This window comes from Mya arenaria, chromosome 6 (genome assembly GCF_026914265.1).
Source record: "Mya arenaria isolate MELC-2E11 chromosome 6, ASM2691426v1".
Classification (NCBI taxonomy): domain Eukaryota; kingdom Metazoa; phylum Mollusca; class Bivalvia; order Myida; family Myidae; genus Mya; species Mya arenaria.
In genome coordinates this window covers 74518383-74590471 of record NC_069127.1, presented here as the reverse complement: position 1 = coordinate 74590471, position 72089 = coordinate 74518383, and the positions used below count along the sequence as shown (strand labels likewise).

General features: G+C 36.9%; 3 protein-coding genes across 3 annotated transcripts; all 3 read right to left on the bottom strand.

Annotated features, from left to right (window-relative positions):
* Window positions 1-4458: 4458 nt before the first annotated feature.
* Window positions 4459-7766, bottom strand: LOC128238679 (baculoviral IAP repeat-containing protein 7-A-like). The gene is made up of 4 exons (XM_052954818.1): window positions 7616-7766; window positions 7298-7416; window positions 6344-6395; window positions 4459-4965 (listed from the first exon to the last, which is right to left on the bottom strand). The coding sequence occupies exons 1-4, from the start codon at window positions 7707-7709 to the stop codon at window positions 4754-4756; spliced, it is 477 nt and encodes a 158-aa protein (XP_052810778.1). The 5' UTR covers window positions 7710-7766; the 3' UTR covers window positions 4459-4753.
* Window positions 7767-31799: 24033 nt separating this feature from the next.
* On the bottom strand, window positions 31800-35427 carry LOC128238678 (baculoviral IAP repeat-containing protein 7-A-like). Its single transcript, XM_052954817.1, has 4 exons — window positions 35271-35427; window positions 34953-35071; window positions 34005-34056; window positions 31800-32160 (listed from the first exon to the last, which is right to left on the bottom strand). The coding sequence occupies exons 1-4, from the start codon at window positions 35362-35364 to the stop codon at window positions 31949-31951; spliced, it is 477 nt and encodes a 158-aa protein (XP_052810777.1). The 5' UTR covers window positions 35365-35427; the 3' UTR covers window positions 31800-31948.
* A 6361-nt stretch (window positions 35428-41788) lies between these two features.
* LOC128238676 (baculoviral IAP repeat-containing protein 7-like) lies at window positions 41789-63400 on the bottom strand. The gene is made up of 8 exons (XM_052954814.1): window positions 59795-63400; window positions 53879-54094; window positions 53466-53656; window positions 49916-50132; window positions 49538-49710; window positions 47166-47283; window positions 46662-46790; window positions 41789-42296 (listed from the first exon to the last, which is right to left on the bottom strand). Exons 2-8 carry the CDS (start codon window positions 54009-54011, stop codon window positions 42100-42102), a joined length of 1158 nt encoding a protein of 385 aa, XP_052810774.1. The 5' UTR covers window positions 54012-54094; window positions 59795-63400; the 3' UTR covers window positions 41789-42099.
* Window positions 63401-72089: the final 8689 nt, after the last annotated feature.

The window sequence follows — 72089 nt, the reverse complement described above, 5'->3', positions numbered from 1 at the left end:
CACAATGGTAGACAGTATATATAATGCATTATAGTGGATCTTCCTTTTCTAAGGCCCAATTGAGCATCTGAAACAACATTGTTATTTTCACAAAACTTTGTAATTCTATTGTTTAATATAGTTGTATACCTCTTTAGTTATTAACGTTATTTGTGTCTCCTTTTTTGTAAGGGTGCAATTACTTGGCACATTTTCACCCCGCAACTTGGCACATTTTCACTCTGCCACTTGGCACGTTTTCGACCCGTCACTTTGCGCATTTTCACCCCGTCACTAGGAGCATCCCGTCACTCGGCTCATTTTCACCCCGCCACGTGCCGCATTCTTACCCCGTCACTTGGCGCTTTTTCAACTGCCATTCGGTGCATTTTCACCCCGTCACTTGGCGCATTTTCACCCCGCCACTAGGCACATTTTTACCTGTCATATGGCGCATTTTTATTCCGTCACTCGGCGCATTTTCACCCCGTCACTTGGCACATTTTCACCCCGCCACTTGGCACATTTTCACCCCGCCACTTGGGACATTTTCACCCAACCACTTGGCACATTTTCACCCCGTCACTAGGAGCATCCTGTCACTCGGCGCATTTTCACCCAGCCACGTGCCGCATTTTTACCCCGTCACTTGGCGCTTTTTCAACTGCCATTCGGCGCATTTTCACCCCGTCACTTGGCGATTTTCACCCCGCCACTAGGCACATTTTTACCTGTCATATGGTGCATTTTCATCCCGTCACTCGGCGCATTTTCACCCCGCCACTTGGCACATTTTCACCCCGCCACTTGGCGCATTTACATCCCAATACTAAGCACATTTTTACTGCCATTCGGCACATTTTCAACCCACCACTTGGTGAATTTTCACCCTGCAACTTTGAGCATTTTCACCCCGCCACTTGGCCCATTTTCACCCCACCACTTGGCACATTTTCACCCCGCCACTTGGCAAATTTTTACCTGCCATACGGCGCATTTAAAATCCCTCACTCGGCGCATTTTCATCCCGCCACTTGACACATTTTCGTGTCGCCATTTGGCGCATCTACACCCCGCTATTTAGCACATTTTTAACTGCCATTCGGTGCATTTTCACCCCGTCACTTGGCGCATTTTCACCCTGCCATATGGCGCATTTTCACCCCGTCACTAAGCACATATTTACCTGCCATTCGGCGCATTTACAATTCCGTCACTTTGCGCATTTTCACCCTACCACATGGCGCATTTTCACCCAGCCACTAGGCACATTTTTACCTGCCATTCGGCGCATTTTCACCCTGCAACTTGGCATATTTTCATCCCGTCACTTGGAGCATCCCGTCACACGGCTCATTTTCACCCCGCCACGTGCCGCATTTTTACCCCGTCACTTGGCGCATTTTCAACTGCCATTCGGAGCATTTTCATACCGTCACTTGGCGCATTTTCACCCTGCAATAATCGACTGGAAATGGTCGAATATCCGACTGGCGAATATACTTATAAAATTGATTTAAAACAGCATTTGTCGCAAAGATACATATGTGTACATGCATAAACAAACATTTGGCGGTCGAATTTTCCATATGTGACCTTTAAAACCATATATATAGACATAATTTGAATCCCCAACTACTGACTGGGTAGTAGTTGAATATTCGCGAATAATCGACTGGAAATGGTCGAATATCTGACTGGCGAACATACGAATCAAAGTGATTTAAAACAGTGTTTGTCGCAAAGATACATATGTGTACATGCATAAACAAACATTTGGCTGTCGAATATTTTAAATATGTGACCTTCAAAGCCATATATAAACACATAATCTGAATCCCCAACTACTGACTGGTTAGTAGCTGAATATTCGCGAATAAACGACTTGAAATGGTCGAATATCCAACTGGCGAATATACGAATAAAAGTTATTTAAAGCAGCGTTTGTTACGAAGATACATATGTGTACATGGATACACAAACATGTGGCGTCTGATATTTCTATATGTGACCTTTAAAACCATACAAATAGACATAATCTCAATCCCCAACTACCAACTGGTTGGTAGTTGGATATTCGCAAATAACCGACTGGAAATAGTCGAGTAGCTTAATATCAACATCAAAAACTAACTCTGATTTTTCGAATTCCCAACTGGCAATAAGCAGGTAGTTGACTCTTCGAATCCCCAACTGGCAACTGGTAGGTAGTTGAATATTCGAATCCCAAACTACCAACTACCTTCTTACTTTACCGTCATAACTGCGAGTGGTTATTTCAGGACAAAATTCGAGTAGCAGTACGTGTTTATAGTACAATAACTATAGTATTAACTAAAATATATACTCTTTGAAAGATAATTTGAAGCGTTTTGTTCGATAAGGCATTATCACCTATACTTCACCTTTACCTCTTGTTTATTACTGTTATAAATTAAAAAAAAACAGAAAGTGTCTATAGCATTTGACATTAAGCACAAAGAGCTGTCACAGTAAGTGACGAATTCCGACGTAGAGCCAAATCAATTCAATAAGTTGTGCTACTACTAATATGTCTACACAGCGATGGGATGCAAGTCGAGGTAGGGCGGTAGGTCTCGCACACGACAGATGCAGGAAGAAACGGGCTGTTAGTCTCGCACACAACAAATGCAGGATGAGTTAGGGCCGTAAGTCTCGCACACGAAAGATACAAGAAGAGGTAGGGCCGTAAGTCTCGCACACGACAGATGCAGGAAAAGGTGGGATCGTAAGTCTCGCACAAGACAGATGCAGAAAGAGGTAGGGCCGTAAGTCTCGCACACGACAGATGCAGGAAAAGGTAGGGTCGTAAGTTTCGCACAAGACACATGCAGGAAGAGGTAGGGCCGTAAGTCTCGTACACGAAAGATGCAAGAAGGGGTAGGGTCGTAAGTCTCGCACACGACAGATGCAGGAAAAGGTGGGGTCGTAAGTTTCGCACAAGACAGATGCAGGAAGAGGTAGGGCCGTAATTCTCTTACCCGACAGATGCAGAAAGAGGTACTGACATTATTCTCGCACACGAAAGATGCAAGAAGAGGTAGGGGTGTAAGTGTCGCACACGACAGATGCAGGAAAAGTTGGGGTCGTAAGTCTCTTACACGGCAGATGCAGGAAGAGGTAGGGGTGATAGTCTCGCACACGACAGATGCAGGAAGAGGTAGGGGTGTAAGTGTCGCACACGACAGATGCAGGAAGAGGTAGGGCCGTAAGTCTCGCACACGACAGATGCAGGAAGAGGTAAGGGTGCTAGTCTCATACACGACAGATGCAGGAAGAGGAAGGGTCATAAGTCTCACACACGACAGATGCAGGAAGAGGTAGGGCCGTAAGTCTCGCACACGACAGATGCAGGAAGAGGTAGGGGTGCTCGCACACAACAGATGCAAGATTTGGTAGAATCGTTAGTCTCGCACACGACATATGCAGGAAGAGGTAGGGCCGGAAGTCCAATCATCAAAAAACAATCGCTTCCCACAGGCAACCAATCTCTACATACAGGACACCAAGCTCTACCTACAGGCAACCAATCCCTGAATACAGGCAACCAATCACTACCTACAGGCAACCAATCCCTTCTTACAGGCAACCAATCCCTTCTTCCAGGCAACCAATCTCTACCTAAAGCAAAAAAAATCTCAACCTACAGGCAAATAATCTCTACTTACTGGCAACCATTTTCTAGCTACAGGCAACCAATCTCTACCTAGAGGCAACCAATATCTACCTACAGGCATCCAATCTGTACTTACAGGAAACCAATCACAACCATACACTACCTACAGGCAACCAATTGCTACCTACAGGCAACCATTCTCTGCCTTCAGGCAACCAATCCATACCTACAGGCAACAAATCCCTACCTACAGGCAGCCAATCGCTACCTAAGGGCAACCAATCGCTACCTACAGGTAGCCAATCTTTACCTACAGGCAACCAATCTCTTCCTACAGAAAACCAACCCCTTCCTACAGGCAACCAATCTCTTCCTACAGGAAACCAACCCCTACCTTCAGGCAACCAATCGCTTCCTACAGGCAACAAATTCCTACCTACAGGCAACCAATCACTACCTACAGGAAACGAATCTCTAACTACAGGATACCAATCCGTACCTACAGGCAACCAATCTCTACCTACAAGCAACCAATCTCTACCTACAGGATACCAATCCGTACCTACAGGCAACCAATCGCTACCTACAGGCAGCCAATCTCTACTTTCAGGCAACCAATCCCTACCATCAGGCAACCAATCGCTACCTACGAGTAACCAAACGCTACCTACAGGTAGCCAATCTTTACCTACAGGCAACCAATCTCTTCCTACAGACAACCAATCCCTATCACAGGCAACCAATCCCCTACTACATGCATCCATTTTGATATAAAAATTGAAGATTAACATTTAATGACCAAATTATCAAATGAGGAACAAACAATAAGCATATCCCTTTTGTTGACATTTTCATAATGTATCATTAACACAGTAAACTTCTATTGAACCAAATCACTAACACATCATTATATCTTGTTGCCGACAGGTCGTCGACCGATTGAAAAGCAAAAGTGGCATACTTACTTATACGTTCTGCGCTTCGAAAAACGACATATATTTTTTATTTCTCTAAATGATATGAAAGGCACAGGGAAATACAAACACAACTGATCAACAAAATTCATAGTCATTCATTCAAGTCAAATCTGAAAAGAAAGTGCACTAGATATTTGTAAGACAGTCAGACAATGCATCTTCATGCAATGTAAGTCTTCACAGTCTTTGTGACATCTCTTTCACAGTCCGGGCACGTGTTTGTGTTCCGTGCACAATCCCCACAGGTCGCCCTATGGCCACAGGGTATCAGCAACATGCAGGCCGGCCTCTCTCTACAGACCCTGCACTCCAACATGGCCCGTCGTCGCCGGTTGTCATCTTCTAGTTCCGATATGGACATCTCTGAGGGTGCTGGTGTTCGATATGAAAATAATGTAATGTATGCAGTTTAAAAAGTTTAAGGAATCTTCATACCCACAAAACAGTTGGTATGACGGATAACAACATTGTTCTGGTTATACCTCTTTTCAAACCTTCCATACACGTTTAGGTTTATTAAACAGCGTAGAAAACTTTATTGTAATATTGTAATAGAAATACGTTAAAAATAATAAATGACCAGCATTAAAGTGTTGGCCAACATATCTAAACGAAAATGTTTTGTGACTTTGTTGTGATTGCCCTGTATATTGTTTTTTAAACAGTGAGAAAATCACATTTTAACCACATTTCTTTTTTTAAAATGACAGCTAGCATCAAGAAGCCGCAATGTTTTTTAGGTTGAACTGCCTGGGACGATTTGACCTAAATGTAATGTCGCAAGACGTTTTCCTTCTGAATGAAAATAAAATTTATATTAAAAGTGATGCATTATATTTTGGAGGAATTTGCTCAACAGTTCAACACTCAGAGATATCTAGCGATGAGTTTTTTGTAGTTGCAATGCCCTAACCCCGTCAAATTTTGTTCTGGTCCAGTTTAATTTTCATAGAAATTTGGAATAGCAAACGTATTAGCAATATATTTCCACATTGGCCCATATATATATGTAAATTTGAACGTGAATAAACATTCATGTCTTTGAGGAACGACTTTGCACTACTAATTTGTAGGTATCACACGTGGTATTAGGTGGTTGGTGTTGTCGTGTCAAATAACAAGTTAATTTATATTGCACAATGAATGCTATTGATGATAGGCTTAGGAAATACATCCATTTGGAGATGGTCAGGTTTCGGCGAATGTGGTTAATTATGATCATCACGTGATTCGCTATATAAATACTTTTTTTTCTGTTTTACATGAAAGCTATCAATTTGTCTTTGATTGACTTCATCCCGGTCAACAGTATGTACTATTTCTGGCTTTAGTGCTATGACGTTATTTTTAGACGGTATCTTATTCATGATTTTTAACACGTTGTTTAAATAAAAAAATGATCGGGAAATAATCAATGATATCCTATATAATTGTTTTAATCGTGGAAGTTTTGGTAACAGTCAAACATATTGACACTCGGTGCATATTGGCCTCGGACAACAGTTCATATGTCAACCCCTCCACCACGGGGCAACAGTTTTGACTGTAAACCGAATAACCTTGAAATAATTGTATAATATTGTATGGTTATATTCACCGTGCTAAAAGCTTAGTCAATTCAAATATAGAAAAATGCTCAAGCGAGAAATGGCGTGATCATTACTTTACATAACGTACGTACGTACGTCATTGACCAACTGTAAATGGTACCGCCAACATTAGTTCAGTAAAATATTATAATGGCACATACCTTTTTCAACATATCTTGGAGACGTCCTTGCCACTGATGACGAATCAGCTTTCTTAAAATAAAATGCATTATATAATACATACCAAAAAGTCTAAAACAGTTCCAGCACATTTTGGAACATGTTGAATACAAAATCATGCTGTTAATCTTAGTGGAATTTGTCAACAACGTATTAATTGTAAAATTATAGATATCGGCTATGGTTGCTTGAAAAGCAAAACAAATAATACAACCTTTACTGAAATTATATGTATTAAGGCGAATGTGTCAATCACACGTACCGGCCGTTTGCGTCTTGAGGGACGTTTTTAAATACTTTTTTCAGTAATCGAATGAACGTTCATATGCTCAGTGTTATACTATACCAAACCTAGCATTTCTAAGTGGGTATTAATAATAGTAAAAGGTCAAAGGTTATACACATTATTTAAACCGCCTGATACCGTCGCTGATAAAGAAGTTCTATCCCACAGACGAAAACAACTACAGAAAGGAAAGTTTATATTGTAAACATTCATACAAATTTAATTCAAATTTACAATGTATATACTTGTAATGCTTTGTGTCTGATTTTAAACTTGAAAAAAGTGTACAATCAGAATGCATATGCAAGCGAAACTTGGAGTTTGCAACTAGAACATGCTACTTTGTGAACACGTCGTACTCACGAAAGCAAGGCTGTTTGGACATTCGGTGCACTTATGGGGAGAAATTTTATTGTTACATAGCAACCACTGTGATATTTACCCTCAACGCTTCGTAGTAGTACAAACCAAATAGTACACAAAATCGTCATCACTATATACATTTGGACATTATATAAGCTCTAAACATAGTCTCCATTCAATGGAAAAAAATAATTCTGCCTCTTCAATCAGCATGACAAAGTACAATGTCATCTGGCCAACCGTCCCCTGCAGTACTTTGATTGTGTTGCTGTTCTTTCATACTCACACTTGTCAGGAAAGGACAGAGATTCGACACCTGTTCATGCACTGCCCATGGGTCATCATCCTCAGTCAGGTAACGAAGAGAGGTGCCGCATGAATAACACTTCACAATGTCGTGGTAACCTTAATTAACATAAACGTACTGCACGAATAGCATGTCTTGCATCAAATAATGTTTATCTCGAAAATAAATATTTCGCATACTTTTGCTTGATGTGACCCATTTAAAAGAACTCGGAATAGAAAAGAATAACATGTTTTGAAAAATCAATGTCGTCGTTTTAAGTATCGTTATACTTACGATTATAATATAGTGAGTTACCTATAGAAAAGAACCCCGCTTCTGCCAATTTAGATGGCGATGCTGTGTACTGCCAGTTGTCGAAGGTATTCATTCTGTCCGAGATATTATCCATTTTGAATCAAAACTGTCAATGTATTTATATGTACTACCTCATATCTTACGAGTGTGGTGAATCTATGTTTAGACGTAGGTAATCAAAATGGGATCCCTCGTGTTACTACTGTTCACGGCAAGTATAGCGAATCGGTAAAATGGTATCGACTTGAACAGTGAGCTTGCGATTCGTTGCCATAGTTTTTTAGTATTATGAATTTAGTTTCCGCCGTTGGTAAGTACATGCACTTGGGTGTTGTTTGTGATGAACATCTATCTGCCACAGAATCAATGCGCGAAGCGTGCATTAATCTAAGAGGGACTTACTTCAGCATTTGTAGTAGTGGCATGTATCCTGAAAAGATCAGTGCTATAACATTGAGGACAATATAACAGTGTCAAATCCTTCAAAAAGCGCTATATGGATGTGAAATGTGGAATCAGCACTCGGCAAATGACATGAGAAAGTTAGAAGTTGCCCATCGTCGTTGTATAAAGCACATGCAAGGCTTCCGCAAAAGTATGTCATCAAACTTTTCACTGTGTACATTGAATATGACAGATATTTAAACAATGATAGATTATTGGACTATTTGGCCAGTTATGTCGGCTCCCGTGCAAGATTTTAGCCAAGGAGTTATTTGTGAATAGGCTAGTGCGATTTCTGAAATTTGATAAACAGTTTGGATTTATACCTGACGTTTACAGACTATTAACAAAATAAAACCTGTTTTACTATTTAAATACATATATAAATGATGCAATATTTCCATCGAAGTTTGCATGGAAGAAGTGACTTGACACTAATGTAACTCGACCGGTAAAACATAAATTGTTTGTAGATAAAACGAGAGTAGGGGGTAACCTAGCAATGGAAAATGTTGTGCAAGAAAAAAAAATGCTCCCCACTTTGGAGAATCGCTAGAAACAGTCCAAAAGTTCGTCCACTATGTGTAAAAATCCTAAATGCTATCGGAAACGTTGTTTCACGTCCATATCCACAGCGATGTAACCTGTGCAGTTTATTGACTAAAAACATGACTGAATATGACTTTGTTTTTTTGTCATATGAGAGACAAATGGCAGACAGAAGCATGGAACTCTATCATTAGAGCGTATGGTATTCGCAAGTTTAGCTCATTTATGTCAATGCCCTATGCTGACTAGAGTCAGTATTTGTTTAAGATGCACTCTTACTCCCAAATAAGATTAAGCACACTTAATAATATTGTTTTAATAGTCCTTCAAGGATGAATAAATGTCGAAAACAATGGTTCTTATGAAGGATACCGAATTTAGTTTGAAAGAATATGCATAAAAATGGTATTTCTACCTTAGGAGACTATAGTAGATCACAGTAAATCTTTGAGCACCAATCATTTAATATTTTTGCGCTCTCTGCTGTTAAATAAACGGTTACGATCTTGTTTTGAGTAATTAATATTTTCCATAATTGCATTATTTAGTAATTAATTAAAGGTCTTTCATTTAAAATTTATGTTTGTTATACATGTGTATGTATTGATTTTGAATAAGAGTGTCACTTTAAGTGTTGCTTCGGCAAGTAGTTTCGATTGCTTAACTAATTATGATGTAATGGTTGCATGTGCTAGGTGTTATGCTTAAACTATAGGGCCTTAATTGAATGTACTTCTCGTATACATGTAAACTAGTATGCGATGTACCATATCAGATATTAATTATGCATTACTGTATTTTGTGTTATAAACTGTGATGAATTGCATGATTATCAACCACATTAAATTGCAACTATAGATATTGAACAGCTCAAACATGTACTATACACATATATTATGTAATATCATTGTATATGTTTATCCATTGTAAATACGTTTTGCTCTTCATAATTGGAGGAAGTAAATATATGTATACATTATCGCATCAAATGAGACAACTACAAAATACACAATGCATTCAGCTGAACAAACAATCACATCACTACTCTGCACAGCAGAATTTCCCATTGTACATTTCTAAGAAATATAATACAAAAATATGATATGTACACATTAAGAAGCACTCATTGATTTGAGAATCATAGGACTTAATTTATCAAGTCAAACATAAACAATTATGACACTGGAACTAATTTCATGAGCTTGCCCTTTTTTCAAAGATTAATCCTTTATATATAAAAAAAGATGTTTATAACCGATCATAGAAATCTCTAGTGTTTTTTTAACATTGTGGTGCCGAAATTTGACCTCATTTGCAATGTTAAAGCACATTTATTTTTCCATTTTTTTTTAAATTATCAAATTATGTTTTGAACATGGGGCCCTTAACTTGTTTTATGGAATAGTTTTTGCATTCTTAAACAACCACACTTAATTACATTTTTGTTTGCTTTTCTGTCTATTTTATAAAGCAAACTTGTTCATTTCAAGGTAAAATGGGACTATCCAATTTTAAAAAAATGACACATTTTCCCAATCTGAAAGACCCTGGCCCAATCCCCTAAAAACACTGCCCAAGAAGCACCATAAGCCTTGAATAGAGTTATACAATTCAATTCAGGAGGTATTTCATCAAATCAAAGTGTCATGACAAGGTGAAAACAAGTGAACAATTGTCCATTAAAATTTTATTACAGTAGCTTCAAAAATAAGAAAAAGGTCACAATCAATGTCATCCAAGCAAAGCATCGATATTTCATTTTAAAACTGTACACATGGTTTAAATTTCATTGCCATAGCTTCAAAAAAATCAAAGTAGGTCAAATATCACAGTCAAGGTCATCCAAGGATAACTTATTATGTTAATGACAAAAGGTACAACAACCTTTTATATCTTAGTGTCCATCGGAACTTTCTGGAATACGCCTTATGAACCTGTAAATTAAGTTGAAATATGTATCCAATACAACATCCTCAATTAATGTTGTATGATACATCAAAGGGGATAACAATGAGTTATAAATAGTGAAAAAAATACCTATAACAGTCTGTAAACAATTTTACACCTAGAATTGTGGGCCTGGATTAATATGTGGACTTTGTCTCCTGCAACTTGTGTGCCAAGTTTCATATACATGCTTAAGATTAAAGGTAATGGTTAACATTGAGGTTTTTGCTTAAAGCTGCACTCTCACAGATTTACCGTTTAATTGTCTTGGAAAGAGAAAATATTTGCGTAAATATCTGCAAACCAATGATATAAGAATGGTTGCAAAAGATCAGATTGAAGATATTCATATTTCTGTTCGAAAATTAATGTTTTATGGCTTAAATCATAATTAACGTTTTAAGAAAAATGCATTAAACATCATTTTTTCAACTTAAGTATAAAAATCTGCGATCTAAGTTTTGTCGGCAGTCTTATAAACCTGGTTTCTATGGATTTTCGGAAAAATTGGCTCGTTCCAAGACAAAAAATTAAAAAGTTGTCAATACGTTCAATCTGTGAGAGTGCACCTGGACAAAACTTATACTCAACTCTTCAATGACAAAATAGCCGGAAAAACGGAATGTTGTTTTGAGTGTGAACAACACATGGAAAGAAACGGAATGGATTGAATAATAGTTTTAATACATTAATTTAAAAATAACCCTACATAATACATGCATATCCACAAACAAACATACATGTAAAAAATGTAGTTTACTGAACACCACTCTGTCAGCAACATACATGGACACTCCTAAACTGCCCAATCTTAAACAGTTATCTAAATAAAATATATAACTAATATCTAACAATAATACCAACGTACATTGTAATATTGTAAATGATATTGTGTTGAACACAATAATTGAGACATTTGATGAAGCACTACTTTTTCAGAAAAAAAGATAACATTACAATCATTTCAATCAGGTATAAACTGTACTTATTAAACAAGTTTACAAGTCATAACCAACATTTATTCCTATATGCTCTTTAGCAAGTTCATGAACTCAACTTCGTTGTTCGAAAAAAAAATCACCATTAATGATAAAAAAAAGAATTACCGTAGATATTTTTTCAATTAAAATAACAATCTCTGTGCAATTAGTTTCCCAATTCATCAAAATCCTTAACAATAAAGCCGTGACTAATTGACTCTATGCTTACTTTTCAACTTTCCAAATGAAAGAAAAAAATTTATCAAAACCTTAAATGGGCACAAAGAACAATATTTTCCTGAGCCTTAATAATTTTGTAAGTCGTGAAATATATCATATACATAGGGAAAGCTAAATTTGAAGTTGTATAATCATGTTAAATTAATTGAAGTTTTCTTTTCGATTTTTATTTTAAAAATGTGCTAAAATTGGCAACTGTATATACCATTTTTTCCCATAATGGAATGTTTATATTGTAAACATTCAAACAAATTTAATTCAAATTAACAATTGATATACTTGTAATGCATTGATATTTATGCAAAAAGCTACAGAAACAGGCTCAGTAGCAAAAAGTTTAAACATAAACCCGGTTTAGTGGAACTGGGCAAACGCCAAAGACATAGAACACAAAATCACAAACAAGAAACATAGAACAGCACAAACCTCCACAAACAGCACAGTGCATACATAATATATATATATATATCAAAATAGGTATGTTTATCAAGAATTGTTAGCTACCGCCTTCAAACGGTCAGCAAAATGTAAATTTACTGGGGGTTTAAACCAGTTTATGTGCACAAACCTCACTCTTATCCCAACAATCCTTAATTAAGATAAAACGCAAAAGGTAAATCTTATCAAAGTAAGTATGAACTTGAGGAAACTTATCAATAAAACAAATAATAATAAACGTATAGGTAAACCCCAAGTACTTCTATGATTTGAGATCCCACCTCTATCTGCAGACGGAGGGAAACAATTCAGACACCTTATGCAAAAACGTTTCAAAGATACGATGTAGTCATTGAAAACATTATTAAAACTATAAGCGACTTGTATTTGCTAATCTTTCATTCCAAATGATTTAAAAATGTAAAATATTTGAAGAAAATGAAGTCGCATGCCAAAACACTCGGAGTCAGCCAAAAACATATTCGCCAAAAACGGTTTTAAATATGGCATGAATTAGCAAAATCTTGAGTTTGATTTAAGCTTGAAAAAATGTAGAACATGCTACTTTGTGAACACGTGGTACTCACGAAAGCAAGGCTGTTCGGACATTTGATATACTCATGGGGAGAAAGTTATTGTACTTACGTTACATAGCAACCACTGTGATATTAACCCTCAACGCTTCGTAGTAGTACAAAACAAATAGAACACAAATTATTCATCAGTATATGCATTTGGACTTTTTATAAGCTCTAAACATATTCTCCATTCAATGGAAAAAATAATTCTGCCTCTTCAATCAGCATGAAAAAGTACAATGCCATCCGGTTAACCGTCCACTGCAGTACTACTTTGATTGTTTTTCTGTCGTATTTCTTTCATACTCACACTTGTCAGGAAAGGACAGAGATTCGACAGCTGTTTCTGTACCGCCCACGGGTCATCATCCTCAGCCAGGTACCGAAGAGAGGTGCCGCACACATGAATGACACTTCACAATGTCGTGGTAACCTTACCATACTATAAACGTACTTATAAACATCATTCAGCTTATAGTCTTAGATTCTTGAAGCAATGAAAATATTAACATATCATTTTGGAAATAAATTTTGTAAAACAAGATCAATGATCATGATTGACTGGTAAGCGATTGTTGTGTTAATTTATACACGTAAGTTAAATCCATATATTTATTTTAGTATGATCCACGAATTGCATGTATTGCATCAAATAACGTTAATTTCGAAAGTAAATATTTCGAAAACTCTTGCTTGATGTGACCCATTTAAAGAACTCTAATAGGAGAAATAACATGTTTTGAAAACTCAGTACCGTTTTTTTAATTATCATTAGACTTTCGATTATAATGTAGTGAGTTACCTATAGAATAGAACCCCGCTTCTGCCCATTTAGATGGCGATGCTGTGTACTGCCAGTTGTTGAAGGTATTCATTCTGTCCGAGATATTTTCCATTTTGAATAAAAACTGACAATGTATTTATATGTACTACCTCACATCTTACGATTGTGGTGAATATATGTTTAGACGCAGGTAATCAAAATGGGATCCTTCGTGTTGCTGTTCAAGTATAGCGATTTCGTAAAATGATATCGACTTCAACTGTGAGCTTGCGATTCGTTGCCATTGTTTTTTAGTATTATGAATAGAGTGAAATGGTACCATTCTTCATGCGTTAACAACTTACTGGATGCTGCTGAATGGAAATAGCGGACACTTTTTTCTCCTAAGTTAATTATTCAGAACATGATTTTGTTTTTAAGCGTAAGTGGTTCAATCATATGGTTAATGATAAGTTTCATATTATACCAATGTTAATCAGCATGTGCAGTTGTGCATATTGGGTTATAGTGAATTGAAATTAGTGTAACACATATCTTAAGAGTACTTTAGTAAAAGTCATAATCCTCCTATAAAGATGTTAATCTGCATGCGACGTTAGTTAGAAAGGTTGTCCATATGTGGTCAAAGACACTGTTACCATTTTAAAAAATCAAAATTGGTTACTTTTTTAGATTGAGTTCAGATCAATCTATGTTAAGATATTATGTCTTGGCCAATGCCGTGCAGCTGTAAACATATATGTGATTTTTACTGGATTCTCCTCGTGGCGGACTGTCTACCCAGATATGTATTTCGGGAAATGTTATTATTCTTATGTTATTGACTATTATGTTTCATTTTACGATATTTCGTAGAAAAATTTTATGGCATAAATAAATGCCCCATTTTCATTCAAAGCTTGTGTTTCGTTTCTCTTCATCCATACGAGTTCGACCTGGCCTGTGCCTTAGGAACTTGACCTTGTCAAATACATACAATTCAGTTGTTCTCACACTTCATTGAGGTAGAAGCAATATTTACAGCCATAAACAAACGAACCCAAATCGTTATATTTATGCTTTTTACAACGACGACAAATGCAAACTAACATGTGAACTCAGTATGTAAATAACACCTATCTTATTACTAATAGTATGCAAATTGTAAGTCCACTGTAGGTAGCTTGGGGTTTCTCTAAATGCATTTTGGCGAAAAAGGCTTTCAAGTAATAGTATATTAACAAAACGTTTAAATGTCATCTGTGAAGGTAAAGTTAAGGAGCACTTATCGGGTTTCTATTATTTTCCTTGTATGTATGCCCCAAGTGTCAGGATCCTAAAATAATCTCATCTAGGAAAGAACAATCTATTGAGAGATAAGCGAATAATTAGTTTTCTTACTAAGTCAAAAGTTTGCAATTACGGCCTCTGGCCTTTTCTGTATTCTTCACATGCACAATATTTGCTGCACAATATGCATTCACGTATTGCGACCATACGTTTAGTGGATAGAAATATTATTGTGTTCTAATGAACTCGTGTCCTTTCAGGCAAATGATCGAAATAATATAAATAAGTAATGCTAGAAACCAGTTTTTCACTTGACTTCCAATTCAAAAATCGATATGAGGATATGAGATATGGCTATGACAAACGGCAACACTACAACAACAAACACAAGTAAGCAAAAGGTATTGGCTAATGGAATGGAAAGGCGAATATTATATTTAACTTTATTTGTGAAAAACATCGCCGGATACCCAAAGCTGACATATTCCGTTATTCTACATTCGTCAGTCATGGTTATTTCGTTCACATTCGTTGTTTTAGGTGTGTCACATCTATCCATTTCAATGTTACTTCCTAATTTTATGGGGATTCTTTTCGGCAATCATATCCCTCGTTTAAAAAGGTTTGGCATATTTTTCAAAATGGATATTTAACCATTGATACACATTTGACTTACACCGCCATTTTATGCGGGAATTAAGCAGCATCGAACTGATAATTTTTGAGAGACTTGTTTCGTTATCAAAGCATCAAGATCACTTTTAACTACAAAATAAAAACCGTCCTTATCAAATTTGATCATTGATATTGTGCACTTAATTATATGCGAAAGCAACGTCGCTTTAAGAATATGTCTTTGAAATATTTCCCATGACTTGTGTGTGCTGATGTTTGATTTGGACGTAAGAGAAGGCAACATTTTCTAAAAAGTGAAAAGTTTGATAGTGTTCACTTTTGGGACCTCCTAATAAAAATGTTTTTTTTAAACCAATGATCCTAAATAACAATCTAACCAAGTAGCATAATTATAAAGTCTGTGTACCCAATACAACCCACAATAAGTATATTAACGTATTGGAGCACATACTTGTGTATTAATGATACCTCAAAACAGCTTAAATACAGTATACAGAAAAAGATCATTTAACGGACAGACTTGTTATAATAAATCCAGAAGTGTCACCAAACTAGATGTTTCATATGGTTTATTTCCGGTTAAAGTAACGGCATAATTATCCAGTATTGGTCAAAAGTTATCGGTCTAGTTTAGTGAAGATTAAAACATAAAAACTAGTGTATAATACCCGTTACTTGGTACGCCTTTATCAACAGCCTTAACGGACTAAAATAAAAGACCCCCGTATATAAAACACACGACTTATTTTGTTTAAATTTCTTCGAGTAGAATTACTAAACGCCCAAAAACAGTTTTGCGAAATATATATTCTATATTATTTGAGCTGATGGGACCTACGATTCCAGTAACTTCCTTCCTACATGAATTTTGCAAACGAATTGTTTATTATGGACAGAAAAACATACGTTCGTGTTCTGGAGAGAACATGCAGACAAGAATATATATGTGTAATTTACGTACAATAGCCAGAGGGCCAAATCTCCGTGAAAGATTACCCGAGCAGAACATGCCGAGGTCAATGCTCAACATGACTTGGTACTAACCTCTGTGAAATTATAACCGTGTGGAACATGCCGAGGTCAATGCTCAACTTGACTTGGTTCTAACCTCTGTAAAATTATAACCGTGTGGAACATGCCGAGGTCAATGCTCAACTTGACTTGGTTCTAACCTCTGTGAAATTATAACCGTGTGGAACAAGCCGAGGTCAATGCTCAACTTGACTTGGTTCTAACCTCTGTAAAATTATAACCGTGTGGAACATGTCGAGGTCAATGCTCAACTTGACTTGGTTCTAACCTCTGTAAAATTATAACCGTGTGGAACATGTCGAGGTCAATGCTCAACTTGACTTGGTTCTAACCTCTGTAAAATTATAACCGTGTGGAACATGTCGAGGTCAATGCTCAACTTGACTTGGTTCTAACCTCTGTAAAATTATAACCGTGTGGAACATGTCGAGGTTAATGCACAACTTGACTTGGTTCTAACCTCTGTAAAATTATAACCGTGTGGAACATGTCGAGGTCAATGTATAAGAAGGATCGTTACTTATAATTCCTGTGAAGTTAAATCAAACTTTTTGTAACAGTTTTGGAGATTCATCCAGACAGACACCAAAATGTCTCCTACACATGAAGGAGACATAATTATATATTCGTTTAATAAAACTTGAACTGGTAATACATCGTAATCTTATAAGTTGACTGTGAACTGCAAGCATATAGAAACGGTCATCCTTTTTCTCATTTGATAATGGTACAAACTTGAACCAAATTGTACATGAATAATTTGAATTAATATACATAATACGCATATTGCGAAATGTCAATACGAGGGATATTCATTCTTCCACAATATTGCGGACTAATCTTCTGTAGAATGCCACAATTTGGATGCGCCACCTGTCGGGAGCAGTCACGATTGTTTTTAGTAAAAGTCTCCATGAACCATGACCTTGAACGATTGACCCCAAAATGAAAACCAGCGTTGAAAAACACTACATCTTCTATTTCGGCAACGACGCCAGAAAAGCAGTCCCTATGTACGAGTATCTGTCATGCTTTTAAGACAACAAAAAAGTGATCTACTTTCAACATTGGTAATACAGTTGCAACTTTCAATTAAATGCGGACTTAAGGTTTCGGTATCCTTTTTTCGGATTTTTTAATACTGCTGTTTTGGGTTTCTGCTAAAGTTTGTTCTAGTTTGCCTTTTACAGTTATCATGCTACAAGTCAAATCAAAATCTTTATTTCCTCCTGAAATAAGATATGCATACATATGTACAAATATATATATATATATCTAATTTCTAAAGCATTTCAAAGAAACATGTTAGCAATGTGTAATTTTAAAAAAATAAAAACGATAATATTTATAACAAATATCGTGTGACCATACATATCCCAATTAGTGGGCATCGTCATCATACAGCAGTACAATATGTTCGTAACAATTTACACACATGACAGACAGTCACCAATAAATTGGAACGATATCACTAATCGCTAAAAGTGCACCCATCAATTTCAAAGTTAACATGGATTCGTCCAATTGAAGTACTTCTGATACAAACTCAATGCCGAAACATTAAATAGCGCACACCGCTATTCAGTTGTTGCTACACAAGGTGAACAATTTTGTCCGAGGTTTGGACAATACAGTTTTGACAAAGTGTGAAAGAGTCAAGTCGACAACTGCGACACCATCGATTTGCAACCTCGTACATATATAATACTTCTCTGAGCAGCACAACAACACGTCCTGTACACAATTGACGGAGAGATAGTTTTTTTCAGAAATACATGTAGGACATACTGTCCATGTGTATACATTTGAAAATAATAATATATATATATAAGTTGTAGAAGTTGTCAAGTGATCAATGCAATATATATAATACACACACACACACAGTAGGTGATTTATGTTGTTGTGATATGGACGTATATCAATTGTTAATAAAGTATATAAAGTATATAAAGTATATAAAGTATATAAAGTATATAAAGTATATGGATTATGATTTAAAAATACCCGTAATACAAACATCAAACAATAAAATGTGTAAAGGGACTTGTTCACGGATTTGATATAGGTAGCATTCTTTAAGTTTGTTAAACTCCAGTTAATTTACTCATTTTATAAACATTGAACATACTCACACAAAATAAGGTGGCATATACTTTCTTAAACAGAATTTTGAATATTCTGAAATAATTCAGTGTTAGTAACGCTTTTTGGCAAGAAAGAGCATTTTCTGTAACATTTTTCAAAATAAATAACAGTACAGCTGTAATTTGAAACACTCATTTGGTCCATTTTTTGCACCGCGTGAACAAGTCGCCTTAACAGAACACTTTAAAATGTAAAAAAAAACAAAAACGTAAAACATGTCAATGGAAAAAAACCTAAATTTATTGACATGGTTGCAATATCACAGTTTCAGTATCACATGCAATTTATTTTGTACCACAGTTTATGATCACACTAATAAATGAGTACAATCTTTACCAACCATAAAAATAGCAAGTAAGGCGTTTAATTGTATAAAACTTATGTTCGTAACAATTTACACACATGCCAGACAGACACTAATAAATCAGAACGATATCACTAATCGCTAAAAGTGCACCCATCAATTTCATAGCAAGTAAGTCGTTTAATTGTGTACCTGCCATTCGGCGCATTTTCAACCCATCACTTGGCGCATTTACACCCCGTTACTTCGTGCGTTTTCACCCCGTCACTCGGCGCATTTTCACCCCGCCACTTGGCACATTTTCACCCCACCACTTGGCGCATTTTCATCCCGCCACTTGGCACATTTTCACCCCGCCACTTGGCACATTTTCACCCCGTCACTTGGCGCATTTCACCCCGCTACTAAGCACATTTTTACCTGCCTTTCGGTGCATTTTCAACCTGCCACTTGGCACATTTTCACCCCGCCACTAAGTACACTTTTACCTGCAATTCGGCGCATTTTTATCCCGTCACTGAGCAATTTTCACCCCGCCACTTAACACACTTTTACCTGCAATTCGGCGCATTTTCACCCCGCCAATCGGCGCATTTTCACCCCGCCATTCGGAATGTTGTTTCTCTGTATGTAGATAATAATAACAGTAATAATTATAATTATTATTACTATAATCTAACAATTAAGAGCGTCTTTATCTGTCTTTGTTTAGTTAACTATGTGCACTGTGTACTAACTGCCGTATTTTCTCATTCATTAGATACGCTAATTTTTAATGAAAAATTAGTGAACTTTGATTAAAATCAGGTTTTAAGTTTAGCTTTAGCTTGAAAATATTCGTCAGACGGGGAGATCGCAATTATCTTGTCAAAGAAATTATTTTACAGATAATTTTAGCATTTAATCTATAATATTAATTGAAAAAAAAGGAAGGTCGTCGGAAGATTTTGACTTACTAAGCAACTGGATAAAAGGAAATTGTACATGTTTTTGAGTAACCTTGCACAATACAATACAGCCTTTGAAAGATAATTTCCGCATCTACAGTTTACTTATAATTGTTGTATTAGACACATGGTTGAATGAAAGGTTCATTTATTTATATTAAAAAGTACAAGAAAATTGGATAAAGAAATGGTAGTTAGAACATTTCAAATTTTGACTTCTCGAAAATTGATAAAGCCACTGCTGCGAGTGGTTATTTCAGGACATAATTCGAGTAGCAGTACGTGTTTATAGTACAATAACTATAGTATTAACTAAAATATATACTCTTTGAAAGATAATTTGCAGCGTTTTGTTCGATACGGCATTATCACCTATACCTCACCTTTACCTCTTGTGTATTACTGTTATTAATTAAAAAACAGAAAGTGTCTATAGATAGCATTTGACTTTAAGCACAAAGAGCTGTCACAGTAAGTAACGAATACCGACGAAAAGCCATAACAATTCAATAGGTTGTGCTACTACTTATATGTCTACATAGCAATGGGATGCAAGTCGAGGTAGGGCGGTAGGTCTCGCATACGACAGATGCAGGAAGAGGTAGGGCCGTAAGTCTCGCACACGACAAATGCAGGAAGAGGTAGGGGTGATCGCACACGCCAGATGCAGGAAGAGGTAGGGCCGTAAGTCTCGCACACGAACAAATGCAGGCAGAGGTAGGGCCGTAAGTCTCGCACACGAACAAATGCTGGAAGAGGTAGGGCCGTAAGTCTCGCACACGACAGATGCAGGAAGAGGTAGGGCCATTAGTCTCGCACACGACAGATGCAGGAAGAGGTAGGGCCGAAAGTCTCGCACACGAACAAATGCAGGAAGAGGTAGGGCCGTAAGTCTCGCACACGATAGATGCAGAAAGAGGTAGTGATATAAGTCTCGCAAACGAAAGATAAAAGAAGAGGTATGGCCGTAAGACACGCACACGACAGATGCAGGAAAAGTTGGGGCCGTAAGTTTCGCACACGACGTAGTAGGAAGAGGTAGGGCCATAAGTCTCGCACACGACAGATGCAGGAAGAGGTAGGGGTGTAAGTCTCGCGCACGAAAGATGCAGGAAGAGGTAGGGGTGTAAGTCTCGCGCATGAGAGATGCAGGAAGAGCTAGGGCTGTAAGTCTCGCACACGACAGATGCAGGAAGAGGTAGGGCCGTAAGTCTCGCACATGACAGATGCAGGAAGAGGTAGGGGTGTAAGTCTCGCACACGACAGATGCAGAGAGAGGTAGGGGTGTAAGTCTCGCACACGACAGATGCAGGAAGAGGTAGGGGTGTAAATATCGCACATGAAAGATGCAGGAAGAGGTAGGGGTGTACGTCTCGCACACGACAGATGCAGGTAGAGGTAGGGGTGTAAGTCTAGCACATGACAGATACAGGAAGAGGTAGGTCCATAAGTCTCGCACACGACAGATGCAGGAAGAGGTAGGGGTGTTAGTCTCGCACACGACAGATGCAGGAAGAGGTAGGGGTGTAAGTCTTGCACACGAACAAATGCAGGAAGAGGTAGGGGTGTAAGTCTCGCACACGACAGATGCAGGAAGAGGTAGGGGTTAGTCTCGCACATGACAGATGCAGGAAGAGGTAGGGGTGTTAGTCTCGCACACGACAGATGCAGGAAGAGGTAGGGGTGTACGTCTCGCACACGACAGATGCAGGAAGAGGTAGGGGTGTTAGTGTCGCACACGACAGATGCAGGAAGAGGTAGAAGTGTAAGTCTCGCACACGACAGATGCAGGAAGGGGTATGATGGAAGTCTCGCGCACGACGGATGGAGGAAGAGGTAGGGGTGTAAGTCTCGCACACGACAGATGCAGGAAGAGGTAGGGGTGTACGTCTCGCACACGACAGATGCAGGAAGAGGTAGGGGTGTAAGTCTCGCACACGACAGATGCAGGAAGAGGTAGGGGTGTAAGTCTCGCACACGACAGATGCAGGAAGAGGTAGGGGTGTTAGTCTCGCACACGACAGATGCAGGAAGAGGTAGGGGTGTTAGTCTCGCACACGACAGATGCAGGAAGAGGTAGGGGTGAAAGTCTTGCACACGAACATATGCAGGAAGAGGTAGGGGTGTAAGTCTCGCACACGACAGATGCAGGAAGAGGCAGGGTCGTTAGTCTCGAACACGACAGATGCAGGAAGAGGTAGGGGTGTACGTCTCGCACACGACAGTTGCAGGAAGAGGTAGGGGTGTACGTCTCGCACATGACAGATCCAGGAAGAGGTATGTCAATAAGTCTCGCACACGACTGAAGCAGGAAGAGGTAGGGGTGTAAGTCTCGCACATGACAGATACAGGAAGAGGTAGGTCCATAAGTCTCGCACATGACAGATGCAGGAAGAGGTAGGGGTGTTAGTCTCGCACACGACAGATGCAGGAAGAGGTAGGGGTGTAATTGTCACACACGACAGATGTAGAAAGAGGTAGGGGTGTAAGTCTCGCACACGACAGATGAAGGAAGAGGTAGGGGTGTTAGTCTCGCACACGACAGATGCAGGAAGAGGTAGGGGTGTAAGTCTCGCACACGACAGATGCAGGAAGAGGTAGGGGTGTAAGTCTCGCACACGACAGATGCAGCAAGAGGTAGGGGTGTTAGTCTCGCACACGACAGATGCAGGAAGAGGTAGGGGTGTAAGTCTCGCACACGACGGATGCAGAAGAGGTAGGGGTATTAGTCTCGCACACGACAGATGCTGCGAGCGGTAGGGGTGTAAGTCTTGTACATGACAGATGCAGGAGAGGTAGGGTTATAAGACTCGCACACGACAGATGCAGGAAGAGGTAGGGCCATAAGTCTTGCACACGACCGATGCAGGATGAGGTAGGGTGTTAGTTTCGCACACGACAGATGCAGGAAGAGGTAGCGGTGTAAGTCTCGCATACGACAGACGCAGGAAGAGGTAGGGGTGTAAATATCGCACATGAAAGATGCAGGAAGAGGTAGGGGTGTACGTCTCGCACACGACAGATGCAGGTAGAGGTAGGGGTGTAAGTCTAGCACATGACAGATACAGGAAGAGGTAGGTCCATAAGTCTCGCACACGACAGATGCAGGAAGAGGTAGGGGTGTTAGTCTCGCACACGACAGATGCAGGAAGAGGTAGGGGTGTAAGTCTTGCACACGAACAAATGCAGGAAGAGGTAGGGGTGTAAGTCTCGCACACGACAGATGCAGGAAGAGGCAGGGGTTAGTCTCGCACATGACAGATGCAGGAAGAGGTAGGAGTGTTAGTCTCGCACACGACAGATGCAGGAAGAGGTAGGGGTGTTAGTGTCGCACACGACAGATGCAGGAAGAGGTAGAAGTGTAAGTCTCGCACACGACAGATGCAGGAAGGGGTAGGATGGAAGTCTCGCGCACGACGGATGGAGGAAGAGGTAGGGGTGTAAGTATCGCACACGACAGATGCAGGAAGAGGTAGGGGTGTACGTCTCGCACACGACAGATGCAGGAAGAGGTAGGGGTGTAAGTCTCGCACACGACAGATGCAGGAAGAGGTAGGGGTGTAAGTCTCGCACATGACAGATGCAGGAAGAGGTAGGGGTGTTAGTCTCGCACACGACAGATGCAGGAAGAGGTAGGGGTGTTAGTCTCGCACACGACAGATGCAGGAAGAGGTAGGGGTGAAAGTCTTGCACACGAACAAATGCAGGAAGAGGTAGGGGTGTAAGTCTCGCACACGACAGATGCAGGAAGAGGCAGGGTCGTTAGTCTCGAACACGACAGATGCAGGAAGAGGTAGGGGTGTACGTCTCGCACACGACAGTTGCAGGAAGAGGTAGGGGTGTACGTCTCGCACATGACAGATCCAGGAAGAGGTATGTCAATAAGTCTCGCACACGACTGAAGCAGGAAGAGGTAGGGGTGTAAGTCTCGCACATGACAGATACAGGAAGAGGTAGGTCCATAAGTCTCGCACATGACAGATGCAGGAAGAGGTAGGGGTGTTAGTCTCGCACACGACAGATGCAGGAAGAGGTAGGGGTGTAATTGTCACACACGACAGATGTAGAAAGAGGTAGGGGTGTAAGTCTCGCACACGACAGATGAAGGAAGAGGTAGGGGTGTTAGTCTCGCACACGACAGATGCAGGAAGAGGTAGGGGTGTAAGTCTCGCACACGACAGATGCAGGAAGAGGTAGGGGTGTAATTGTCGCACACGACAGATGCAGGAAGAGGTAGGGGTGTAAGTCTCGCACACGACAGATGCAGGAAGAGGTAGGGGTGTAAGTCTCGCACACGACGGATGCAGAAGAGGTAGGGGTATTAGTCTCGCACACGACAGATGCTGCGAGCGGTAGGGGTGTAAGTCTTGTACATGACAGATGCAGGAGAGGTAGGGTTATAAGACTCGCACACGACAGATGCAGGAAGAGGTAGGGCCATAAGTCTTGCACACGACCGATGCAGGATGAGGTAGGGTGTTAGTTTCGCACACGACAGATGCAGGAAGAGGTAGCGGTGTAAGTCTCGCATACGACAGATGCAGGAAGAGGTAGGGGTGTTAGTCTCGCACACGACAGATGCAGGAAGAGGTAGGGGTGTTAGTCTCGCACACGACAGATGCAGGAAGAGGTAGGGGTGTTAGTCTCGCACACGACAGATGCAGGAAGAGGTAGGGCCGTAAGTCTCGCACACGAACAAATGCAGGAAGAGGTAGGGCCGTAAGTCTCGCACACGATAGATGCAGAAAGAGGTAGTGACATAAGTCTCGCAAACGAAAGATAAAAGAAGAGGTATGGCCGTAAGACACGCACACGACAGATGCAGGAAAAGTTGGGGTCGTAAGTTTCGCACACGACATATGCAGGAAGAGGTAGGGCCGTAAGTCTTGTACACGAAAGATGCAAGAAGGGGTAGGGGTGTAAGTCTCGCACACGACAGATGCAGGAAGAGGTAGGGGTGTAAGTCTCGCACACGACAGATGCAGGAAGAGGTAGGGGTGTAAGTCTCGCACACGACAGATGCAGGAAGAGGTAGGGGTGTAAGTCTCGCACACGACAGATGCAGGAAGAGGTAGGGGTGTAAGTCTCGCGCATGACAGATGCAGGAAGAGGTAGGGCTGTAAGTCTCGCACACGACAGATGCAGGAAGAGGTAGGGCCGTAAGTCTCGCACACGACAGATGCAGGAAGAGGTAGGGGTGTAAGTCTCGCACACGAAAGATGCAGGAAGAGGTAGGGGTGTAAGTCTCGCGCATGATTGATGCAGGAAGAGGTAGGGCTGTAAGTAGCGCACACGACAGATGCAGGAAGAGGTAGGGGTGTAAGTCTCGCACACGACAGATGCAGGAAGAGGTAGGGGTGTAAGTCTCGCACACGACAGATGCAGAGATAGGTAGGGGTGTAAGTCTCAAACACGAAAGATGCAGAGAGAGGTAGGGGTGTAAGCCTCGCACACGACATATGCAGGAAGAGGTGGGGCCGTAAGTCTTGCACACGACAGATGCAGGAAGAGGTAGGGTGTTAGTCTCGCACACGACAGATGCAGGAAGAGGTAGGGCCGTAAGTCTCGCACATGACAGATGCAGGAAGAGGTAGGGGTGTAAATCTCGCACATGAAAGATGCAGGAAGAGGTAGGGGTGTACGTCTCGCACACGACAGATGCAGGAAGAGGTAGGGGTGTAAGTCTAGCACATGACAGATACAGGAAGAGGTAGGTCAATAAGTCTCGCACAAGACAGACGCAGGAAGAGGTAGGGGTGTTAGTCTCGCACACGACAGATGCGGGAAGAGGTAGGGGTGTAAGTCTTGCACACGACAGATGCAGGAAGAGGCAGGGGTTAGTCTCGCACACGACAGATGCAGGAAGAGGTAGGGGTGTTAGTCTCGCACACGACAGATGCAGCAAGAGGTAGGGGTGTTAATCTCGCACACGACAGATTCAGGAAGAGGTAGGGGTGTTAGTGTCGCACACGACAGATGCAGGAAAAGGTAGAAGTGTAAGTCTCGCACACGACAGATGCAGGAAGAGGAAGGATGAAGTCTCGCGCACGACAGATGGAGGAAGAGGTAGGGGTGTAAGTCTCGCACACGACATATGCAGGAAGAGGTAGGGGTGTACATCTCGCACACGACAGATTCAGGAAGAGGTAGGGTTGTACGTCTCGCAAACGACAGATGCAGGAAGAGGTAGGTTTTGTAAGTCTCGCACATGACAGATGCAGGAAGAGGTATGGGTGTAAGTCTCGCACACGACAGATGCAGGAAGAGGTATGGGTGTTAGTCTCGCACACGACAGATGCAGGAAGAGGTAGGGGTGTAAGTCTTGCACACGAACAAATGCAGGAAGAGGTAGGGGTGTAAGTCTCGCACACGACAGATGCAGGAAGAGGTAGGGGTGTTAGTCTCGCACACGACAGATGCAGGAAGAGGTAGGGGTGTAATTGTCGCGCACGACAGATGCAGGAAGAGGTAGGATGGAAGTATCGCGCACGACGGATGGAGGAAGAGGTACAGGTGTAAGTCTCGCACACGACTGATGCAAGACAGGTAAGGTCGTAAGTCTCGCACACGACAGATGCAGGAAGAGGTAGGGGTGTAAGTCTCGCACACGACAGATGCAGGAAGAGGTAGGGGTGTACGTCTCGCACATAACAGATCCAGGAAGAGGTATGTCAATAAGTCTCGCACACGATTGATGCAGGAAGAGGTAGGGGTGTAAGTCTCGCACATGACAGATACAGGAAGAGGTAGGTCCATAAGTCTCGCACATGACAGATGCAGGAAGAGGTAGGGGTGTTAGTCTCGCACACGACAGATGCAGGAAGAGGTAGGGGTGTAAGTCTCGCACACGACAGATGCAGGAAGAGGTAGGGCCGTAAGTCTCGCACACGACAGATGCAGGAAGAGGTAGGGGTGTTAGTCTCGCACACGACAGATGCAGGAAGAGGTAGGTGTGTTAGTCTCGCACACGACAGATGCAGGAAGAGGTAGGGGTGTAATTGTCGCACACGACAGATGTAGCAAGAGGTAGGGGTGTTAGTCTCGCACACGACAGATGCAGGAAGAGGTAGGGGTGTAAGTCTTGCACATGACAGATGCAGGAGAGGTAGGGTCGTTAGTCTCGCACACGACAGATGCAGGAAGAGGTAGGGCAATAAGTCTTGCACACGACAGATGCAGGAAGAGGTAAGGTGTTAGTCTCGCACACGACAGATGCATGAAGAGGTAGGGTTGAACTTCTCGCATACGACAGATGCAGGAAAAGGTAGGGGTGTTAGTCTCGCACACGACAGATGCATGAAGAGGTAGGGTTGAACTTCTCGCATACGACAGATGCAGGAAAAGGTAGGGGTGTTAGACTCGCACACGACAGATGCAGGAAGAGGTAGGGTTGAACTTCTCGCATACGACAGATGCAGGAAGAGGTAGGGTCGTTAGTCTCGCACACGACAGATGCAGGAAGAGGTAGGGCAATAAGTCTTGCACACGACAGATGCAGGAAGAGGTAAGGTGTTAGTCTCGCACACGACAGATGCAGGAAGAGGTAGGGTTGAACTTCTCGCATACGACAGATGCAGGAAAAGGTAGGGGTGTTAGACTCGCACACGACAGATGCAGGAAGAGGTAGGGGTGTAAGTCTCGCACACGACAGATGCAGGAAGAGGTAGAGCCGTAAGTCTCGCACATGACAGATTAAGGAATAGGTAGGGGTGTAATTGTCGCGCACGACAGATGCAGGAAGAGGTAGGATGGAAGTCTCGCGCACGACGGATGGAGGAAGAGGTAGGGGTGTAAGTCTCGCACACGACAGATGCAGGACGAGGTAGGGGTGTAAGTCTCGCACACGACGGATGCAAGAGAAGTAAGGTCGTAAGTCTCGCACACGACAGATGCAGGAAGAGGTAGGGGTGTAAGTCTCGCACACGACAGATGCAGGAAGAGGTAGGGGTGTACGTCTCGCACATGACAGATCCAGGAAGAGGTATGTCAATAAGTCTCGCACACGACAGATGCAGGAAGAGGTAGGGGTGTAAGTCTCGCACATGACAGATACAGGAAGAGGTAGGTCCATAAGTCTCGCACATGACAGATGCAGGAAGAGGTAGGGGTGTTAGTCTCGCACACGACAGATGCAGGAAGAGGTAGGGGTGTAATTGTCACACATGACAGATGTAGAAAGAGGTAGGGTGTTAGTCTCGCACACGACAGATGAAGGAAGAGGTAGGGGTGTAAGTCTCGCACACGACAGATGCAGGAAGAGGTAGGGGTGTAAGTCTCGCACACGACAGATGCAGGAAGAGGTAGGGGTGTAAGTCTCGCACACGACTGATGTAGAAGAGGTCGGGGTGTAAGTCTCGCACACGACAGATGCTGCGAGAGGTAGGGGTGTAAGTCTTGTACATGACAGATGCAGGAGAGGTAGGGTCGTAAGTCTCGCACACGACAGATGCAGGAAGAGGTAGGGGTGTAAGTCTCGCACACGACATCTGCAGGATGAGGTAGGGGTGTAAGTCTCGCATACGACAGACGCAGGAAGAGGTAGGGGTGTACTTCTCGCACACGACAGATGCAGGAAGAGGTAGGGGTGTTAGTCTCGCACACGACAGATGCAGGAAGAGGTAGGGGTGTTAGTCTCGCACACGACAGATGCAGGAAGAGGTAGGGGTGTAAGTCTCGCACACGACAGATGCAGAGAGAGGTAGGGGTGTACATCTCGCACACGACAGATGCAGGAAGCGGTAGGGCCATATGTCTCGCACACGACAGATGCAGAAAGAGGTATCGATGTAAGTCTCGCACCCGACAGATGCAGGAAGAGGTAGGGGTGTTAGTCCGCACACGACAGATGCAGCAAGAGGTAGGGGTGTTTGTCTCGCACACGACAGATGCAGGACGAGTAAGGGGTGTACGTCTCGCACATGACAGATGAAGGAAGAGGTAGGGGTGCTCTCTACCTACAGGCAACCAATATCTATCTTCAAGATACCAATCTCTACCTACAGGCAACTAATCTCTACTTCCAGGCAACCAATCTCTTCCTACAGGCAACCAATATCTACCTACATGCATTCAATCTCTACCTACAGGCAACCAACTTCTACATACAGGCAACCAATCTCTACCTACAGGCAACCAATCTCTACCTACATGCAACCAATCCCTACCTACAAGCAACTAATCCCTACCTACAGACAACCAATCACTACCAACAGGCAACCAATGCCTACCTACAGGCAACCAATGCCTACCTACAGGCAACCAATCTCTACCTACAGGCAACCAACTTCTACATACAGGCAACCAATCACTACCTACAGGCAACCAATGTCTGCCTACATGCAACCAATCCCTACCTACAGGCAACTAATCCCTACCTACAGACAACCAATCACTACCAACAGGCAACCAATGCCTACCTACAGGCAACCAATCTCTACCTACAGGCAACCAATCTCTACCTACAGGCAACCAATTCCGACCTACAGGTAACCAATCTCTACCTACAGGCAACCAATCCGTACCTGCAGGCAACCAAAATCTACCTACAGGCAGAAATCTTTAATTACAGGCAACCAACCCCTACCTAAAGGCAACCAATCTCTACCTACAGGCAACCAATCTCTACCTACAGGCAACCAATCTCTACCTACAGGCAACCAATCCCTACCTTCAGGATACCAATTCCTACTTACAGGCAACCAATCTCTACCTTCAGGCAACCAATCTCTTCCTACAGGCAACCAATCACTACCTACATGCAACAATCTCTACCTACAGGCAACCAATCTCTACCTACAGGCAACCAATCTCTACTTACAGGCAACCAATCTCTACCTATCTCTACCTACATGCAACCAATCTCTACTTACAGGCAACAAATCTCTACCAACGGGCAACCAATCTCTACATACAGGCAACCAATCCCTACCTACAGGCAACCAATCTCTACCTACTGGCAGCCAATCTCTACCTACAGACAACCAGTCACTACCTACAGGCAACCAATCCCTACCTACAGGAAACCAATATCTACCTACAGGGAACCAATCTCTACATACCGGCAACCAATATCTACCTACAGGGAAACAATCTCTACAAACAGGCAACCAATACCTACCTACAGGAAACCAATCTCTACCTACAGGCAAACAATCCCTACCTACAGGAAACCAATCACTACATAGAGGCAACCAATCTCTACCTACAGACAACCAATCTCTACCTACAGGCAACCAATCGCTACGTACAGTCCACCAAATAAAACCAATATTTACCTACAGGTAACCAATCTCTACCTACAGGCAACCAATCACAACCAATATCTACCTACAGGCAACCATCGCTACCTACAGGCAACCAATCTCTACCTACAGGCAACCAATCCCTAACTACAGGCAACCAATCCCTACCTACAGGCAACCAATCACTACCTACAGGAAACCAATCTCTACAAATAGGCATCCATTCTCTACCTACAGGCAACCAATCCCTAACTAATGGCAACCAATCCCTACCTACAGGCAACCAATCACTACCTACAGGAAACCAATCTCTACATACAGGAAACCAATCTCTACCTACAGGCAACCAATCTCTACCTACAGGCAACCAATCTCTACCTACAGGCAACCAATCCCTACCTACAGGCAACCAATCTCTACCTACAGGAAACCAATCTCTACATACAGGCAACCAATCTCTACATACAGGCAACCAATCCCTAACCACAGGCAACCAATCACTACCTACAGGCAACCAATCTCTACCTACAGGCAACCAATCTCTACCTACAGGCAACAAATCCCTACCTACAGGCAGCCAATCTCTACTTCCAGGCAACCAGTCTCTTCCTACAGGCAACCAATCTCTACCTACAGGCAACCAATCTCTACCTACAGGCAACCAATTTCTGCATACAGGCAACCAATCTCTAACAACAGGCAACCAATCTCTGCCTACATGCAACCAATCTCTACCTACAGGCAACCAATCCCTACCTACAGGCAACCAATCACTACCTACAGGCAACCAATGCCTACCTACAGGCAACCAATCTCTACCTACAGGCAACCAATTCCAACCTACAGGCAACCAATCTCTACCTACAGGATACCAATCTGTATCTGCAGGCAACCAATCTCTGCCTACAGGCAGCCAATTCTTTATTACAGGCAACCAATCACTACCTACAGGCAACCAATCTCTACCTACAGGCAACCAATCTCTACCTACAGGCAACCAATCACTACCTACAGGCAACCAATCACTTCCTACAGGCAACCAATCACTACCTACAGACAACCAATCACTACCTACAGGCCACTCTCTTCATACAGGCAACCAATCTCTACCTACAATATACCAATCTCTACCTACAGGCAACCAATCTCTACCTACAGGCAACCAATCTCTACCTACAGGCAACCAGTCTCTTCCTACAGGCAACCAATCTCTACCATCAGGCAACCAATCTCTACCTACAGGCAACCAATCACTACCTACAGGCAACAAATCTCTAGCTATAGGTAACAAATCTCTACATACAGGATACCAATCCGTACCTACAGGCAACCAATCTCTACCAACAGGCAACCAATCTCTTCCTACAGGCAACCAATCCCTACCTACAGGCAACCAATCCCTTACCTACATGCATCCATTTTGATATTAAATTTGAAGATTAGCATTCAATGAACAAATTATCAAATGATGAACAAACAATAAGCATATCCCTTTTGTTGACATTTTCATAATGTATCATTATCATAGTAAACTTCTTTTGAACCAAATCACTAACACATCATTATTTCTTGTTGCCGACAGGTCATAAACAGATTGAAAATAAATGCAAAAGTGACATACTTATTTATACGTTCTGCGCATCGAAAAACGACATATATTTTTTATTTCTCCAAATGTTATGAAATGCACAGGGAAATACAAACACAACTGATCAATAAAATTCACAGTCATTCATCAAGTCAAATCTGAAAAGAAAGTGCACTAGATATTTGTAAGACAGTCAGATAATGCATCTTCATGCAATGTAAGTCTTCACAGTCTTTGTGACATCTCTTTCACAGTCCGGGCACGTGCTTGTGTTCCGTGCACAATCCCCACAGGTCGCCCTATGACCACAGGGTATCAGCAACATGCAGGCCGGCCTCTCTCTACAGACCCTGCACTCCAACATGGCCCGTCGTCGCCGGTTGTCCTCTTCTAGTTCCGATATGGACATCTCTGAGGGTGCTGGTGTTCGATATGGAAATAATGTAATGTATGCAGTTTAAAAAGTTTAAGGGATATTCATACCCACTAAACAGTTGGTATGACGGATAACAACATTGTTCAGGCTATACCTCTTTTTGAACCTTCCATACACGTTTAGGTTTATTAAAGCTGCATTCTCACAGATTGAACGTTTTGGCAACTTTTTTATTATTGTTTTTGGAACGAGCCAATTTTTGCAAAAAATCATGGAAACCAGTTATATACGACTGCTGACAAAAAATCAGATCGCAGATTTTTCAGAAGTTCAAAAATTGATGTGTTTTGCATTTTTCTTAAACCGATAATAACGGTTTAAGCCATAATACATTAATTTTCGAACGTAAATATGAAAATCTACGATCTGTTTTTTTTTGTCAGCAATGTTATATCATTGGTTTGCAGATATTTACGCAAAAATTTGCTCTTTCCAAGACAAAAAAAATAAAAAAGTTGTAAAAATGGTCAATATGTGAGAGTGCAGCTTTAAAAACTTAACAACCAAATATTGTGATAGAAATACGTTAAAAACTAATAAATGACCAGCATTAAAGTGTTGGCCAACATATCTAAACGACAATGTTTTGTGACTTTGTTGTGATTGCCCTGTATATTGTTTTTTAACAGTGAAAAAATCACATTTTTAACTGCATTTCTTATTTAAAATGACAGCTAGCATCAAGAAGCCGCAATGCTTTTTAAGTTGAACTGTCTGGGACAATTTGAATTAATTGTAATGTCGCAAGACGTTTTCCTTCTGAATGCAAATGAAATTTATATTAAATCCTGATGCATTATATTTTGGAGGAATTTGCTCAACAGTTCAACACTCAGAGATATCTAGCGAAAAGTATTTGTTTTACAAACAAGGAACGGTTGTAAATGAAAAGAGAAGTCTTCAGTAGTTCCAATGCCCTAACCCCGTCAAATTTGGTACTGGTCCAGTTTAATTGTCAAAGAATATTGGAAAAGCAAAAACTTATAAGCAATATATTTCCACATTGGCCCATATATATATGTGAATTTGAACGTGTATAAACATTCATGTTTTTGCGGAACGACTTTGCACTACTAATTTGCAGGTATCGCACGTGGTATTAGCTGTTTGGTGGTGTCGTGTCAAAAAATAAGTTCATTTATATTGTACAATGAATGCTATTGATGAATATGCTTAGGAAATACATCTATTTGGAGATTGTCAGGCGAATATGGATGATTATGATCATAACGCGATTCGTTATATACATACTATTCTGCTGTTGTTGTTGTTTTCTGTTTTACATGAAAGTTATCGATTTGTCTTTGATTGAATTTTATCCCGGTCAACAGTATGTACTATTTCCCTTTAGTGCTATGACGTTATTTTTAGACGGCATCTTATTCATGATTATTAACACGTTGTTCAAATACAAAAATGATCGGGAAATAATCAATTATATCCTATATATTGTTTTAATCCTGGTAGTTTAGGTAACAGTCAAACATATTGTCACCCGGTGCATATTGGCCTCGGACAACAGTTCATATGTCAACCCCTCCACCACGGGACAACAGTCTTGACTGTAAACCGAATAACCTTGAAATAATTGTATGATATTGTATGGTTATATTCACCGTGCTAAAAGCTTAGTCAATTCAAATATAGAAAAATACTCGAGAGAAAAATGGCGTGATCATTATTTTACATAATGTACGTAAGTATTGGAGAGCATAGGTTGTAGTATCAGTCAGAAATATTTCAAGTCATTTTTAAGTCAAAACATCATTGACCAACTGTAAATGGTACCGCCAACATTAGTTAAGTAAAATATTATAATGGCACATACCTTTTTCGACATATCTTGTAGACGTCCTTGCCACTGATGACGATTCAGCTTTCTTAAAATAAAATGCAGTATATAATACATATCAAATAGTCTAAAACAGTTCCAGCACATTTTGAGGATGTTGAATACAAAATCATGCTGTTAATCTTAGTGGAATTTGTCAACAACGTATTAATTGTAAAAATATAGATATCGGCTATAGCAAAACAAATAACACAACTTTTACTGAAATTATATGTATTAAGGCGATTGTGTCAATCACACGCACTGGCCGTTTGCGTTTTATGGGACGTTTTTAAATACTTTTTTCAGTAATCGAATGAACGTTCATATGCTAAGTGTTATACTATACCAAACCTAGCATTTCTAAGTGGGTATTAATAATAATAAAAGGTCAAAGGTTATACACATTATTTAAACCGCCTGATACCGTCGCTGATTAAGAAGTTCTATCCCACGGACGAAAACAACTACAGAAAGGAATGTTTATATTGTAAACAATCATACAAATTTAATTCAAATATACAATGTATATACTTGTGATGCTTTGTGTTTGATTTTAAGCTTGAAAAAAGTGTACAATCAGAATGCATATGCAAGCGAAACTTGGAGTTTACAACTAGAACATGCTATTTTGTGAACACGTCGTACTCTCGAAAGCAAGGCTGTTTGGACATTTGGTGCACTTATGGGGAGAATTTTATTGTTACATAGCAACCACTGTGATACTTACCCTCAACGCTTCGTAGCAGTACAAAACAAATAGTACACAAAATAGTCATCACTATATACATTTGGACATTTTATAAGCTCTAAACATAGTCTCCATTCAATGGAAAAATAATCATTCTGCCTCTTCAATCAGCATGACAAAGTACAATGTCATCTGGCCAACAGTCCCCTGCAGTACTTTGATTTTTTTTGCTGTCGTAATTCTTTCATACTCACACTTGTCAGGAAAGGACAGAGATTCGACACCTGTTCATGCACTGCCCATGGGTCATCATCCTCAGTCAGGTAACGAAGAGAGGTGCCGCATGAATAACACTTCACAATGTCGTGGTAACCTTAATTAACATAAACGTACTGCACGAATAGCATGTATTGCATCAAATAATGTTTATTTCGAAAGTAAATATTTCGCATACTTTTGATTGATGTGACCCATTTAAAAGAACTCGGAATAGAAAAGAATAACAAGTTTTGAAAAATCGATGTCGTCGTTTTAAGTATCGTTAGACTTACGATTGAAATATAGTGAGTTACCTATAGAAAAGAACCCCGCTTCTGCCAATTTAGATGGCGATGCTGTGTACTGCCAGTTGTCGAAGGTATTCATTCTGTCCGAGATATTATCCATTTTGAATCAAAACTGTCAAGTATTTATATGTACTACCTCATATCTTACGAGTGTGGTGAATCTATGTTTAGACGTAGGTAATAAAAATGGGATCCCTCGTGTTACTACTGTTCGCGTCAAGTATAGCGAATCGGTAAAATGATATCGACTTGAACAGTGAGCTTGCGATTCGTTGCCATAGTTTTTTAGTATTATGAATATAGTGAATTGGTATCATTCTTCATGCTTTAACAACTTCCTAGATGCTACTGAATGGAAGAAGAGGAAAATGTTTCGTTCATACGCTCTTAAGTTTATTATTCAGAACATACTTTTGTTTGTAAGTGTAGGTGGTTTATTCATTTGGTTAATGATAAGTTTCATATTAAACCAATGTTAATCAACATGTGAAGTTGTGCATATTGGGTTATCGATAATGGGAATTAGTGTAACACATATCTTAAGAGTACTTTAGTTAGAGAAATAATCCTCCCATAAAGATATTAGTATGCATGCGATGTTAGTTTTCAAGTGAGGTTGTTCATATGGGGTCAAAGTCACTGTTACCATTTTTCCCTTAAAAATGTGTTAACTTTTTTATATTAAGTTCAGATTATACTATGTTAAAAAATTGTGTCTCGGCCTGTGCCGTGTAGCTGCCAAGCCCTATGTTTTACATATTAAACGGGTCGGCCACAAGGTATCCATGACTTTGTTTTCAGTAGGTCACACAATTCATTGAGGTTGAAGAACTAATTAGAGCTAAATGCTAAATACACACAAGACCAAATCGTCTAGTCAATTGAGCTCTATCAAATGCAAAACTAACATGTAGAGTAAGTATCAGACTAACGTGTTAATAACACCTATCCTATTGCAAATAGTATCTAAAATGTAGGTAGCTTTGAGGTTTTTCTAAATTCATTTTTGCGAAAAAGGCTTTCAAATATAGTTTATTAACAAAAAGGTTGAAATATCATCTCTCAAGGTTAAGGCACCCTTCTCGGGTTCATATATTCTCCCTTAAATGTATGCCTCAATTGTCAGGATCCTAAAATATCCTTATCTAGTAAGGGAAATTCTATAGAGGGATAAGTGAATTATTATTTTCTCTTACTCAGTCAAAATCTTAAAAAGTTTGCAATGACGGCCTCTGGCCTTTTCTGCATACTTTACATGCGTAGTAAAATGCTGCACAGTATGTATATAGGTAATGCGACTATACGTATATTGGAAAGACATGTTATTGTTTTCTAGTGGAATCGTGCAAGAAAAGGCAAATGATCGAAATAATGTAAATGAGTATTGCTAGAAATCAGTTTTTCATTTTACATCCAATTAAAGAAAAATCGAGATGAGGATATGAGATATGACGTATGGCAAACGGTTACACCATCGAAACAAACAAAAGTAAGCAAAATGTATTGGCTAATGTAATGGGAAAGGGGAAATATATATTAAACTTTCATTCATGCTTTTCGATGAATGGGGTTTTAACAGTGAAATAACAACAGTGGAAATATCAATTTGATATTTTCACTGCAAAATAAGGAGTGAAAATATCAACTTTTAGAACTACATGTACTTTATAATTCCTTTGTAGTAACTTCAACTCGATCAAAACAGAACACTTCACCTTGAACCAGTAAATGTTGGCAAAAATGTTTAACATTTAAAGAAATGTTTTATAAATTTAAATAAATATATATTTGGAAATAAATGATTTAACCGTTTATCACCGGTTATCCCGTTTTTCAAACGTTTTCTTGATCTTGAAGCTGAATGTTCGAACATTTGCTTCCATACCAAATAAATTACAGACGAAAACAACTGTTCGAACATAAATAGAATTTTATATCATCGTTCAAATGAATTTTGAACTGTTTGCCGTTGTAATACGTAAAACGAGCTTCCCGGAAAATTCACACAACAATTTACAGATAATCTGACATTTTTTACCCCACCCACGCATCAAAATTGTCAACAAACTAGCGTGGCATTTCACTCTATACCTGGAAAACAAACCTGTTTCCAAGCGAAACAGACTGGTCTCTGACAGTAAGATGACTGAATATTCATGTATCATAAAACACATGCAGTCTTAAACTAAGAAAAAATGTTTAAAATCCAATGAGTATCCACATTTGTTTTGCTAACACATTTGACCTTCCAAATTTTCATACATTAAATGGCGGCGTAGAAATTTGGTTATGTATTTATGCCCCACTTAAAATAAAAGTGTTTTCGTTATTTTTGGAACATATGTACACTTATAAAACTTCATTGATTACTGTTCATAAATGCATTGCACTAAAAAACGAGCGAATAATAAAAAAACTATAAGAATGAATAGCAGATAACTTTTTCTCAAAAAAAACGGAAATAGAAAAGTTGACAGCTATAATTTTGCATGAGAAGCGCCCCACGGGTAGCGGCGTAAATAACACTCTTCAAAAAGGGGGTAATTAAGAAATTAATTAAAAAACTAATAAAACTCCGCCACTCGTAAAAATATGTTTTTCTATGACACTCGTGAAATAAAATTTGATCTTACACTGTAATAAACAAATTTCCTCTAAGTTTGTGAAAAAAATCGCCGGTTACCCAAAGCTAACATATTCCGTTATTCTACATTCGTCAGTCATGGTTATTACGTTCACATTCATTGTTCTAGTTGTGTCACATCTAGCCATTTCAGTGTTGCTTCCTTATTTTATGGGGATTTTTTATCGGCGATCATAACTCTCGTTTAAAAACGCTTTGTCAGAATGGATATTTAACCATTGATAAACATGTTACCTACACCACCATTTCAGCAGCATCGAACTGATATTTTTTGAAAATGTTGGTTCGTTATAAAAGCATCAAAATTACTTTTAACTACGAAATAAAAACCCTCCTGATCATTGATATTGTGCACTTAATAATAAGCAAACGCAACGTCGCTTTAAGAATATGTCATTGAAATATTGTCCAAAGCATATGTGTGCTGACGTTTGATTTGGACGTAAGAGTAGGCTACATTTTCCAAAAAGTGAAAATAAATATATTGCTCACTTTCGGACAGGTACTAATAAATATGCTTTATATTTAAACCTGATCATACATAACAAAGAGCATAGAAATAAAGTAGCACTTACTTTTGTAGTAAAGATTCCTCAAAACAGCTTAAATAAAGCATACAGAAAAAGAGCATTTAACGGCCATTCTTGTTATAATAAATCCAGTCGTGTCACCAAACTGGATAAATTTACTGTGAACTGCAAGCAGATGGCAATGATCATCCTTTTTCTCATTTGATAATGGTACAAACTTGAACCAAATTGTACATGAATTATTTGAATTAATACACATAATACGAATACTGCGTAATGTCAATACGAGGGATATTCATTCTCCCACATTATTGCGGACTAATCTTCTCTAGAATTCCACAAATTGGATGCGCCACCTGTCGGGAGCAGTCATGATTTCTTTTTAGTAAAGGTCACCATGAACCATGACCTTGAACTATTGACCCCAAAATGAAAAAACAACGTTGGAAAACATTACATCTACTATTTCGGCAACGACGCCAGAAAAGCAATCCCTATGTACGAGTATCTTCCATGCTTTTAAGACGACAAACAATCTACTTTTAAAATTGGTAATACAGTTGCAACTTTGAATTAAATGCGTACTTAAAGTTTTATTAAGGTATTTTAAATACCGCTGTTTTGGGTTTTTGTTAATTTTGTCTTGGTTTGGTTTTAACAGTTATTTTGCTGGAGTAACTGTTTTCATTTGCAAAATACCTTTGGGTGAATCAGCACTGCATTCCCAACTCTATTTATTTATTGACAGGTGAATGATTGTAATAATTGGTCTATTGTTTATTGAATATAGTTTATTCAGAATTACATGTAGAAATACTGTCCATGTGTATATAGTGGAGAAAATAATATATATATATATATATATATATATATATATATATATATATATATACAGGTCAAGAAATCAATGCAATATTTATAATATACAGAACACATCTGATTGAACACACAGTAGGTGATTTATGTGCTTGTGAGATAAACGTATATTAGTTGTTAAAACAACAATTTAAATAATTTTATTAAAAAAATAAATAAAAATCATATGACTGATTTAAAAATACCAGTTATAAAAACATCAAAAACAACATGCGTGAAGGGATTTGTTCGCGGATGTTATGTAGGTAGCATTTTTAAGGTTGGTAAGCCCAAGTTAATTTATTTATTTAATTATCAATGAACACACACATAAAATAAGGTGGCAGATACTATTTTAAACAAAATTTTGAATATCCTGAAATAATTTAATATAAAGTAACGGATTTTGCCAATAAAGAGGATTTTCTGTAACATTTTCAAAAAAAAAAACAGAACAGGTGTAATTTGTACTAATAGTGATATTCTAAAATTGTAACACTCATTTTGTCCATTTTTCACACCACGTGAACAAGTAGCTGTAACAGAATACTGTAAAATGTAACAATATAAAAACGTAATACATGTCAATGGAAAAAACGTAACATCATTAACATGGCAACCTTTACAAACCAAAAAATAGCAAGCAAGACGTTTAATTGTTTAAAACTTAATTGTACAGCAGCCAATTGTATTCAACTTTGAAGAAGTCGTCCATAGCCGGTTATCTTAAGTCTAGATTAAACACTAAATGATGTTGCTTAGCTGTAAAAATTGAATACATATTAACAAATCAATGAGCATTTTGGCGTTTTGGAAAAAAAAACGAAACAAACACCGGTTTTATACCTAACTCAACTCTATTTAGAAAACGGATAAAACAATTATTAAAGCAAATACAACTGGCTGCAGGCATAACTCTTTCGCCTATCATATAGGCTAATAAATGTTGAACACATATAATCATAAAACTTTTGTTTTAAACAAGAATTACTATGGCACATTATTTCAGACAGTTTATATGAAATAACATTTAATATTTACACCTCAACTCCCATTCTTGAAATAAACCGCCTTTCGGCAATTGCTAAAGTTTAAGGAATGAATTGCGGGATTGATATCATTATTGGGGTATAAACGCAATTGGGCTGGTTAAAGTGTGTGGAGTCCGGACTCAATGCGTACTTTGACCAGCCCTTTTGCGTTCATATCCCCGATAGTGACATCAATCCCGCAGTTCAATACTTATATTTACACTAATCGTTCACTATTTGATCCAAAATTGTTAGAAAATAGTTCATTTCATTAAAAAAAAAACTTACAGTAATTATTCCTTACCCATTCTGTAAATAGAACGGCACGACCGTAACCGGAAACAGATTTTCAAATGAGGTCATAATAACGCGGCAAACATTGAAACACTCATGACAACAATGCAATTTACATAGCATAAATTTACACTTTCTTACATGTTAATTTAAGTTTTTGGGGCCTGCTGACACAATACCAACATTAACAAGATAACTAACTTTCAACAATGTACATGTTTATTGTTATGCGATGACTCACGTTTTTCAATTGTATGTTTAAAAGGAATTTGGAGTGATTGATTCTTCCGCGCGTTATAGCGACGTAATTTAATAAACTGTTTCCGGTTCCGGTTTGTCGGACCCCAACCCAACTGCGTTCATACGATAATGACATACATACCGCAATTCATTCCTTAAATCAAAATACGGGTAAATAAAACTGGTTGATGCTCCCCTGAAGAATGGTATCTAATTGATTAAATTAAGCTGCCTAAGTCTTTTTAACGACACGTCTTTATGATGAGTTCTTTGGTATAATTCAATGAAGTGGTTTACATGTTATTTTTTGCTGCCAAAACTTTTCAACAAAATATAAGTGGATTAATCTCATTAAAACTATACTAATCTCCTTACGGCTTGTGAACATGCTTATTCCTGAATTCCTCGATAATCATTCTAATATTCATTTGTTTTCACGTTCATTTGTTTAAATTTCGATTTTAGATATTTCGAATATGATCAAATAATGCATTTTATAAAATCAAATATAAAAACTGTTTATAAGCTGTTTTCATAAATATTCCATGTAAATTTTTATAATTTTCATTATATATCTTTGAGCTTGAACTGTAAGCCCGCATCTTTGAGTCTTGCAGCAGGTCACTGTGATAACATAATTTCTAACTATACAAAAGGCTATTAATATTAAAATATTTTAGTACGGATTACATAATTTGTCACAAAAGCTTAGTATTTATATGAGCAAGTATCGAAAGTTTTAACTTAATATACTTAACGTTCTTTAAATTATTACCAGAACCTTCCATTTTATTAATTTTTAAGTGTTCAAAAGAAAAATAAATGTGCCTTTCAACGACGCCAACACTGGTGTATATCCCTCCTCATACAAATGTTCAAGCTAAATATGTCAAACATTCTAAAGGTCATAAAGTTAAATAACTTGTCATATAAAAACTTAACATATCTGTTAACAAATAAAAAAAGTTTTTATTTAATATCTTATAACGGTTTAAACAAGTAAAAAAGCACCATCTCTAAGTATACAAAGGGCATTAAATCTGACAATATTTGAGCATTAGTTACATTACTTGTCAAAGTAGAGCACATTGTTAATTTGATGAAGATAAGAAATTATCACTTTGATATCTTGGACGATGGATAACTTATTCACAAACAAACATAAATATTAAGGACAGATGGTCGGTTGGACCAACAAAGTGAACACAATAGGGTACCAGCAAACGTTAACCAATATTTGTCTAAGACCTCAGAGCGTGGGTCATTCCCTCCAAAGGTGTTTTGCACATAAAGCAAATCTTCACCCGCAAGGGTACACAGCCCTCGCAGACAAGAAGATGACCGCAGGGCAGGAAAACATTGTTTGCCATCTTGTTCTTGCAGAGATGGCACATCATAGTCCTCTTCAGTTTCTTGTTCTCTTCGGCTTTACCGATACCTTGGAAACAATGTTTATCTTGCATTAACTAAATTATATTTTATTTTTCACCTCTTGAAGAGCAATTCATGTTGTTGTTTGCCTGCACTTTAATCACGACATCGATGTGACTTGGTTGATTAGTTCAATGTTTTGTATAAATAAGAGACCACAACATTTTTTTTCGCAACTGAAGTTTTGAGAAAGTCAGATTAAATTTCTTTTTTTTTCTTTTTTCACATAATATACTTTGTAGCTTGGACATTACTCACAAACTGCTCAAGATATTCAAAAGAAACTTTGAACACTTGTTTCTAGAGACGACTCGCCTTAAGTATCATTTAATCCATGCCCCATTTTTATAAACCTAGACCCAAACAGGCAACATGTCGAGCCCTTTGTAAGAGCCTTTGATGCAACACATGATGTTTAATAGCAGACAACACAATTATAATGTTTATTATGACATACTTTTTGTTAACATTCTGCTAGTTGTTATACATGTACATGACAAAGAGTTTCGCAGGTCTGAATATAGAGAATCGCCAATATTTTTAACCAAACAAATGGAAGAAAATCTCAAAATATCAACTGTCAATGTTTGTGTCCATGGCGTTTCAGGTACAGTCTCGTAATGGTTTCCATATGTGCTTAGAAACTGAATCATGCATGTTCAGATTTGGCTTGAATAAGTTACTTGCGTATGAACACAACTCTTTGAAATTGAGGTGAGACTTTGCCCTTTGAGATACAGGCTTGAGAATATACTCAACACACTGCCTCAGCATGGCAAGCATATGTGGCCAATTACTTGGGATTCTAATGTTACATGGACAAAATGCAAACCGGGAAAAGTACAGTCTTAATGACAGTTCTTATTTTGACACGAGTGACCTTGACTTTCGAGTTTCAGAGCTGGGACATATTTTCGACATGCTGCCTCAGCATGATAAACATTCATTTTTAAACTTTCTTTTAAATGCTAATATGCATGGTAAAAAAATTATTTCCGGAGAAGGTACAATCCAATCAACAGTTATCATTACAACCTTTGATCTCTATGCGTGACTTTGACCTTTGAGGTCCAGATCCATGTCTTGGCTACAACAAGCCACCTATTCATGGTGAACATTAGTGGCAAATTTCTCGAATATCCGATTATGCAAGGTAAAGATAAGGCACAGGCGGGGTTCAGTCGGGACCTGAGTCTTATCAGCAGTACTCATTTGAACATTTAGCCTCTAAATGTGACCTTGACCTTTAAGGTACAGACCTTGAAGAGCAGTCATGTCAAGTTTCCAGGGAATCTTAAAGTGATAGGATAAGAGGCGGGCCCAGACAAGGTACAGTAATCATTTCAACATTTGACCTTTACGCTAAACCTTGACCTTTTTGATACCGACCTATGTGTCTGCGAAGCTTAACAGTTGACAAAATTGGTGATGGATGATTCTTCTTTAATGCTTCGAATCACTTAACAAGCGCTGTCTTAGGACTGCGCGCTCGACTTTACCCCACTTTGTCTTTAAAATTAATACAATAATGATGTAATATGTGCTTTTAAAAGCAATAAAAAGGTCAAATAAAAAGTAAACATGAAGTTTTAAATGATTGACACAAGAAAGTAAGCCCTTTTGTGAGATTGAGTTTAAAGTGTTTATTCTGTTATAAGTTACATTGACCTTGCCTTAAACCCTAGGGACCCCAAACGCAATGACATGTGTTTATTAAAAACAATAAAAAGGTATAAAAAAAGGTAATTCAAGAGCCATAATTTGTAATAAGGCTTATTATGGAGTTTTTTTACCTAATTGTTTGATTTCCGTAATCAGCTTTGTAAAGTATTAAAAGCCAATTAAATGAACGGTATAGAAGAAATTAGGGTTATTAAACCCAACTTGCCCTTAAATTTTAACCAGACACAATGTGCCCTTAAACTTTAACCATTTTGTTTTTATGTCAATCAGGGCCATAATTTGTATTTAGGATAATATGGGGTTATGTAACCAAAATGTGTGATGGTCCTGGACAACTGTGTGAAAGTATTAAGTAAATTGAATGATTGGTATTTGAGTTAAAAGTGAAAGTGCCAACTTGTCTTCAGACTTAAACCGGATTCCAACGCCGACACCGGCGCGAGTAATAAAGCCTCCTTATTAATTGAAAAGTCTAGCTAAAAAACTCATAGAATAGGTTGATGCAAAAATAATAATTAATTTTATTGCATTTCAAATCTTGTTCAACTCAATTAACTAATACCAGTAAGGCTTATAAATAGCAAAACAAACACCATATTTAATTTCACATGGTTGCTATGACTTGATATTAAAGGTAGGGACACGGTTCTTGTGAGCGAGACATGCTCATATTACGGTGGTTACTTAAGCCAACTAATTTTAATCCCACTTCATTCTGAAGGTTGTTGTGGCCTTGACGCTGTGGCCTTGACATTGTGGCCTTGACCTCATGTTTTGGTAATCACGTCTATCAAATAATTTTCAAAACCGACCATGAATGAGAAAGTTTTAAAAAACACATGAACGGGAAGAAGTGGCAAACCATACAAAGTTCAGAAGGTAACTGTGAACTTGAAGGTAGGTATGAATGCATAAGAATGATGTGAACAGGACAAAAATGAGATGGACGGATGGATTGACAGAGAAACGGACAGATACACAGATCGATGGACGTGACGACAAGGTTGATTCATATATAGCCCACATTTCACTTTGTGAAGCGGGGGTGTAAAATAATTAGCATTTATAAATGTTTTTGTTCATTGGTATGTTGCCGTAAATTCCCCAGTTGAAAAGATCGCAAAAATATCACTAATAATTTTTATTATTATTATTATTATTATTATTATTATTATTATTATTATTATTATTATTATTATTATCTTGGAATGTATATTTAATTATTCCTGTGCTTCAGAGCAAGTTCATATATAAATATAAAAGCAGCTTGGACTATGCAAGAGAATTGACTGTATAGCAAGCCATTTGTAGGTGATAATTATATGAATTAAAGTACAGGAGGAGGGAAATTACTTAAAGAAAAGTATTAGCTGATATATGATTGCCTATTTTGGTGGTTTTGATAAGGGCAGTAATGTCAGGTGTGTCCAGGTTTCCTGGTTCATTGTTTTGGGTGAAAAACGTCCTCGATTTGAGGAGTGTACACATATTTTTCTAAATGTTTCAATGATATTTTTAGAAAGGATCTTGTGCACCGAATGAAGAGCAATTGCTTGTTTGTGATGACGCCTTTTTTATAGATGAAAATCATTTTTGTATTATCTCGTAAAACCAATGCATGTTCTTATTAGGCTTAGCGACTCACTCACTGCTTTTAATCTTCAAAACAAAGATTTTATACCGTTCCCATATGTGCAAATCTTATCAAATACCCTGTGTTGGTCAATTAAAGGTATTGTTATTATTTTCAGAGTGCAGATCACCATTCGTTGGATATAAATCGGCCCATTTAAGAATGTTCTAACTGGTTCATTATCTTTACATTTTTAGAGCCCAGGTTCTTCCAAATTCCGGTCAATCTATTGCACACTAAAATAACGATTAAAAGGTGTCGAGTTTATTTCCATAATCCGTGTATGTGTTTATAACACTAATAAGAACAGTCAATTTGATTAGTACCTCTAATCTCTCTGCTTAAAGTGGAACTGTCATTATATTTTTGCGGTTATATAGTAAGTCGAGACACGGTTAAGTTTGCAATTGAAATATTGTTTGCTTAAGTAATAACGAAGTACGGATGAACCTGGTTTTTTAACAGAATACACCCGTAAGCATTTTCTTAAATTATTATCATTAAAAACTGACGATCTGCACTCGGAAAACAATAACAGTACCTTTCGTTGACCGAGGTATCAGATTTACACGAAAGAGGACGGTATAAGTCGTAAATTTGAAGAGTAAAGTGCATTGAGTGAGTGGGTAAGCCAAGTTAGAACGTGCATTGTTTTCACGGAAGATTTTAATACAGATATGCTTTTCATCTGAACCAAGCGTCATCATAAACAACCAATTTTCCGCATTTGGTGCAAAAGATTATTGCTTAAACATATAGTTAAAACATATAGAAAACAATGTTTATACTCATCGCATCGAGGAAATTTTTCACCCCAAACAATGAACCAGGAAACCTGGTGGCACTTTTGACATTACTGCGATTGTTTGAGAGGGAAAGAAAAAAACGTTCTAAATTACAACAAGAGATTTTTGCATTTATTCCTCGTTTTCTAATCAGAGTGCAATACTGATATTATTATATTACATTAAAGTGCACGTACGTATCTAACTGGCATTTTACATGTATGTACACTTATGAAACTTATATCATCTCGATAGCATGCCAGATACTTACCTGCATTTTGAGTAGCGGATTGCCCCATGCTTTCAGTGGTATCATTGTATCCATTCATTATATTTGGATCGCCTTCAATGTTGTCCAAAATTTTCACAAGATCTACAGCTTTTAATGAAGCATTCTGACCTATTTTAGAAAAGATAAACAAGTCACGTCCTAGTAATACAATATTCACCTATCGGTTCCGTTGCCATGGCAATATTTCTTGTCCAATTAAAACATCAAAAGACATGCATGAACTAGATAGTATTGCCCTCTAATCACATATCAAGTTTCATAAAACTAGCTTGCATGCTTGATTTTTATCAAGGAAAACATTTGCCAATTGTACATGTATATCTTAAACTGTGTTAAATAATATGGTGTTTGAGTATGGATTTTGGCGTGCATGTGAATGTGTATGTTTCTGTGCATGTGTGAATGCGTGTGTGTGTGTTTGACATAATCCAATTTAAGTGTCATATGTCAATGACTGACACGCGTACTAAATTAAAAACAAACCATATCTGTTCTTGAAGATGTTGAGCGCAATTCTTGCATCTCCTACAGAATATTCAAACTCTGCAAGAGTTTGAAACACAACAGTCAATGGATCTTCTTTTTTTATCTCAAGCTTTTTCTGAAAAAGATCATTTTGTGATGAGAAGGCACATATGAATAGTTTAATACTGTGTCATGAGAACATGCACAATAAAATATTCAGTAAAATAGTTTCAGGGCTATGACACAATATTTTTCAGACGCTATCACTTTGTCTACTCTCTTACTTGATCATTTTTGTGAAGAAATTGCATGGAATTGTTGTCGATTCATCATTTTTATGGAATCTACAAGTTGCCTTTGTCCGCAAGAAAGTAACTGCAAAGATAGCCCTTTAAAAAAAACTCAATTACAATATCACATTAGACATAAAACACAATACAAGAAACACTCATTTGCATGCTACAGTGGGAAAGTTCGGAACATTTTACCAGAAGGAATACGTAGATAAAATATGGAAAAGACATTTAAAGCCTGTTGCAAAAGGTTCTTTTTTCTTCATCAATTGCAAAAACCGTTGTAAGAATTGTATGCATTATTTCATGCATATAGTTTATACATAATGTAAGGTGTTAAATAAATGTTTGACTGTCCTACTTACTCTGTTAAACTATTTTAATGAGATTTCTTGTTAAAATTTAGGTAAAAATTGATGTATTGCTAAGCATTGATGTGTTATATTAATATATTATATTTATGTTTCTTTATGTTTTCGTATTACATTTTAATACGTAACATTTTGAAATGACATAAATTTATGCTTACGTTGCCATTCTAAGCATTTTTACATGTCAAAACGATCATTTATTCCAGTTATAGGCCATAATGAAAAAATGTAATGATGCTTTTTAACAATATGTATCTTTGCAGTACTGAAATGTGTTTTCTCATATGTGTTTTGATTATTGTTTGCATCACATTATTTTAGTGTGTGTGTATATTATTTCAGAGTTGTTGTAAATAAGACGTGTGCTATGTTTGTTTATAATATGATGTCTATGTCTTAATGTGTTACCTATTTCAAATAAAGTTATTATCATTTCATTACCAAGATTGGTTATAATGCCTATGTATATTTAAATGATCATAACTAGTGTTAGACCAGGTGAAATGTCACTCAAATTGTAGGTGCGAAATTTCCCATTCAAACATTGCTTGGTCGAGGGACCTAATTAAATATTGGTCCATAAAAAAGTGTGTAGTTGCCTATTGAAATTAATAAAGTAAATTTGGTTTGACAATTTCATAGACCATTATTCTGGAACAAGTTATTCAGTTTGCTGGTTACAATTAAGTTATTCATCAAGCACAAATGAGTTATTAGCATTACCATTGTCAACCCATATTGCTAAGAATCGGATAAGACATGCTTCAGTATAAGAGGCCATCCCAGTAAATCTGGTCAATTTTTGACTATTCACCCATAGTGAATAGTTTGACCTGGCTACCAATCAAAACTGTTTGAGATGGTATGCCCTTTAACCCATTTCAGAAAAGACTGGATAACATATGGTCAAAGAGAATTTGGTAATACATATTTTTACAATTAAAGCGCCGAAACTCCAGTGGTAGTTTTTGTTATATGGCTGATGTTCGAACTCAATTCAAAAAGTGTGCTCATAAACATTGTTACCATGTTTGGTAAAACAATGTTCAAGTAAGAGAGCGGACAAAGTGAATTTAGTCAAACTTTGACAATTCAATGACAGTTAATAGTGCACTCTGGCTGCGACCGACTTTATTCAAGACAGTATGCCAATAAACATTTTGACCAAGTTTGGTTACGATTAGATAACAAATTTAAAAAGACATAAATAAGAAATTCGACAGCGGAAATGAAAATTTGTCATGTTGTATAACGACTGCATCGCTGGACAACACGATATTTTTTGCCAGCAATGCTACATAGGCGAAATAAAACATAGGATAAACAGCTATGATTTTCGATGGACAATAATGAAAATTGTTTGCCTATTGTTAAACGTTTTTATTGTTTTATTATTACTATTTGTTATTTTTTAATATGAAAACTTCAGTTTGTAAAATGGTCAAGATCATATAAAGATAAAGGCAATAACTCTTAGTTGGCAAGGTTAACAGAAATAACGTATTGCACTCCTTCTCATTGTGCTTGTCACTTCTACCTGATTGCTAAAGTGACTGCTAAATACTACATTCAAAGTATCAAAACTTCATTTGGGTAGTAATATACACTGTTTCCTACACTTGCTAGACTGAGGATCAATTAACCAGCGCATCATAGTAATATGGGCGATTTGTTGGTCTTCATTTTTGGCAGGCAATATTTGAGTGGTTCTCATTATAAATCTTACCCTTTCAACAACACCACCAGCTTCCACCTTCCTGATGTACCTTTTAGACTTGGTAATGAGAACATGTTGGCAGGTCGGGTACAACTTGGCGTGTTCTTCCATTGGGTCATCTCCCTCTTCCCAGTTTCGGAGTCCCCCTCCGCAATGATAACAACGAACGCTGTCTCCCTCACCTGAAATGCATTTTTAGAACGGATCGCGAATATCAAAAACATATGGGTTTTGAAAATAAATATCATAAAATCTATGCTATAAAGTTTACTTTTTATCAAATACATTGGTTAAAATTGAACCTCATTTGTCGCTTATATCAATTATAAAAACATTACAAAGCAAGCACTGTTTTCTTTAAGCCAGTGTGGAAGAATATATGTTTACCCGTGTACATGAGTCCTGCCTCAACTAGTTTCTCAACGCCTACGGGGGCATCTTGTGGCCAGGGGATGGACGCCTCAGTAAAAGATTCTTGTCTCTTTGATGGAAGCGCATACTGGGGATACTTCGGTTTCATCGTACTTATCCCAAGCCCCATGGGAGTTGGCTTCTGGACATCCTGTTTCTGCTTGGTAGTAACTACGCTTTCCTTTGAAGCCATCTGGACATATGGAAAATGAAAATGCAAAGCCGTTTGTAACAAAATAGGTACAGGGTACTGAACAATTTTAAATAATAACAGATGAAATAGGAAACAGGAATTAATTTCATTATCCCGAGTATGTAGCCAGGTGAAAACATCACTGATAGCGACTGTCGCTCTGCTAATGGTACATACTTGTCTCAGTAAGTGCAGCAAAAAAATAAACTCATGTTGACGCACTTTTAAACTCAAAATTATTATATTTATGGTACAATTGATCTTTAAGAGTTCATATGTTATCAGAATAGAAAAAGGCAATATGAACTCAGGAGCTGCCTCTACCGCTTTGAAGTATTATTGACGGAAACGTTATATTAAAAGTTTTCTAATAACATCAAGTTAAACATACCAAGAGTGAAAGGTAAATGGTTGTTCTTTGTTAATGCAAGTTGTAAGTATTTTATCTTATTTCAAATAACAAACAGTACAATAATATAGAAGAAGAAGAATGAGAATATGTAACGTACAGGAATAATATTAAGGACATCACAGTAATGATTGCACAGAAGAATATTACAAACGAGAGTTATTGTGGTTAAACTAGAACTGCATTGAAAGAATAATCATTGCCAAATATTTATTCAATGACTAATAATGATGAAACAAAAAGAATCCTGACCTTAAATAATAAAGGGATTATTGATAGTACATAATAATTTGTAGAAAAACAACTCTGACACTACATCTGCAAACACATCGCAGTGAGAATACATTACATTTTTAGTTATCAAAATTGTTATGTCTATAATAATATTTATTAACGTAAAACAAGTAAATAAAAATGTTTTGATTTGACATGAGTACTATTGGATTCGCACAAACTTGAAAAGGACGTGAATTGTGGGCTTCTAGATGAAAAATCCATAACTTTGTAAACAACTTGAATTATTGTTTTGCCTAGAAAACTGCTTGTTAAGTGCTTGTGTTTTCGAAAATTGTCTTTAAAGTATCTTGTACTCTCTGAAATGAAGTGTCTGTAGTAAAAAGGTTCAAAACAAAACTAAGATCTTAGTGGACTAGAATATAACTCTTTGCTATCTAAATATGTTGGTGTGCGTGTGATGGTACTGGTAAGGTACGGGCTATTGTCCACAGTTGTTTTATTTATTTACACAGGTTCAGTTTATTTCTGTTAACGGTTTTGTTGTTCGTGTTCTTTCATGGGTTTTCAACAAAAAGTGGCGTTTGCTTACACTTGACTGTTTGAACACGAAAGTTTACGTAAAGCAATATGTAAACATTGCACAAGTAATTGACATTAGATCCATGGGTGTGTCTGAAATCCCAAGCAAAGTCGAAAAAAACACAAGAAATATTTGCCTATTACAAGTATTAGTACCAACAATTACACATAGATGTGTTCACCATTCCGTTCAAAATGTGATAGAATGAGCATGATGAGGGCGAAAGATAAAGCGGCTGTGTTTTAATATCCCTTAGAGGAATTAGACAATACATTATTAAAATACGAGCATAACGAGCGCCTTGAAATTTCCATATAAATTCAAAACATGAACGATAAAATATTTACAGTCAAGTATGCAATTGAGTCTAGACATACTTTAATTAAAGCTGCACTCTCAGGGATTGATCTTTAAGATTTCATATTTAAACAGAATAGAAAATGCAATATGACTCAGGAGCTGCCTCTACCGCCTTGAAGTATTATTGACGGAAACGTTATAAGTTTTCTAATAACATCAAGTGAAATATACCAAGAGTGAAAGGTAAATGGTTGTTCTTTGTTAATGCAAGTTGTAAGTATTTCATCTTATTTTAAATAACAAGCAGTTATGCTGCAGTAGACACTTTATTTGATATATACACAAACATGTACAATAACATAGAAGAAAAAATATGTAACAAACAGGAATAAAATTAATGACAGCACAGTTATGGTTGCACAGAATCATATCACAAACGAGAGTAATTGTGTTTTAAATAGAATTGAATTGAAAGAAAAAAAAAATGGCAATTAGCAATATTATACGGTTAACACACCTTTTTGAGGTCGTCACCATCTGCAAAGGCACGCAAAATGGTTTACAGTCCGAGTGCGGAGCACGAGGGTTGTAAACTATTTTAAGGGCCTTTGCAGGTGGTAACGGCCGAAAAAAGGTGTATTATCGTTATTATTGCATAAAATACACACCATGAGAAACGTTTGTGTTAAAAAAAAGGCTGTTAAATGTCACGAAAGCTCGATTCGGGCCGTAACATAACTCGGCAAGTGCATTTTTGTTTCGACGCCATTTTTTGCAGTGTTCATTCGTTTGGAAAGTTTTGTTTTTTTTTTAAATTGACTAGATTACTGGGATTATAAACACAATACCTATTGGGTAATCGATTAAATACCGATATAGTCCTACTTTAACCATTATTTGTTTTGACAACTAATTTAAGCCTGAAAGTTTTGTAAACATGTTCTTGATAAAATGAACAGCATCTTCAGCATCAGAGAAAAAATAGTATTTGAAATTTCTTTGTTCATTGCATACGACGTAATGGAATCATGTCCATATAAGTCGTTTGTTCTGAATAAAATCGATAGAAATAACTAAAGTTAGGAGGAGTTGAACGTTTTAGACTTAATTTAGTGCTTTTAAAGCAAACAAATTGTCAAAACAATTGCAGAAAGTACTATCTAGTAAACACACATCAGCTTGCCAGAAAAAGACAACACAGAAGAAATTATGTAAGTTAGATGCGGTTTATTTAATTTGTTGATATTTGTATACAGCTATATATGCTGAAATTTGTAATTGTGCAAAAGTTTGCATCGTTAACCCACATTCGGTCACAAACTGGTCGCTCAGCTGCCATTGTTATGATGCGAGCCCTGAAAGCGCTTATGTAAAACAAAAAGCCGGTCATTAACGGCACGTTATGGTTTTCGATGGACAATAATTAATTTCGTTTGCCAACTGTTAAACGAGTTTTGTGTGTTTTTTAATGTTTTAATATCAAACTTAAGTTTGTAAAATGGCCATGGTCAAGCTCATACAAAGACAAAGGCAATAACTCTTAGTTGGCAAGGCTAACAAAAATAATGTATTGCACTTCTTCTTATGGTGCTTGTCACTCATACCCAATCGACAGATTTGACCGCTAAAGTGACTGCTAATTACTACATTCAAAATTCCAAAGCTGCATTTAGGGAGTAAAATACACTGTTTCCTACACTTGCCAGCCTGCAAGAGGGTCAATTAACCAGCGCGTCCTAGTATTATGGGCGATTTATTAGTCTTAAAGCTTGGACAGTTTTTGATTAGTTCTTATTATAGTTCTTACCCTTTCATCAACACTATCAGCTTTCGGTTTTTTACCGGCTTCCACTTTCCTGATGTATGTCTTCCCCTTGACAATGAGCACATGTTGGCAGGTCGGGTACCATTTGGCGTGTTCTTCCATTGGGTCATCTCCATCTTTCCAGCTTCGGAGTCCCCCTCCGCAATGATAACAACGAACGTTGTCTCCCACGCCTGAAATGCATTGTTAGAACAGATCGCGATTATCAAAAAAGTATGGGTTTTTAAAATAAATATCATAAAATCTATGCTATAAAGTTCACTTTTTTCAAATACATTGGTTGAAATTGAAACTCATTTGTCGCTTATATCAAGTATATAAAAAACGTTACTAAATAAGCACTGTTTTCTTTAAGCTAGTGTGGATCCAAGTTCTCACAAAGAATATATGTTTACCCGTGTATACGAGCCCTGCCTCAACTAGTTTCTCAACGCCTACGGGGGCATCTTGTGGCCAGGGGATGGACGCCTCAGTGAAGGATTCTTGTCTCTTTGATGGAAGCGCATACTGGGGATACTTCGGTTTCATCGTACTTATCCCAAGTCCATGGGAGTTGGCTTCTGGACATCCTGTTTCTGCTTGGTAGTAACTACGCTTTCCTTTGAAGCCATCTGGACATATGATAGTGAAAATGCAAAGCCGTTTGTCACAAAATAGGTACAGGGTAACTGAACAATTTTAAATAATAACAGATAAAATAGGAAATAGGAATTAATTTCATTATCCCGAGTATGTAGCCAGGTGAAAACATCACTGATAGCGATTGTCGCTCTGCTAATGGTACATACTTGTCTCAGTTAGTGTAGCAAAAAAATAAACTCATGTTGACGCACTTTTGAACTCAAAATTATTGTATTTATGGCACAATTAACCTTTAAGAGTTCATATGTTCACAGAATAGAAAATGCAATATGAACTCAGGAGCTGCCGCCTCTACCGCCTTAAAGTATTATTGACGGAAACGTTATATTATAAGTTTTCTAATAACATCAAGTCAAACATACCAAGAGTGAAAGGTAAATGGTTGTTCTTTGTTAATGCAAGTTGTAAGTATTTTATCTTATTTCAAATAACAAGCAATTATGCTGCAGTTGACACTTTATTTGATATATACACAAACATGTACAATAATATAGAAGAAGAAGAATGAGAATATGTAACGTACAGGAATAATATTAAGGACATCACCGTAATGATTGCACAGAAGAATATTACAAACGGGAGTTATTGTGGTTAAACTAGAACTGCATTGAAAGAAAAATCATTGCCAAATATTTACTCAGTTACTAATAATGATGAAACAAAAAGAATCCTGACCCTAAATAATAAAGGGATTATTGATTGTACATACTAAAAAATAGTTTGTAGAAAAGCAACTCTGACACTACATCTGCAAACACATCGCAGTGAGAATACATAACATTTTTAGTTATCAAAATTGTTATGTCTATAATAATATTTATTAACGTAAAACAAGTAAATAAAAATGTTGGGATGTGATATCAGTACTGTAGGATTCACACAAACTTGAAAAGGACGTGAATTGTGGGCTTCTAGATGAAAAATCCATAACTTTGTAAACATATAATCCTTAAAACTACTTGAATTTTTATTTTGCCTAGAAAACTGCTTGTTAAGCGCTTGTGTTTTCGAAAATTGTCTTTAAAGTATCTTGTACTCTCTGAAATGAAGTGTCTGTAGTAAAAAGGTTCAAAACAAAACTAAGATCTTAGTGGACCAGAATATAACTCTTTGCTATCTAAATATGTTGGTGTGCGTGTGATGGTACTGGTAAGGTACGGGTTATTGTCCACAGTTGTTTTATTTACGTGGACACAGGTTCAGTCTATTTCTGTTAACGGTTTTGTTGTTCGTGTTCTTTCATGGGTTTTCAACAAAAAGTGGCGTTTGCTTACACTTGACTATTTGAACACGAAAGTTTACGCAAAGCAATATGTAAACATTGCACAAGTAATTGACATTTGATCCATGGGTTTGTCTGAAATCCCAAGCAAAGTCGAAAAAAACACAAGAAATATTTGCCTATTACAAGTATTAGTACCAACAATTACACATAGATGTGTTCACCATTCCGTTCAAAATGTGATAGAATGACCATGATGAGGGCGAAAGATAAAGCAGCTGTGTTTAAATATCCCTTAGAGGAATTAGACAATACAGTAGAACACCGCTATTTCGAAGTCGTCGGGACCCAGTTAAGTACTTCGAAATAACGATTGTTCGATATAAACATTGAGAGAAATAACGATTGTCTCCGAAATCCGTCGCATCCGAATTCTACTCTACCGGCGTCACAAAATATTTGTGTCCTGAAATATCAAATGGTTGCATTATACCATTGTATTTTACACTATGTAAAGCGATGTTTAATAAAATTCCGAAACATATATTTTTTTATTATTTTATTTACACAAATTATAATATAATAGTAACATTTTTTACGATTTTATCGGAAAAAAACATCCGTTATATACAAATAATATCACTCAACATTAATCACTCTGTGTATTAGATACCGTTGTTTGCTCCATACACGCGCCAATTAACACAAGGCATTCCTTAAACCGCGATAATTGCACCTTATTATAACGTTAATTGGTCTGTCACGCCGATGTCAGCGTAGGTGTGAAAACACAACAAAGCGAGGACCATGGGTCGTCTGCTAGCGGATTCGAAAAATTACATCGACTATTTTTTGTGCACAGTTTCGAATTCGAAATAAAGATTGATAAATATTCGTGAAAAATGTATTTGGGACCGAGTATTCACAATACATTGAAAACCTTAAAGATAATTACATTTTTTGACAGGTTACTATGTCACAGATGTGCTGTTGTTATAGTTTGCGATTAAGTATAGTCTTTTAATATAAGTATTATCTCATTTTATAAGTAATGATAAACCTTTAAAATCGAATTAAAGTCCTTGAAATCTCCTTAGAAATGTCTTTAATTTATTGCCAGTCTCGCGTTATGACAGTCAAAACACTATAATATGCCATACTGATTTTCGAACAAATGCAGACATCGCAGGTGTTCAGAAAAAGTATCATTCGGACCGACAACTTCCGATATTTGTCGGCCCTAAGGAAAGTTTGCCGGTCCGACAATCCTTGTTTGAAAACTTGCCTTTTCAGCGTCTTTCTTGCGAATTTAATGTTGCCAAGGAATAAAAAGGTATTAAGATATTAACCAGTTAATTTTGCTTATAATAGGTTTGCTCCGATTTTTTTAACTCCGCCATTTTTACACACGCACTAAGTCTTTACGAAATTTTTGTTTGGTCGATTTGATGGCATGAGTAATTTTCGGACCATACCGAGACTGATTTCGGAATCAAAGTACATGTAAAAAAATAAGACCTTTTATGGAAAATTTGAGGCTATCTTTTAAAACATTCTAAGGTTCATGAAACACGTTAATCAGTTAGCCTTTTAAAAAAAACTAGAGAATAACTTTTATTAGGGAGAGACGTGTTACTCGAAACAAACATTTGTTTTTGTAAGACCTGATCATTTAAAACAGTTACCGCCACATCCATGTCACTCCGCATAATGGCTTGTTCTCTTTCCTCATTATCAGCTTTTTTATTATTATTTAAAATTTTATTGTTTAATATTTATAACACAATGTGAGCTTGCTCCCATAAATGTGTAGGGGATCGTGAATCACTAGAAATTAGTATTATCTTACCTTATTTTGTGTTGTCTAACCTAAATAGTTTCGGGGATTACCAATGGAATCCCATTAAATCTATGTTTAGCGACATCTCACCCTGTTGGAGAAACGGATACGTTTCATTATTTAGGCACACCCATGCGAGCATAGCGAGCGCCGTTAAATGTTATAACGATTCGTATAGTTTATGTATTTAAATATGATAAAATGTAGATTTTGAAATGTTCGATAAGAAATCATGGAAGGGCATGGTGGTTTTCGTGGACTTAAGTATTTTCTGCATAACTTATTGTTAAACGAGTGTTTGAAGACAGTTTGCAAGTTCAATTAATGTGATTAACTCCTGATGGTGCAAAGTTTCAGAAAATTGCTTAGAGAAAACAATATTTGATAAACATATAGAGCTGATTTTGTCTACATTCTCTGGTTAAACTGTGCTTAAGAGTGTGTCGTGAGTTAAAAATGGTTAATTTTGTGTTATGACTAACAAGTTAAAGTGATTTCGAGTGCAAATATATTAAACATAACATTTTAATACATTATGCAAAAACATGATTTTGACTGTTGGAGTTGCTATTTTAAAGAGCTCTTAAATTCTAAGGGTTGTTTTTACAATATAACTTTAAATCACATATATATTTTGCTATTTTTGGAACGGGTTTCCACATGAAAATAAAAAAAGTTTAAAAACAAAACGAAATATAAAACGCTATCCAAAAGAACAAATTACACCAATCAGAAAATGCCAACTCATATAATGGCTTTGTTTCTTTTAATAAACACATGACCATGAATCAAAGCATGGTTAAACCATCTCAGAACATTGGCTATCTTCCATGTTCCGTGTTTATAACTTTTGAAGCTTAATGTTTTGCGATTTCGAAAACCGGTTTAACATGGTAAATTTAGAATCTATCTGGCATTTTTTTCAGATTACACAGTAGTTACGTTAAATCAATTTTATTGTTGAATGTTTAATTCACAAGTGGAACTTTCTTCAATCAATGGTGTATGGGGTCGTATGGGGAAGAACTAGAAATCATAGCACGGTTAGGTAAAAATCTACTGTTTCATTTTTAATGCAATTTGTCATCGATCGCCGAAAATGGCAATTTTACCGGATATTGATATTCAATCTATTTATTGTTTAATGTTTAGTACACAAGTGGAGCTTTCTACAATAAATGGTTTTGAGGGTTGTGGTTGAAGCACTAGAAATTAAAGTTATAGTATCTGCTTATTGGTCAATATTGACTATAGAATATATAAGAAATTAGTGCTGTCTGAACGAAATAATTGGGGTATTTCCAATGGAATCCCATTAAATCTATTTTTAGCGATATGTCACTACAGGTATGTTTAAATAGTTAAGTTTTATTATATGAGCATTAGCTATTGTTCATATTCCAAACATTATGAATTATTAAAATACGAGCATAACGAGCGCCTTGAATTTTCCATATAAATTCAAAACATGAACGATAAAATATTTACAGTCAAGTATGCAATTGAGTCTAGAAATACTTTCATTAAAGCTGCACTCTCAGAGATTGAACGTTTTGACAACTGCTTTATTTTTTGTCTTGGAACGAGAAAGTTTTTGTGTAAATATCTGCAAACCAGTGATAAAAGACTGCTGACAAAAGATTTGATCGCAGTTTTTCATATTTCCGCTCCAAAATTGATGTTTTATGCATTTTTCTTAAACCGTTAGTAACGGTTTAAGCCATAAAATATTAAATTTGGAATGGAAATATTAACATCTGCCATCTTATCTTTTGTCAGCATTCTTTGCAGATATTTACGCAAAATTTGGCTAATTCCAAGACAAAAAATAAAAAAAGTTGGAAAAACGGTAAATCTGTGAGAGTGCAACTTTTTAATTAAGAAATAAACTATTCCTATTAACAGATTTTTATCAAATTCTTATTTTCGCGATAATTACTTTATTTCCGCCAAAAACTAACTACATTTTTGTCAAAAAGGCTATTTTCGCGAAAATAACTTTATTTCAGCCAAATTTACTACATTTTTGTGAAAAATTATATTTTCGCCAATTCTAACACTATTTTCAAACTTTTAACAAAACTTATTTTCGCGTAAATAACTTTATTTAACCCAAAAACTAACTACATTTTTGTCACAACAATATATATGCAAAAAGCTACAGAAACATGCTCAGTAGCAAAAAGTTTAAACATAAACCCGGTTTAGTGGCAATGGGCAACGCCAAAGACATAGCACACAAATTCACAAACAATAAACCTTATTTACAGATTTTTAGCGCCATTAAATGTTCCAAATAAATTCAAAATATGAACGATAACAATTTAAAAATATACAGTAAAGTACGCAATTGAGTCTAGACATTTTAAAGAAATAATTTTCAATTTTCAAATGCAATCAGGCGTTTTCATTAGCGAACAATAAAATGAAGATTCTAGTGATTAAGCATGGTTCTTTTCGCATGCCGGTGTAACTTTTCGATAGACGAATCAATGTAATTTGTACTACTCTTTCATCGTAACATGTTTGATATTAATAAAAAGTAGCAAATATTGTTATGTTCAAATAATTAAGTATCAATTAATTGCCTATGTTCTACTAACTTACTTGTCACGCCTTTAATCCAACACTTAGGTCAGTGTCAAATTGAGTAGCGATCAGTGTTACGTGATCTTGTGGTGTGACGGTGTTACAAGCTGAGTCCTAATTGGCTAGTGAAAAACCCGCGCCGGACTGCACGAAGAACGTACCCGACCAAAAATCTTATCATAAACAATAAGCTCAGTCATCATGGATGAAAAGTTTGGCTTTCTCAGGTGTAATACTCATTTAATGTAAAAGAGGGGGGCGTATTGAAAAAAATAGTATTTATATTTGCTTTTGATTATTGTTTTTCTTGGCCAAATAGAAGCGTGGGAGACTTCCCGCACTATTCTCGATTTACCGGATGTTTACAAATTGAGCTTCCGGTCAAAATATTCGGGTGACTGTTTAGATATTCTCATGTTTCATTATTAATATCTTTGTTTGTTTCCATCGTTACTGAATGTTTTTTATTAAAACCGTTGTCTCGCAAATCGAATTTTAACTTATGTACATCGGGGTGTTCCGAGCCTATTTAAAGCCTCCGAAGTGAAAGCAGAGGCTTTTTTTGCAAGCCAGGGACCGACATGAAATTTTACTGAATAATATGTGAGGTTGTTCCTTGGTATCTGTGGACATACTCGAGATGCATATTTTGATAATAGGCATGAGGTTCCTATGGTTTGAGAGGGTCCAAATGTACCTCTGGGGTCAGGGAAAATCTTTCAAAAGTAGGTGCTAGGGGCCCACAGTTCTTTCACTCTCTGGTGTAGATATGATGTACTTCAGCGGTCCAGAATAATAAGGGCCTCAGTTGATGTCGCGAAGTTGTATCAACATATTAAGTCTAATGAGCCAGGGGGAATGGGTGTTGGTACTAGGCGTCTCCAGCCTCCTCGTATAATTAAGTATGATACCGCCCCAGTAGCTAGGTTGATATCCACTTCAGAAGACAGGGACCATCCTCAATCTAGGCCGAGAAAGCTTAAGATAATAGACGAGGGCAGGTGAAGCGTATAGCCTGTATCGTTTTTGCGATTTGCTGTCAAAATTATTCGATAGGGCAGGAAACAATGCTCCTCCTTTTAGTCGGCTAGATGATAGGGTACCACGTGCAGGATTTCTTTAGCCGGAGACCTTCGCCTTGGAGGGGGGGGATAGATGTTTTGTATGAGGTGGTAAAAACCCTAAACCACGGTTCAAGCTCTGAGAATTCTCCTAAGGTACGCCTGGTCACACGAGATTATTCTGAGGGTGAGACTGTGCAAGGGGGCTCCTAAATGATGTAGTCGCGATGTTCTTAATTGCAAAAGAATAGGTCGGAATGCGGATGTGCCCATTCCTGAAAAAACACGGTCCCATAGCTGATGGAGTCTTTAGTGGGTAATGTAAAGGTGTAAAGGAGCGCTGATCTCAATTTAGAGGAGTCGGAGCCAATTGTGCTGAGGGTCAGGTCAAATTACCTTAGCATAATTGAGGTCAAGTTAGGTATTTTTGAAGTTTCTGCTATTGTCGATACGGCGACAGAGGTGAACATCATTTTAGCCGACTCTCTACAGGAGAATGAGAAAGCGCCCGGTGTACGTTAAACATGTATGTCTCCTGAATGCGGTGGGGGGATTTCTACATGAAAAGTTATATAGTAAATCCCTTGAGGTTTTGTAATATGGACGCTGGATTATCGGGCTCTTACTTCGGTTACAGTCAATGATGTTTATAAGAGTGTACGATTGTCTTGATACGCTGTGTTAACCAAATACGGTTTTCTTAATTGGGTGCTTACAGTGCTTACTAGCATGTAAATCTCCAAAAAGGATAGGCCCAAAACAGCGTTAATCATCCAACACGGTGTGTGCTTAAGAGAACATGGGTTTGGTCTGACGGGGGCTCCTAGTACGTTTGCCTAGGCTTTCAACCTAGTTTTAAGGGGTTTGAACTGGAAGATTGCTTTGGCTTTCTTTGATGACATCTTAGTTATGGGGTATAACTTTAACGAGCATATCAGGAACCTCAGAGCGACTTTGGAGCGGTTAAGCATGCATGAGCTTAAGGTAAAGCCTCAAAAATGTGAATTCTTCCAGAAGAGGGTTGGGCTTCTGGGAAGGGTAGTGAGCGGTATTGATTCGATCGAACTATCGGACATTGACATCCAAGCGGTCAGGAAATGGCCCATCCCGGGTTCTACTTGGGATGTGCAATGAATCCTTGGGTTGGCCATTTATCATAGGGTCCTTTAAAGGAACTTTGCATCTTTCGCCACGCCACTTTACTGTCGTACAGGAAAGAATCCTTTCATGTGGTTCCCTGAAGCTAGGGATGCCAGGGAGGCCTTTGAAGCACTGAAAGAGACGTTGGTTACGGCACCGTTGTTGTCACTCACCGAAGAACGCGGTTAGTTTGTACTGGATACTGACGCCTCTGATTCAGCGGTAGATCGGATTCTGTTTCAGGTGCACACGGGGTGAGAGGTGATTGTGAACGCTTGATTCGTCTTCACCCTAGAACAAAAAGTGTATTATACCACACGCAAAGAGTTGTTAGCGGTTGTGAGATTGGCTCGACAGTTCAGGCATTATTGAGTGGACAGGCCGTTTGTTGTCCACAAAGATCACTTAGTTTGTCATGGATGATGCCGTTTAAGGAACCACATGTGCAGCTGTCCGGAAGGATGGAAGAGTTAAGTCGGAACACAATGATTGTTAAGTATCGTTCGGAAAAACAACACTCAAATGCTGATGTTCTTTCTAGGTTGGGTTCTGGAAGTTCATGTCCTCTTTTTTAAATTGGGGTGGGGCTGGGGGAACTTAAGGTTGAAGACCTCCGGTAATGCCTTCATTTAGTTATGGTCTGTTGAAGCCAATGTCTTTAAAATGCAAATACAATACAAATTATACGCAAGATTCAAGGGACATAATGAAAATATAACTTTTAATATAATGCTCTCTCAAGCCTGAACATGCCTTTCACAAGTTCGATATAGTCCACATATCTACAAAAAGATTCTTGTTACGCTTTCTTTTATTATAAAAGTGAAAATAAACCTCCATGGTGATGTGGCATCATAAAAAGAAACAAGAGCATCGTCTGTGGGTGTGCTGAACGCTTGTCCTTTTACGGTTTATTTATTTCTTATTGTAAATTTTATAGTGAACTGGTATTCCAAAGTTTGAAAGTGATAGCTTTGATAGTTTGCATGTAAGCGACCCTAGCTCTGTACCCGTACGAAATTTTCAGCAGGAATCCGGCCAGAATTTGGCAGGAAAGTTGCAGGAATATTATATTTACGCTCGTAATCTGGCAGTAATTTATTTGTGGGCAGGAAAGTGATGTACCTGGACTGGAACTTCATTCATTTACGGACGGATAATATTGAAAATATTACAAAATTACGGTTGGAAACTGATTCTGGCCGTAATTTCATTCAAACTTAGAAAATTTCTGAAATACTTTTCACTGCTGAAACAGACTTAGTTTTCCATGACACACGTAAAGTTCATTTTTCTGCCCGTAAATAGGGACTTCCATGTTTTTTTAATGACTTTTATGTTTAATGGTGCATCATCAGAATTTGTCTTTATTTTTATTCTTCTTCTTATTATTATTAATATTATTCATTTATTATCATTATTTATTAATATCATTATTTATTTTTTTGTTATTATTATTATTGTTTTCGTTATTATTATCATTATTATATATTTTATTTATTATTATTATTATTATTATTATTATTATTATTATTATTATTATTATTATTATTATTATTATTAAATTTTCATTTCATAAGTTTAAGATTTTTAAGCACAAAAAGATAAACATACATTATAATGTTATTGGTTTATAACCTTATTAACGTTAATTGTTCTTCCTTACACACTATACAATTTTCTAAAGCAAACCATGAACAAAAATATTTCAGTTTTGTATTCTTTATAAATTAGAAGCCTTTTATCAGTGTGCTCTGTTAGTTTATTGACCAAGCTATTTCTCACAGTACTCATTGCCTGGGCTTATCAGATTATCTAAGGTTAGGCAGAAAATTTCAGTGAGTATGCAGAGAATCAGGGCTCAGTAGCCAATAAGATCAGTGGATTTTAAATGTTCAGGCGGTTTTCTTGATGTATCACGCAGCCATGGTGATTTAACCTTCTGAAGATTCCTATTGTTTTGCTGGATATAATCAGGATCTCTCATGGTTTGAAGGTAAACACTTATTTCAAAATGTATCTTAAATTATATCTCATTCATTTTATCCTATTTGTTACATAATTATGAGTCTTTTAATAGGTTATGATATAGATAGGTAAAATAATGTTATTCACCTCACTGTGAGTTCATAACACATGGTATTTCAGATTGTATTTGTATAGAAAACATGTTCATAACTTAACATTTGTATGTGGAAAAGGGAAATGTTTAAATTGAGTGTGTCATAAAGCCATATAAATGTACATACATGATGCATTGCATAATAAAAAATAAATAATAAAGTATATAAATAACTTAAATAACTATCATCTTAAGAAACTGTAAGTGACAAGTCTGACAGTAAAATTGTGAGTTTTAATTATATTTTTCTGTATATGTATGTTATTCTTTGTTAAAATGCTTATAGATCATGCTTTAACATTCATTGGCGAGGGAGAAAACAAGATCTGAAAGTAACAGTTGGAGCATATTAAGCAGACCTTACCCTCATAGGTTTGTACAGGATTGTATTTTAATTCAGGAAGAAATATATATATATGGAAATCATGCTGTTTTTATAGTCTTATAGTTTTAAAGCAGTATTGTTACTCATGTAAAAAGACAACAACACATTTGTGATGAGTAACATTTTTATGTACCAGGTAATTAAAATACAGGCTATATTGATTAAATGTTGGCATTTGTGTGTTTTGTTGCATGTTTCTAGCCATTGCTCAGAGCCATAAAACAGGGTTTGACTGATGGGCATGTCCTTGTGAACATATCCACCAATCTGTATAAGTCCTGGTGGCCGTGTGGACAAGCCTGCTGTTTATTAATATTTTCTTGACTTAACCGGCATTGGTTCGAACCCCACTATAACCAGAATCCTTTTTTATGCTATAACTGTATTTTTTTCTGCAATTTTGATATGATAGAGTAAACTAATGATAAATAAGCGTTTTCAGATGCATTACCGGGAAAACTTATTTTTGGTCCAAAATCATGAGCGAGTCACTTTAAAGGGACTGTGTCACAGATTGGCACCAAAAAAAGTGTTTTTCTGTAACGAATCTCAAGACAAACATCTAATAGAATGTGTTACGCTTTGATATCATAATTGTAAAAAAAGTACCAAAATGTAAAAACAAATTGTGTCGGGGACTGGGTTCGAACCCGCGTCGCCAAAATTGAAGTCCAGCGTCTTACTCACTGAGCTACAAAGGCTTATTCTAATTGGGTATCTTAATTAAGCTATACACCTACCTCGGTAATATCACGTGAAAACACCGACTAGCCAATCACGCATAAGGAATGAATTCTACCTGGTAGACATACCCAGTAAAAAAAAAATAATGAAAAAATACGAAATAACTGCTAATCCTAAATAAATTGTAAACTATGTGGTACTTCAGTTAGAAAGTTTCGATGCATTGTACACATCGATGCCAAGTTTATGTCAGTTTTCGACAATTTTCTTCTTTTTTTCGCTATTTTATCATACGTGAGACAGCCCCTTTAAGCTGTGAGGATGATAAAGTGTGCTTGCGGATGTTTAAATGGATTAAAAATGATGCATTTTGATACTAGTGATAAAATAAATTTACATGATATTAAATTTTACTGCAGATTGTGTTACGTCATAGTTACTGGACAGAATACATTTGGATCTGAATTGACAAAAGGCATCACCAATCCAGCAAGTTGAGTCTGTGTTAGGAAAGTGAAAATAACCATGGACATTAAATTCACAGAGGATTCCAAAAACATTATAACTTTTATTTTCAAATAAGTCTTTGTAGACTTAGTGTCTCTTCATTTCATGATAAATTTATATTGCAGATTATATCATTTTAATAAGTTTATTGATTCTAAAATCACAGAAAATATACTGATGCAAATGTAAATAAAGTATATAATATAATAAATAATATGAAAGAAAATTATATCATTTTATTTAAACAAGAGTTGGAAAAGTTTAAGCAGGCATGTAGTGAAAAGCAATGAATTGAGTTCTAGAAATGTTGTAAATTCCAATTACATTAAAAATTACGTGCTATTTTACGGTCAGATTTTAAAAAAAATTCCTGTTCCAAAATTCCGGTTAATTTAAATATTACGTCCACTTTTACGGTCAGATTCCGTCTGTTTGGCACACGTACATTCTATCTTAATTTTACGTACGGAAATTTTTACGCACAGAATTTTATTAAAATTCCTGTTCCCAAATTCCGGTTAACTTAAATATTACGTGCCATTTTACGGTCAGATTTTGGAAAAATTCCTGTTCCAAAATTCCGGTTAATTTAAATATAACGTCCACTTCTACGGTCAGATTCCGTCTGTTTAGCACACGTAAATCGTTCTTTATTTTCCTTAATTCTGGGCGTAATTTCCATGATTCCGTACGTAAAATGTAAAGTTTTACGGTTGGAAAATTTCGCACGGGTGACACTCTTATTCAAAATCAATACATACTCATGTATAACAAACATAACGTTTGAGTGACAAACTGCTAACTTAATAATGCATTTATGGATTTATGGAAAATATTAATTACTGATAACACGTTTATAACCGTGTATTTAATAGCTTAAAACGCAAAAATATGAAATGATTGGTGAATGCTAAAAGAACTACTGTGATCGACTCTCGTCTCACAATACCGTTTTTTCTGCACCTTTCAAATTAAACGCAGTATCCTTCATTATAACCATTTAATTCCTTTTGGAAAATTAAAGTAATTGTATTAAATATGGTAAATCTTATTTGGGAGTAAAGCACATTTTTTTTAAAAAATCAGACCAAGAATACTAATATATCCGCAACCCTCCCCTGACCCTTCCAAAAGTGTGAATCAAAAACCCGTTTGATATATTGAAGTGCATTATCCATTTATTCTTCGTGAACAATCCAACAAAATTTGAAGAAGCTATGTCCAATTCTCAAAATCAACCATAATTCATGTTTTGAACACACAAAACAGGTGAGACTCAGGATCTTTAGAGTGAAGAATTGTATTAGATAAACAAGTTCTCCAAGTTTCAAAGTGGTAGCTTTGCTAGTTTCCATCAAATGATGGTATTAAGCTAATACAGAACTAAAAGAAAATTACTCGGCCAATTTCATATTATTAACATGTAGTCAGGCATATAATTAAAAGAAGCCTAAGCTATTTTACATCTGCGAAAATAAATGTAAATCCATAATCTAAGCACTTTTTTACAACAATATACAAGATTATCAAGTTATCAAGAGGGTTAAGTGATAAAAAGAAACACGACATTTTTTACAGCAAATTTAATTTTGTCTTATAACTAAAATATTGGCATGAAAAGCATTGTAAAACTTCTGCACTGTTTTTAACTGCAGATAGAATTGCTAAAAATAAAATGAAAATGTCTGTGTAATGGAACCATAACTACATTTTATAACCTATTTTGAGACTGCTAAAATAAATGTACTACTAAATTCTAGGCATTTTGGCATTCTTCATTTTAAGTATTTAAATAACATTTAATTTCAAAATTGTTTCATGGCAAACTGGGATTAAAACTCTCCAAACACTTTATTCCGCTTTTAAAATACTTGCACTTATCAATTCTAAAACCTCCAACGTCAAAAAGTAATCTTACTTAAAATACATGTTCAAAGAGAAATAGGCCGCATTTTTTTGTCACAACTGCAATGGCGATTATTTTGTCCCTTCTTCATATATCTGCAGAAACATAATGAGTTCCACAACTTAAGTAAACAAGTACAAAATTGCTGTAGAAGACAGCAAAAAAGGCTCGCTCTAGATCGATCCATAGCAATGTACAGTTAGTGTTTTGTGAGGAAGAATGAATTGCACCTGTGGGAAGTATTTGTTAACAAAACTCGCATGTTCAAATACGAAGGTTAGCAAAAGTTACAATGTAAATAGCCATTATGAGTGTTTTGCACATGTGGAAAGTATTTGTTAGCAAAAATCGAAAGTTCAAATACAAAGGTTTGCAAAAGTTGCAATGTCAATAGCTGTAAGGAGTGATTTGCATCTGTGGGACGCATTTGTAAACAAAAAGCAAAAGTTCAAATACTAAGGTTTGCAAAAGTTGCAATATCAGCAGCCGTAAGAAGTGATTTGCACCTGTGGGAAGCAATTGTAAACAAAAAGCAAATGTTCAAATACTAAGGTTTGCAAATTGCAATGCCAAAAGCCGTAAGAAGTGATTTGCACCTTTGGGAAGTATTTGTAAACAAAAAGCAAAAGGTAAAAACTAAGGTTTGCAAAAGTTGCAATGTCAATAGCTGTAAGAAGTGATTTACACCAGTAAACAAAAAGCAAAAATTCAAATACTAAAGTTTGCAAAAGTTGTAATATCAATAGCCGTAAGAAGTTATTCGCACCTTTGGGAAGCATTTGTAAACAAAAAGCAAAAGTTCAAATACGAAGGTTTGCAAAAGATACAATGTCAATAGCCATTATGAGTGTTTTACACATGTGGAAAGTATTTGTAAACAAAAAGCAAAAGGTCAAATATCAATAGCCGTAAGAAGTGATTTGCACCTATGGGAAGCATTTGTAAACAAAAAGCGAAAGATCAAAAACTAAGGTTTGCAAAAGTTGCAATATCAATAGCATTAAGAAGTGATTTGCACCTGTGGGAAGCATTTGTAAACAAAAAGCGAAAGATCAAATACTAAGGTTTGCAAAAGTTGCAATGTCAATAGCCGTAAGGAGTGATTTGCACCTGTGGGAAATATTTGTGAGCAAAAATTGAAAGTTCAAATACTAAGGTTTGCAAAAGTTGCAATGTCAATAGCCGTAAGGAGTGAATTGCAACTGTTAAAGATTTTGTTGCTGTTTTTTAAATCAAAAGTGCAAATACTAATGTTGTTTCCTAATGGAAGAAAATTATTTTAACTGATGTAGTTCACATTATTAATGTTCTGTCAGGATAATAAATAGCAAGTGATTTTTTTATTTAAAGTAACAAATAATAGCTGAAAAATCTGAAATGTTAATAATTGTGTTTATAAGTTATATGCTTTTTTAAGTATTTGACATTGTTTTAATCAATAACAGGAATGAAGAAAAGACAGATGTGCACATTTTTTACGTTGCATATTAAGAATGTGTACATGCAGCGATTGACAAAAAAATGTGAATGCAAAGGCAATGCAATTGATGACAGTTAATTGTTCAATATCTTAAAAATATGGCAAGCAAAAATGTAAATGGACACAAAATATATGAGTTATGAGTGGATTTCACTTCTCGAAAACTGGTTTTCACTTAGATTTCCGTATTTTTTTTGAAAATTTCTTCACTTTTTTGACCAATTTCAATAAAATTTGAAATGTAAACCCTTTATGAGGCATTTTCCAATATGTATATAATAAGTTTTATTTATTTATTAAAATGAATGTGTTTTGAGTGGATTTAACGTTTTTTAGTGATTTCGAAATCCACTGGATTCCTGTATCACCCCGCACCGCATGCGTAGAATTGCTTTGCGCTTGCTCAAAAAATTGAAAGGAGTTATTGACCTCCGGGCCATTGTTTATACGCCTCGAAATCGACAAATTACATTATTTCGTTACACTTTTTGCCAATTAGGTAAAAGAAAAAAATATCACAAAAGATAAATCCAAATCACTCTAACAGTAGTCAAAATAGTATCATTCTCTAATTCTAAATTTTCAACAACACTTTTCTGTGCATACACTTACAATCGAAAGGCTAAAATCAATTATTTCCGTCTCCAGTACGATCTCATAAACCAATCACTAAAAAAGGCTCGTTAACTAGTTACGTAACTAGTTATTTTTTTTCAATAAATAAAATATCATAACGGGAAATAAATGCATGCTAGTGCCTACAACTGCCATTCGTGTATTATTTTACCAGCTTAATGTTAAGTGGTTAACTAGTTACGTAACTCCCCGTTATGATCTTTTATTTATTGAAAATAATAACTAGTTACGTAACTAGTTAACCACATAACTAACTAGTTAATTAAGTGGTTAACCAGTTACGTAACTAGTTAACCACTTAATTAACTAGTTATATAATATATGGTTATCTGGTGGCAGAAGTATGCCACCATAATAACTAGATAACCTGGTAATGTTGTACAGCTTAAATAGGTAATAGGTGGCAGTTCTGGGCACTTACAAGCCTGTTTTCAGTATAATGATATTTATCTTACCAAAAAAAGTAACGCGAATATTATCTAGATAGGTAGATAATTATCACGAAATTTGAGTGGTTAACACGAAACAATTCACGAACGTTTTACAGGTTATCTTTCGTTCAAATTAAACTCGGTATCCTTCATAAAAACCATTGTTGTCGACATTTATTCATCTTCTTTGGATAAATAAAACGATTGTATTAATTGTGGTAAAGCTTATTTGGGAGTAAGAGTGCAGTTTTAATGTTTTACATAATTATAATAATTTAAACTACAGCACATGTCATACATATATGTTTGTGAAAAATCTGCAAATCAACAATAATTAACATATAACTACAGTACATATATTTACATATGTAATACATTTGTACATACATACAAAAACTCAAAATAATGAGTGAATATTTACAAGCACTTCACTATATATAACTATCAATTCACTATATTGCATATAGTTACTTAATTTTTGAAAGAATAATATTAAGTTATTAACAAATCTATATAGATTTATCTGTATTTCCTTTCTGCCTGTATTCATTAGTTTTTCTAATTTAAATGCTTTGGGTGTCTATAAAAGTAAGATTTTAGAAACTGTTTTCTTTAATCGTCTAAGTATTGACATTCAAACAAATAATGAAATTCGTCTCCTAGTTTGTTATTGCAATGAGTACATAGTCGTTCGTTTATTTGTATTCTACGCCAATTGCCTATTTCAATAGGCTTTCTATGATTTCTTGTTTTAAATTTGATGAATGAAAATAACTGTTTATTTGGAAATCTAGTGAGATACTTTTCAAAACCAAAGTCCTTTTTAAAAAAAATAAAAATTCTATAAAATATACTGTTGCTTGCATTTTCCATATTCGACAACCAACCATAAAACATCGATTAGCTTTTGCTTTACATTGTTTTTTAACCAATTGTGATTTATTACTTCTTGTCCACATTTGATGAAATTTTAATGAAATATATCCAGGGATATTTTTTTCTTTGTTACTCTGTCATCTAATGGAAGTGCTATATGGTTATATATAACTTTTTATATCAGTGATGAGTGTATTATTGGAGTTGATCGTTTTAATTTGAGAACATATTTCAAGTATTTCAGTTGGACCCTTTCCAGTATGCTATTTATACCAAATCCCCAAATTTTTGCACCATATAACAAGATAGGTTTAATAATTTTATCAAAGAGTTCTACTCTTAGGTCAACAGGTAATGATAGGCGATTCGAGTTTCTTATTAGACTATATATTGCACGTGTTGCCTGAGAAGCTATATGTTTTTGCAGCTAGCAAATGAACCGGTTTTACTAAAATAAATCCTGAGATACTTGTATTCGTTTACTTCTTCTTAGTTGTTATTTTTGAATTTAAAATCAAAGGGCCGTTGTCGACCTTTACCAAAAACAACTATATTTGATTTTGTGGTATTGACTGTTAGTTTCCATATAGATGTATCACAATAATTGGAATATGTGTTAATAGCATTTTGTAGTCCTATTTTTGTCTCTGACATGATAATTGTGCCATTAGCATATTATAAAATAAATAATTTAAAGAACGTATGCATATTGTCATTATGAGCAGGATCTTGAATATCAACACCGTCATCCATTATATTTTGGGTAAAATAGGTGTGCAAGTCATTTAAAAACAGCGAAAAAAGGAGCGGGGATAAATTTTCGCCTTGGCGGACGCCAATTTTACTTGAAAAGAAGTTTGAGTATTCTGAATCTTTCGTAACACACGATTTTTGTTGTTATATATGTTCTGTATAAGTTGCAGACATTTTCCATTGATATTTGTATTAATTAGTTTTTGCCATAAGCCTGATCGCCATACAGTGTCAAATGCTTGCTTTAAGTCTAAAAATGCACAAAATTGTTTCTTATTTTCTGTTATTTAAATACTGTATTAAATGATTAAGTATCCTTTTCTGAAACCGGA

Bases quoted from the DNA above. Each gene is read 5' to 3' on its own strand.
- LOC128238676 (XM_052954814.1), bottom strand. From the start codon at position 54,011: ATGAAACCGAAGTATCCCCAGTATGCGCTTCCATCAAAGAGACAAGAA. The intron at 49,711-49,915 runs GTAAACATATAT...AATGCATTTCAG, and splicing joins GGCAGGACTCATGTACACGG to GTGAGGGAGACAGCGTTCGT. The intron at 46,791-47,165 runs GTTTGTTTTTAA...TTTCTAAAATAG, and splicing joins CATCTTCAAGAACAGATATG to GTCAGAATGCTTCATTAAAA.
- LOC128238679 (XM_052954818.1), bottom strand. From the start codon at position 7,709: ATGGATAATATCTCGGACAGAATGAATACCTTCGACAACTGGCAGTAC. The intron at 7,417-7,615 runs GTAACTCACTAT...ATGTTAATTAAG, and splicing joins AGCGGGGTTCTTTTCTATAG to GTTACCACGACATTGTGAAG. The intron at 4,966-6,343 runs GTATGTGCCATT...ATCGAACACCAG, and splicing joins TCCAAGATATGTTGAAAAAG to CACCCTCAGAGATGTCCATA.
- LOC128238678 (XM_052954817.1), bottom strand. From the start codon at position 35,364: ATGGATAATATCTCGGACAGAATGAATACCTTCGACAACTGGCAGTAC. The intron at 35,072-35,270 runs GTAACTCACTAT...ATGTTAATTAAG, and splicing joins AGCGGGGTTCTTTTCTATAG to GTTACCACGACATTGTGAAG. The intron at 34,057-34,952 runs GTGAGTATGAAA...TTTTATTTTAAG, and splicing joins TCTGTCCTTTCCTGACAAGT to AAAGCTGAATCGTCATCAGT.